This window comes from Gekko japonicus, unplaced genomic scaffold, assembly GCF_001447785.1.
Source record: "Gekko japonicus isolate JY-2015 unplaced genomic scaffold, Gekko_japonicus_V1.1 scaffold1167, whole genome shotgun sequence".
Taxonomy (NCBI): domain Eukaryota; kingdom Metazoa; phylum Chordata; class Lepidosauria; order Squamata; family Gekkonidae; genus Gekko; species Gekko japonicus.
Window position 1 is genome coordinate 322,024 of NW_015165272.1, and position 55,740 is coordinate 377,763.

General features: G+C 46.2%; 1 protein-coding gene across 1 annotated transcript; it reads right to left on the bottom strand.

The window, feature by feature from the left end:
- Window positions 1–3,267: 3,267 nt before the first annotated feature.
- On the bottom strand, window positions 3,268–27,391 carry TNFAIP6 (TNF alpha induced protein 6). Its single transcript, XM_015410233.1, has 6 exons — window positions 27,241–27,391; window positions 13,000–13,137; window positions 11,084–11,245; window positions 7,661–7,889; window positions 5,220–5,260; window positions 3,268–3,442 (listed from the first exon to the last, which is right to left on the bottom strand). The coding sequence occupies exons 1-6, from the start codon at window positions 27,332–27,334 to the stop codon at window positions 3,282–3,284; spliced, it is 825 nt and encodes a 274-aa protein (XP_015265719.1). The 5' UTR covers window positions 27,335–27,391; the 3' UTR covers window positions 3,268–3,281.
- Between the last annotated feature and the right edge of the window lie 28,349 nt (window positions 27,392–55,740).

Genomic DNA, 55,740 nt, shown 5'->3' on the forward strand with positions numbered 1-55,740 from the left:
CACAAGTTGGCTCAGTGTTTTTTAAAGGGGCTGTCCAGTGTTTTTCCCTCTACACCCTGTATTGTCCCACAGTGGTCATTGCCCTTAGTGTTAGCCAGACTGATGAAACCACCCTTTGAGCCTCTAGCCTCCTGATCCTTAGCTTTACTCCCAAGGAAGATAGCATTTTTAGTGACCATTATCTCAGCCAGAAGAGTCACTGAACTGGCAGCACTCAGGGTTGATACTCTTTTCTGAAGATATTCAGTGAGCGAGTCATATTAAACCAAGTCTAGACTTCCTGCCTAAGGTCATCTCCAAATTTCACCTAGCGCAGGAAATTGTCTTACCAGTATTTCCCCCCGCTCAGATCTTGGAAGGAGAAAAGGCCCTTGACGTTAGGAGGGCCCTCCTTTACTATATAGATAGAACCAAACTATTTCATGAAAACAATGCACTGTTTATTTGTTATTGCGGCCCCAAGAAGGGCAAAGCTGCTTCAGCCCAGACCATGTCCAGATGGGTAGTTGCTGCCATCCATTCCTGATACATGGCATCCAGAGAGCCATGTCTGCTCGATGTGAAAGCACACTCCACCTGAGCTCAGGTCGTCGGCTGCATTTCATCCAGTTCCCTTGCAGGATATCTGCAAGGCAGCAGCCCGGTTGACAGAGGACACATTTGTGAAGCACTACACTTTAGACCTTCAGGTGAGGAAAGAAGTAGATGTGGGCAAGATTATTCTACAGGTGCTGTTCTAGTGAGAGACCTCGCTAATGGTCCCAATGTGGGGCTGCATGAGAAGACGGAAGTGAAAACAGTTGCACTTACCTGTAACTGTTGTTGTAATGATTTAAAGTTGTATGTGTGTGTTTCTTTAAATGTTGGTAAGTTTCAGAAGAGGGAGGGGAGTGAGTGAGGTGATTGGTTGGTGACTGAGAGTGTATGGGTAGAGCTAAGAAAAGTGGAGAGAGAGAGAGAAAGCAGCTGTTAACAGTCAGTAGAAGTTAGTCAGCATTTAACGGTCAACAGAAAAGTTCAGTCTTCTGAATCCAGCAAAGCGCTGTGAAAAGCACTAGGATTCTGGAGAAGAAAGTAGTAATACTTATAGAGGACATTTTAGTGACGAGAGAGAGTAAAATCATAATATTGTCAAAGTATTATAAAAGTGTGCTAGAAAGAAACTGACAGAAACCTGAGTTTAAGGAAAGAGAAAGATTTAAAATATTTAAAGCAATATATATCAAAGTTTGGACAAAGTACATTCTGACGAGAAAGGCTTTGATAAAGTGGAGTGATTGTGAAGTGAAAGAGTAAAAAGAGTGTGACAACTTAGACAGAGGTTATTAAGATCCACAGTTTTATTTACAGAAGAAATAAGTTGCTAAACATCCTGAAACCAATATGCTTCTTGTACAAATAAAGCTTTATTTTGTTTTATGAAAACCTGGAGTCATATGTTAGTAAAATATTAAGAGTCACATTCTCAGGACCACATAGTCCAATGAAGGGGCCTTAGAGCTTGGGCACAATACTGTGGGAAACGTTAATTAATAAGACGAATTAAATTCATGGTGACAGTGTCACATACCCAGAGAGAGAAAAATAACAAGAAAGTTAGAAAGACACCATATCCAACTACAACTAAAAGAGAGTAGTTGTGACAGTTGTTCACTGATGTCTTCTGTGCAGACACACATTCTCTACCTCCTGCCCTGCTGTGAGCTCTCACAGGGCCTATTGTGCCATGGAAGGAGACTTGCTGCGGCTTGGCAGGAACTGAGGGAAGGAGGTGCCTGCTGACAGAGCATGTGACACATTGGGTGCGTTCAGACGCGCCGTTTCAGCCGGCATAAACTGTACTGGTTGGAACTGGTGCAGTTTATGCCGGCTGAAACGTGATCACGCTTACTTCCCTCACAGCGGAGCCCATCGCTGTATGCCCGTTCACATGCTGTGGGCGTCGGCGTTTTTGTTTTTTAAAAAAACCACCTCAATTTGAGCATGCGCATAGGCAGCCATCCACAGAATGGCGATCTATGCGCATGCTCAAAACACCCCATATTACATTTAAAGTTTAAAGGTAAGGACTTACCTTTAAAGTTTAAAGCCCAAACTGGCCTCCCTGAAGTCCCGGACTCCTCCGGAAAGTTAAACTAAGGTCCTTTCCTTTTTTAAAAAAACAAATGCCGGGGCGAAGTTTTGCCCAAGCGCATATCGGCAACCTAAAAAAAAAAATGGCAGGCGAAAATCGGAAGCCTCGGGCTTCCGAACGGAAGTGGCTAGACACCGGTGGAGAGCGGTCACAGCCGTTGCACTCAGGATACCACCACTTGGGGACCTAGTGGCAGAGTACAACGGTTTAAAGGGCTTTGCAACGGTTAGGGACGGAAAGCAGATGTTCTACGTGTGAACGCCGGTAAGTACACCGATTGCAACCGGCACCTATACCATTGCAAATGCCACGTCTGAACGCACCCATTGGGTGGGAATCCCACACATGTGCTGGTTCCAAAAGGGGCGGGATGCCCCCCTTTGGAATTTTCGAGCTAGAAAAAAAAGGTCCCACAGCCAGCCTGTGCAAGCGTAGTCCCAATGTGTGTCTGCACAGAAGACATCGATGAACAACAGTTACAGGTAAGTGCAACTCTGTTTTATTATAGAATCTGCAATTAACATGTTTCGTCATAACTTTCTGGCTCAAAGAGATCATCATTACATACAAAGTAGCTATCAAATGCAACTCTGAAGCAAAAAAAGATTATTTATTTGCTCAGTCACTTGGCCCCTGACATTTTAAAAATGAAAACATGAAAAGGATGTAACAAAAAGAAGGCTTTTCCCACTGGGGAGAAAGGTGCAAAAGGAGGAGGAGTCAAGAGAAGACCTGCTGGATGATGGGAATATTCAGACGGGGCGTTTGCTGCAGCTGCAGATCTCGTGAAGAGAAGAGTGGGAAGAGATGACAGGCAGGCGATCATAGGGAGAGGAATCCACTGGGGATTCAGTGGCAATTTCAATGACTGCAGGACATGGATGAGAGACACCTTCCATAGTCATAGATCAAGATGGGTAGCCGTCCTAGTCTGTCTGTACCAGCAGAAAAGAGCAAGAGTCCAGTAGCACCTTAAAGACTAACAAAATATGTGGCAGGGTAGGAGCTTTCATGATGAAGAACTGAGCAGTGACTCACGAAAGCTCATACCCTGCCACACATTTTGTTAGTCTTCCATCGTCAGACATTCCAGGCCATTCCCTCCCCCCCCCCCCCCCCCCCCCGCCGCCTTCATATCAATGTTCTTTCACATAATTCCAAATTTTCCAGCTAAATAATTTGTGTTGCTCTGGGTAGTTGCATTTTTCCCAGCACTCTTTTTTGGTGTGTCTAAAGCAACATATTTAATCTGAAAGCCTCCTGCCGTCACAGAAGCATCTGACAAAAATTTCAGCGTCATGACATTGCCTAGAGAGAGAAAGAAATGAGATTATCATCGAGAGGCAAAATTAGCTCTTCCTTCTCACTGTTCAATCTTTCATTTTTGTGCTTAGGTGTAAAACAAACGCTTCCTTAGGAACAGTCTTATTGTGATGACTGTATAACTTTAAATATTGGAGCTAACAGTTCTGAATGGGGATAGGTTGGTGGTCCCTTAGCATTTGGGATGCAGTGGCTAATGCAGGCAGGGAGCCATGGAAAGAGCAGCTAAAACGCTTAATGTATAGATGTTTAATATAGAAATAAAACCCTTCCCTATGAAGTGCTTGTATTCATATTAGTGAAGTCTGAATGGTAACATGACACATTACCAGGAATGTACATGAAGATTCTTTAAAGGCTAATAAGCAAAAAGGTGAAAAGTTTGTAAGATTTTCAAAATACACTCAAGGCTTTCAGCATATCAACAGTATGAACCATGACTGGTTTTATTTATTTATTTGCTTATTTCTGTCTTTCTCATGAGACTCAGGGAGGATGACGCAGTGTAAATCAAAGCCCTCACGGGACATCCAACAAGCAATGTAATAGGATTAGGATTGTGGAAATCTGAAACAAAGTTGAAACAACCCAGAGAACACTGGAGATTATTATTGAATGAGCATGGTAAGAAACAATTTAGCTGTTCCCTCACAGAACTCCAGTTCCCAAAGATCTCTGTTGAAAAAGTATGTTAAACTGCTAAACTAGTTGGCAGAATATCACCATACCGATAATCTACGTATCAGGTCCAGCGAATTCCCAGCTTCTATTTTCCCCCAAAAAATGTAAGTCTCTGTCCCCACTTGTTGTGGTGATATGCTTTTCTCCTTGTTCTTTTAAAAATATGGAAGCTGGGAATTCACTGAGCTTGACACACAGGTTCCTATAAAGTTTTATCGATGTAACAATGTTCAGTCAATAAAAAAGCCCCCTGCTGGTGGAGAGGGCAGAAAGTGGCCAACATCGTGACAGGGGGCAGGGTAAATGGCTGCAGGGGGTAGCCATGTTGGTCTGCAGTAAAACAGTTAGATTCTAGTCCAGTAGCACCTTAGAGACCAGCAAGCGTTTCAGGGTATAGGCTTTTGAGGGTCAAAGCTCCCTTTGTCAGACACAAGTAGAAGTAACTCATATGTGAGTGAGAAAATGCAAACTTTCCCACTCACACGGCAGCCATCCAGGCTTTACTGCGATCTTTCCTAAAATTTGGCAGGAAAGCAGTTTTGAAAAAGAGTAGAGAAAAGTCAGGGAGACCCCAGGAGGTGCACAAATTCACCACTATGCTATGGTGAAGCAGGTAAAAAACCTGTTTCCCAACAACATTGAACCCGCGGTAGATAACCTGTGTGAAAATGGTCTCTCTCCCTATCCTTATCACTTGTTAAGGACTGGTGCAAATATTGTGTTGTCTACTTCAGTTCAGCAACACTTGACCTCATGTTCGATTACCCTACTTTTTGTTGATGTGAATAGGGTGGTGTCAAAGTTTCAAACCGCTGCTCAGCATGTGAAGTGTGCTAAGAAACTTTAATAACACTCCAGCCACTGGGTCAAAACAAACCTGCTATGATAAGTTGTATAGGTTGTATGAAGTCTGAAATTCATCATTCCCAGTTTTTGGTAGTGAACAATGATATCTACAAAACCTGGGCCTCCAGTCAAGTCAATAAATATCATGTTTCTGTCTGTAGAGCTATTTCAGAGACATTTGTTGAAACCCTAGTTGTAGTGTTGTCTATTATGTGTTTGGGTATGTAGTACTTACCTGTGCTAACAACTGGATCTGGTAGTTCCTCTCCACAGTATCTGAAAAAGATGACAAATGATTTTTTAGTCAAATGCTAATACGGCTGCCAAGTGGGGGCGGGGGGGGGGTAAACCCCCGCTTTGGAGGCCCGATTTCCGCCGCCGCGGAATTGGGCCCCGGGGGAAAACCCACCCCAGCGTGCGCGTCACCAGGAAGTGACGTGGGCACGCCGAGCATGCTGGGGGCGGGGCCACGGCCATACAAGGGAAAACTCTATGGTTTTCCCTTGTATGGCTGTGGCCCCGCCCCCAGCGTGCCTGGCGTCCTCCCGTCACTTCCGGGTGACGTGTGTGCAGCGCCCGCGCTTCACGCACGCGCGCACGCACAAAACGAGCATAGGGCGAAAATACACTTGGCAACCCTAAATGCTAATAAGCCAGAATGGAATGACATATGGACTACAGAGGCTACCTTGGATTGGATCTCAATATGCAAAGGCAGGCGATTTTGCTCCCCCCACCCCCGCATCTGGGCAGGCCTCTGACTCCGCCCTATGCTCTTCCTTGGAATCTTCTGTTCCTCAGGAGCAGAAGGGGGGCATTTTAGACTCTAGTGGGTGGGAGGAAACTGGGAAATCAGACTCTAGAAATGGAAATCCTTCTGTCTCCAGATATTTTAGGTGAGATCCGTGCATTTGTCTTAATCCACCAGACACGAGGCTGATTTTTATATAGATTTCCACCTGTTATGTATTGACATGTCTGGACACATAGCACTAAGGAAGCCATGCGGTCTAGCGCACCCTCAGGATTTGGAACAATAGCCGACTTGGATCCTAGTGCAGACCAATAGGGTTGTCCGGATCCTAAGGTTGACCTATGATGGACTCTTACACTGTAAATAGCCTATCATGGGAGTGGGATATGTGTGTTGGGTGTCGTCTGCTGTATGGATAAAAGCAGGGTTCGAACCCGGCTAGTTTGTCTTTAGTTGAGCTGAACTCCACTAATAAATATGAGCTGATCATTTGCTACGCGTCTGAACCCAGTACATTATGCCACCGAACTATAATGAAGTTATGTTATATTATGTTACCACTCTAGTGTGAGAATCTGCTTTCACATAATTGGATTTCATGCTGCACTGGTAATTTCGTGAGGGGGGCCAAGAATGTCATAGATGTATCCTATTTCATTTCTATATAAAGATGTGGCCTTGGAATTAATCATGTGCAAGGACCTCCATGCTACATCGGTAACGAACAGGTTGATCTGATTTCTGAATTGATCTGAAATTTGTATTCAATGTATTTGTCATATTTTGACAAAATATTATCGGACTCATGGAACAGGAGTTAATGTGAGGAAAGAAAAGAGGCAATGTGCAACACTCAGCCTGGAAAACAGCTTCTTTTAAAAAAAAAAAAAAGTGGTGGGGATTTTTACCTTCTTTTAATTTGCACTTTCTAGGAGAGAGATCTGTATGATAGCTAGGAAGGAACCTGGTTACCTGAAGAGAAATTAGGACCTAAAAATATATGCCTCTGGGTGAGAGACAGAGAATTGCAAATGGATGGCAGATAAAACCCTGGGAAAAGGAGAGGATCATTAACATTAATTTAATGTTAATTTGGCTTTTGTTAATAAATATGCAATTACTGCTTAAAGTCTCTGAGACTGGGTGGCTTTTAGAAAAAATCCCAATAAATGAAACCACACATGGGCCAGCATCCAATGGAGCATTTCAGCAAATGGAAGGATCGCTGCCTGAGGGGTGTGATTTTCTCACCTCCCCCTTCCTATTGCAGTCGTCTCAAAATGCTAACACGAAGCATAGCATTTTAGGGAGTATCTTGGGCTAAAGCAGAAGGCTGGAGGCGAGAAAGTCCTAATTTGTGGGAAGAAATCCTTCCATCCACAAAAATGCTCTGTTGGGTCCAACCCAAGTTCCGTCTCTGATCCTGTGGTGTAGGGGATGCAACCATTGGCTTCAGAGCCAAATGTGGCTTAGCAGAGAATCCAATATGGCACTTTAAAAATGAAAACAAAATCTTGATGTTGAGGTTTATCCAAAGGGAAGGTCATAGAATAAACTGTCTGTGTGTGAAAGGAATGGCTTCCTAGAGATACTTTAGAGAAAGGGAGATGACAAAGGTGAACTAATGCCAGCAATCCAAATGTGAACCATGCACAGATTTATGCCATTGCGCTAAAACTATTGCACAGGGCATGCCTGTGTAGATTTACTACTAACTGTGTGACCTTGTGTGTGCCACTTCCTAATAATGGGCTTCCGACTTGGGCTACCGAAACCTGGTGTTAATTATCTGCAAAGTTAAGCTATTTTCAGTAATACTGTCTTATACTGGTTCTTACTTGATCTCTTGCTCTTTGATTATATGAGTCTGCTGAGGCCTGCTGTGGTGTGTAGTATGTTAAGATACAAAAAATACTATTTACCTGCCCACAAAGCCATTGACATCATCGTAGCTGTCATAGATTTCTAAGTAATCAGACATGCATGACGTATCCTCTTCGAGGTCAAAGTCAATGAACTGAATTTGAACCCGCTGTCCATACTTCACTCTTATATGCCAGTAACAGATCTGATCATTTTCGTACTCATTTGGGTAGCCAGGGGTTTTAAAGATATGTTGTGAATTTGTGAAGACTCCACCACAATCTTTTCCTAGTAGGAGAGAATAAAAAAGAATCAGGTACAGATGTTGAATGAGGCTCTTAAGAGAGGGTTTGGGGGAGGGCTATACATTTTCCATTCTCAAAAGGGAACAGAATAACCTACATCTGGCATTTCATTCAGAGTAAGTGCCTTCCCTGTAACATATATTTAGGTTCAGCTTGTTAACCGAAACAGGAGATAAACTGGCATGGAGGATATATATGACATTCTATGCAGTATAGACCAGCCTGTGTAATTGAAGCTTATTTTTTAAAAAAATGATTTTGGGGATGGGAATTATGGGTCAGAGAAACGGTAAAGCTCTCCCTAGCCATCATTTCTTTGTTTGATAAATCACATTCCCTGAATGGCTCATCTATATAAACAGTATTTGCTCTAGAAAAACACCTCCCTAGCAGTGTCATGGCACTGTGTTTGTTCCCAGCATGCATCTGGTAATCCACAGGAGATGGGAATCTGCATTCAGCTATGATGTTTGCAAACCAGGGTGTTCGCTATGAAAGAGCTGAATGAAGCTGCTGAAGCTGCTGAAAATGAGGGTGTTGAGATTGCTTCTGGGTTAGCAGGTGTTGTGAAAGACCTTTCCCGACTCAGATCCTGGAGAGCCACTGCAAGTCGAAGTAGAGAATGCTGAGCTAGTTGGAACAGTGGTTTTACTTTAATCTAAGGTAGTTTCATATGTAGCCAGTGTAGTGTAGTGGCCATAGTGTCAGACTAGGATCTGAGGCCTAGGATTGAATCCCCACTCTTCCGTGGAAGCTTGCTGAGGGACCTAGGGCCTATGTCACAGGGTTGCTGTGAGGATAAAATGGGGAGAAACCACTTTGGGTCCCCACTGGGGAGAATAAATAAAATAAAATAACCCCATATTCATTTAAAGATCCCCCCCCTTTGTACTTTCCATGTTCTTCATCTATCACAAAACCCTCTAAGAATAACAATGATCTCCCCTATGAAGCTCTGCCTCCACCTCAGAAATGGAACAACTTTGCCAACAACATTATTTACAAAATATGAAGACATTTCCTCAGAACAGGAGGAACACATGTTAGCCACCCATTATAAGCAGCTTAGTTTAATTTATGCTGCTTACCACCCAAACAATACATTTGGAAACCATTTAACCCTCTCAAAGGATATGGCCAAAACAGAAGAGGGAGGCTGATTTACTGGATTCTAAGAACTATCTGTGGCCTCTCCCATTTTGCCTTGTGTGTTCAACATCTGTGAAGAGTTTTCCACCCTGAAAGGCCACTCAGTTAAATACGCAGGCAAAGCTACACAGCTGTTCATCTTGAATCCTTATTGTTTACTACAGAGTAGCATTCCTTCCACCTCCTTTCACACAGCGTAAGGCATTATATTAAAGCACTGATTACAAAATGAAGCAAAAAAAAGAGAGCTCCATTCCTTCCCAGGACTGGAAAAGTACAACATATTGAACAATGCCGTTTCTATGTGGGACTACTGGAATATATCACACTTCATGGAAGACGTCTATTCCTGAAAATACAAAACAACACCAGCGGGTGTAAGATAGACTTCTATATATCTGTATATGTGTTACATGGCTGTTACATGTTAGGTCACTTCTATGTATTTTGAGACTAGCTTATGTGTCTGTGTATGTATACGTGTACCATTTGGGAATGTCCTATAAGGCAGTACAAGCATCTTGCATACATTTTTTAAGCACAGGCTGTACATAATTCACCTCCAACAGTATCTTCAGTAGACACTAGAGTTTTGCACCTTGTTATTCTATTGGTAAAACACATAGGATGATATGTGATAATTTCTTCTTTTCCACTGCCTTTCCCTTTTGCCTTGACTGTGTAACCACTGCTCTGTATCTGCCATGGATAACATGGGATAACTCTCGGAGTTCCCTCTATTCAGGCTGAGACCTGCTGAATAACAGGAGTAATTAGCAGGCGAAGCACGGAGGCCCTCGAGTCTAGAAATCAGCAACCGGAGTTGATTCCAGCAGTTTTGGAATTGGCTACGTTACCTTCGGAGAGGAAAGGCTTGGAATCAGCCCAGTATGCTTTGCCATTACTGAACTCTGGGACCCGCTCTGATGCGGCCTTGGAACTCAGCCTGCCTGCGCAGCAGCTGTTTTTGTACTATTCCTTCTCCAAAAGCAAATGGCCAAATAAATAATTGTTCACAATGGCTTCATCGGTCTCCAGTGTTCACTGGAAACTGGCCCCATGAAGTCTGCCCTAAACTTTCCATCACTGGGGGACAAGAACGGGAAACAAAGCTGTACATTAATGACACAAATACTACTGGCAAACCAGCCTATCAACTCTGGTCTTGAGTTCTTACTTGATTGTAAACTCTCCTTTAATTATGTATCTGCTGGGCAACCTGTGGTGCCTCACTGTGCCTCGGGATACAGCCACGTATCACAGCCCATGTTGTTCTCCCCTTCTTTCTCACAGCAGATCGCTCACTGTGTGTTGTTCTGTTAACATGCCTTTTTTCCCACAGGCTATGGGGAAATGCACAGTGTAATTAATATAGGATCCATTCCTACACATTAGGGGGGAGAGAGACATAGCATACCAGTTTGGGTAGTAGCTCCATGTCATATCTAGTTCTATCCACAGAGAATTTGTTCATATGAACATATCTTCCCCCCAGCTTCAAAAGATCACCAGTTTCCAGGGTGTTTCTGGGCACAATTCAGTATACTTGTTGTGACTGACAAAGAGCTAAGCACCATGTCCTAGTTATCCTATATGAACTTGCCCAGTTCCCAGCCAGGTCCATGTGCCCCAGCTTTTGAAGTAGATAGGACCCTAGGATAGGATCTTGTCTTCAGTGGTGCTGCAATTGCTGAGTAACCAGCTGTGATTCTCTTGTGTTATCTTTTGAGCCTAGTCTTTCAACACTTATTTTGATTTTAATGCTTCTGGCTTGTTTCAATAAAAATTCTTATGTGAATTGAATTAAGAGTCTTTGTGCCCTTATGTTCTTAATGCTCTTATTATACTATGTTTTATGTTATGTTCTTATATTTTTTAATTGTTGTATCATTTTCTTAAGAGGCCTCTTTCTTAGGGGAAACATATACATTTTCTAAACAGATAAGATATGAATGTGAGAAGGCATTCTTGCTTCTGGCCCTAGGTAAAGAGATATGGCCCTAAGGGACGTATCTGTTGTGCACATACCGTTAGGGTTATAACAGTAAGCATCCCATCTCTCGCTTCTGTTAAGTCGAAAGCCGTAATCAACAATCCCAATCCTTCCAAAGCCACAGTTGCTTCCAGGTTTAACAATGGGATACCCAACTCTTCCCTTAGCCAGCCAACCAGCAGCACACATATGAAAACCTGAAGGATGAAAGGCAGCGTCAAAGTGGTCCAATATGGGCTAAGAAAGAAATATTGTGCTTGGACCAACAACTCTTGTTCTTGTTGCCAAAAACATAATTGTTGCCCAGTTATTTTAAATTGAATTTCTGCCTTAGGCATGGAGAACGTTATATGTTTGGTTCATAAATTTTTAACATTGTCATCTTTTGTCATTTACAACACAAGTGGTATTTTCCCTCTGAAGCGAATAAAAGACAATGAAAGACACATGTTCACTAGCAATGCAATTCTAAGCAGCACTACACCCTTCTAAACATAGTGATTTCCATGGACACAGAAAAGTATAACTCTGTGAAGGATTGCACTGTAAAGCTTCTAACTACAGACCTATCACTTGCACTCTTGGCTTATAAAACACTACTAAAGGGAATTTTGTTGATTTCCCTCTCTACAGAACAGAAATCGTCTACAGTCGTATATACACCAAGTCTCAAGGAGTGCTGTGAAACTTACACCTGCAAAGGATTAGACTGTCAATAATATGGATCTTAGCACCACCTTTTAACCTTGGTGTAGTTCTTGTTCCCACAGAGGAAATCTTTGCACTTCTCCCCCCCCCCAATGCTCTTCTGCATCTTATCCTCAGATGTGGACATGCTTCCTCTGCATTAATACTGCTAACTACTGTGTTTGCCATGCACACAAAAATCTGTGGTATCATGTGTGATGCAGGAAAATCATCCAGCTATTATTTGCATCAGCACTATACTTTTCACCTTACTTCAGACTACAGTGCTGACTGCATGCTGATACACTTATGGATGTTTGGGATATATTCTGTGGTCAGTCACAAATGAACGAGTAGTGCTCTAAATGTTGGAAAGTTGTACAGCATATTAAACTGATAATTTTCTGTGTAGATGAGTTAGCAAAACACACACTGCTGGCCCTTTATCAACAAGTTTTGCAATTTATCATTTGGTTGGTTATTATAGTAAACCAATTGCACGTCTCTATTTCTCTTAATGCCCTGACCCAGATAACCCAGGCTAGCCTGATCTCACCAGATCTCAGACGCTAAGCAGGACTGGCCCTGGTTCATATAGGATAGGAGACCACTGAGGACGTCCAGAGTCACCACACAGAAGCAGGAAATGGCAAACCACCTCTGAACATCTCTTGCCTTGAAAACCCTATGGGGTCACCATAGGTCACCTGTGATTTGATGGCACTTTCCACCGCCACATTTCTCTTAATGCAGAAAACCCCCACATATTTTGCTGAAGCATTTACAGTTCCTAAGGCTGTCTTTGAGAGCTGGATCCATGCATTAGTCATGCTGAGAAATGTGGATTAAAAATTTCTTATAATCTGGTTACTGCTATGTAGAACATCAACAGTGCAGTCCTAAGCAGAGTTATACCCTACTGTGTTTGCATTGCAGTGTTTGTTCCATAGGTATTAAGACTAAACTGGTTTGAATCCATGTAACTAGATTCATTGTTTTCTTAAGATTTTTCATCCATACTGCTGAGAAGTAACTTTTTGTAATAAACAGGATCATTGGCAGAGATGGATTTTGAACAAATGGAGAACAGATGAATGAACGAGGGGTGGGGGAGAGAGCTCTGTCTTTGAGAGATCCACGGTGCACAAAGTTTGTGGTGTGACAATTAAAGGGCACAACATTCTGTTGCACAGCCTTTCCCCCTATTGCAATGGTGTTTGCACTGGAAAATTCCCAATTCATTCCATATATTGTTATTTCATACCTATTTTTCTTGCGGCTTCGAGCTGCTGGAATGTTGCCAGATGCCCCCCTTCATATTCACACACTGCTTTTGCCTCTGCATAGGTGAGCTGGTATTTTCCATTTCTTCCTTCTCTGTGATATACTCCAGCTGCTCGCTCTGCGAATGAAAAACAAAAGTTTTGATGAATCTTTTCTTTTTTGCTCTCAAAGACAAAGATTTGAAGACGTCATTAGACTTTTCATTGCCACCAGTAGTTATTGGCTTCTTGGTCAAGTGTGAACAGAAGCATTCAGTCAATGGTTTCATGCCCTAGAAAGATCTATCCCTTCCAAGATCTTTCCCTTCCAAGGGTCTTTCATGCTGTTGCTGAATGATTGAAACCAATTACTCTGAAGGCAGTAGCACTCCTAGAATGGAGAAAGTAATCATTCTGAAGGATCCATAGGAAACTATTTACATATCCATCCCCTCAAAAATACTCTTCTTAGACAGCATCACAGTGTGGGGGGGTTTACACTTGGTAGGTAATCCATGCTCATATGAACCTGTTGGGCATGTCAGTGGGTGAAAGCTGCTCATGGTCTGTTAACAACTAGGAACAAATATTTTAGCATTGAGAGATGACCTCAGGGTTTGTCTACATTACGAATTGTCTGCATTACAAATGTAGACTAGTTTGAAGCCTATTTCAGAGGCTTAGGGGATGATTGGGAGCCACATGGTGCAGCAACCTTGCTGAAGCTCCCTCTTCACACATTACAAGATACATCGTTTCGGTCTAGGTCTCCGCCCTGTATCAGATATAAAACAGACATAACCTGCACACATGTGAGTTGCGGGTTCTCCTCAATTTGTGCATATGTGGTCCCGAATTAGAATTAGGATCATGGTGCACTTAGAGAAGGCGCTTCAGTCTTCAGCCTTGTGTCATTTTTCCAGTCCCAGGGTGTGATATTTTGGGAAACACTTGTGTTCCCTGGAATACATGTGGGGTTCTCCAACAGTCCTAATAGCCCCCACCACCACCAGTACAATAGGAACTTAGTACAGGTAGGATGATGGGTCTGTTCAGTGGCTGGATGGAAGACCTGCTGGGAATCCCGTGTGTATCATCTTGAGTTCCATGGTGGAAGAATGGTGGGATATAAACGCCAGAAATATATAACTTTCAAGGAACCTTGAGAATCAAAGAAACTCAGAAACTATAGTTCTAGGAAGGGGCATGGATTTTTAACAGATAATTTTACCAGCACCCTCATAAAAATGTATAGTTCTTAAATATTTTCGAGGAAAGCCAACACAATTAAAGCATATTCAAATGTTTCAAACATGGCACTTGAGTGCTGTTGAGAAATTATACCATGGTACTTGAGCTGCGGTGGCTCAAGTGGTTAAGATGCTGAACTGCAGGCTGTGGAAGGTTGGTAGTTCAGCAGTTCGAGACCGGAGTGTGCCGCATGACGGAGTGCGCTCCCGTCTCTAGTTCCAGCTCCTGTCAACCTAGCAGTTCGAAAGCAAGAAATTGCAAGTAGATAAATAGGTACCACTTCGGTGGGAAGGTAACAGCGTTCCGTGCGCCTTGGTTTTTAGTCATGCCGGCCACATGACCACGGAAACGTCTTCGGACGGCGCTGGCTCTTCGGCTTTGAAACGGAGATGAGCACCGCAACCCTAGAGTCGGACTCGACTGGCTTTCGAGCAAGGGAACCTTTACCTTTACCTTACTTTACCAGTTACTACAGAGTTCCTTGACTTGGGTAGTCTTCCTCACTCATGTCAGCTGGTTGTTTCATTATGATATCTATACCTATTTCCCCATCACCCAAGTGGAAGTTACCACTTTATCCCTTCTTCTCCATGCTTTATTAAGTGTTGGTTCTATGGACCCCAAAGGGTTGCTGTTGCATTTCACCCTCAGGCTGCCCCCGGGTTTTCTACCCAGTCTCTGTCTCACTAGGCTCTGTACCTGTTCCCTCTGTTTGAAGATTTCTCAAATTGTACAGAGGTTCCCTGGGTCAGGAAGAGAAAAAATAGGCCAGAGAACAGCAGGAGATATTTGGTGTTTCACCAAAGAGGAGTCTACATCTGTGACATCCCTACCATTTGTGTTCCCTACAGAATCAGTCCTGAAGATTTGAAGTATGACCCTTTAGTGCTGGGCACTACAGGACATTCCACTGACTGTAAGGCTAGCAAATTGTCACAAAAGGATGGGAAACAAAGCGATTGTTAACAATGGTTAATGTGCTCAGGGTGATTGTTTGCCGGACATTCAATACAGTCTTATTTACCTGGATGGTCTAGAGAACAGTCACAACTATTAGATAGCAGCTGATATTATGCATGTCTTCTTGGAAGAAAGTCCCATCGAATTCAGAGGAACATTCTCATATAAGAACATAGAACTGCATCCTAAACTGAATAACTAGGAATTTTGGACATTTGCAGTGCTGTCCTGAGCAAACTTACATCCTTCTAAGCACATTTACTCCAGTGGATCTTGAAGTCTGCTTTGGATGAAGTAATAATGAGGGCGTAGTTACTTAAAATTAGCATTTTATTCTTACATATTTAATTGCGATTACTGAGTAATAGCAATGACATAGAGATATCTTGTGAACAGCTTGCATAAGATCAATATTCCCTGCCTGGACCCCCATGAGGATGGAACAACAGGGTGTTAAAAGCTTCTTTTGGCAGATGAGTGAGGATATTGTGCTTTTCCATGTTCTTACAGTCTTCCAACTTGGCTAACATTGTTTCCAAAATGCTCTTCGTTTGGATAAAACAGGCAGTGGCATTATGTAAAGAGGCGGGAAGTGTGATCTCTCCTGGCTGCAGAAAACATTATGCTAACAAATTAAAACTGATGAGCCAGTAAATGTTCTAAGAAGGGGCACTTGAAGCTGTTGAGTCACAGAGGTTAAACAGAAATAGACCTCATCTAAATTTTGGAGGGGGATCATTGGGAAACCCATGTCAAAGTGTGATATATATATGTATATATGTGTGTGTGTGTGTGTGTGTGTGTGTAGCGTGTGTGTGTATGCAAATCTTTAAATAGTTTAACAAATGATACTATAGCTAGGACCCAAAAAAAAACCCCACTGGGCAGCTTTAACAAGCTGAATATGATAAAAGGAGTACCCTCAGTGTCATAGAGATGCCATTCCCCAGTTGGGAAAACAAGCAAGGAGAAGGTTGCCAATAATAGAAATTTAGAATTTTGTATGTCTGGTTGATTCCCCAGTTGGGGACAGGGGATCCCCATTTTTTGGAGCTCCTGCCCACCGCCGGCCAGCTGGCTGGCAGGGAGAAATTCCACCCCCCAGCTTGATGTACTGACATCACACGGAAGTGACGTCATCACATTGGTGATGTCGCATGGCATGGGGGGTACACAGTGTAACTGACATACTGCTTCTCAGAGGGAGGAAGGAAGAGGCCTCAGCCAGATATAATGTCACAGAGTCCACCCTCCAAAGCTGCTATTTTCTCCAGGGGAACAGATCTCTATTGTTTAGAGTTCAGTTGTAATTCTGGGGTAGGGTTACCAACCTCCAGGTGGGGTCTGGAGAGCTCCTGCTTTTAAAATTGATCTCCAGCTGACAGAGATCAGCTCCCCTGGAGCAAATGGCTGCTTTGAAGGGTGGACTCTATGGCATTGGACCATGCTGAGGCACCTCCCTTCCCCAAACCCCACCCTCTTCTGGATCCACCCCCAAAATCTCCAGGTATTTTCCAACCCAGACCTGGCAACCCTATTCTGGGGGATCTAGGCCTGGCAGCACCCTCTACCCTAGGCCTGGCAGCACCCTCTTGGTGACTTGATACCATCTGACTTTCATGATTCTAGGCCTGGCTGCTTGCTACTGTTCAACAGCAGCCACCGTATGAAAGCCAGTGAGGTTCCAGGCATTTTCATTTGGTCCTTAATCTTATCTGGTATATTCAGAGACATTCACATTAGCAATGAAGTATCCATACACAAATTTTGGCACCCTTTCCCCTATCAGACATTGTTTTCCCTGCATTTTTCCCTGCCATGCCTCTGGAGGACTTTTTAAAAAATGGTAATTGTGATAACACTATAGCATTATAGTGCTGGAGCATAATAGCTCTATAACAATTACTAGGTTTTTTTTAAAGCCCTCAAAATACCACTGGTGGTACAGCAGAGAAAATAATGACCACAAGGGCGACAGAAGGAAAATGGCATTGATTCGGTAAACAGTTCTCAGAAAATTAACTTCAAAGGGACTTAACACTTCTTTCTCTCTCTTTTTTAACAGATGCTGCAACAGCTGAGTTAAAGTTAAGTTCTGCTAAATTTTAGGGAAGACAAGATGTGCTTCTTAAAGTTGACAGTGGAATTTTATTTGGAATTGCTAAATAAACTGCAACAGCTTTTGTCTTTGTGAAACATGTTGTGGGTGGTCTAGATGTACTGAGAGAAATCAGAAATGTCAGTTTCTTTCATTGGCTTGTAAAAATTAATTTGCCTGTACTGATGAAACTTCTGCATCTGTACATCATCTTTCGCTGGTTCCACATGGAGTATTTTGAGCTTCCAAACTGGAGCTCACCCCACCCCTGCAGCATCTACAGGACATGGTGCTGTTATCCTCTTTGTCTCAGGTTTTTTGTGCCCTGCATACTCTATCCAAATCTTCCTTACTTCAGTCCTCTTGGTAAGAATGAAGGCCAAGTGCATTATCATGTGGTCTGAACACGAAAGGGTGCAATTACAACGATTCTGCCCACACTGGTGCCATTTTCTTGCAGTCAGACTCTTGCAGCCATCATTTCCCTCACTGTGCAAGTGAAGGGCTTTTTTTAAAAAAAGTCAGCCATTGCTATAGTGCTACAGCAACGACTGATTTGTAAGTCCTCAAAAAGCAGCCCCCCTGACCTGACCTGACCTGGATGGCCCAGGCTATCCTGATCTTGGAAGCGCAACAGGGTTGGCCCTGGTTAGTATTTGAATGGGATGCCACCAAGGAATTCCAGGGTCACCCTGCCGAGGAAGGCAGTGATAAACCACCTCTGTTAGCCTTGAAAACCCTATAGGGTCAACCAGGGGTCATTTCGTAGAAAAAGAGCTGCAGGAGCTCATTAGCATAACTTATTAGCATATGCCACACCCCCTGACATCACTGGAATTGTGCACCAGCCCCTCTGACAGGCAGAAGCACCTAGGATCCATTCTTTCCCCCCTCTCCCTTCCCTTCGCCTTCAAGTCGGGTGAAGGAAAAGGGGAGGGGGAGAAGAGTTGGGGGAGCCAGAATTACCTCTCGCGTGTGAGGTGGAATTTGCCCCTACAAGTCCAAGGCCGCCACCCCGGGGCTCAGGGAGGCAAAAGAACGTTTCCCCCCCCCCCCTCCCCGCGGGCGCTGCCGCTGCCACGGAGAACAGTGGTAAGAACAGCGGCGGCAGCCATAACTTTTTAAAGAGCCCCTAAGGAGGGCTCGGGGCGCCAGAATGACCGAGAGGTGGAATTTGCCCCTACGAGTCCAAGGCCACCACCCCAGGGCTCAGGGAGGCAAAAGAACGTTCACCCCCCCTGCAGGCGCAGCAGCTGCTGCCGAGAACAGCGCCGAGAAAAGCGGTGGTGGCCATAACTTTTTAAAGAGCCCCTAAGGAGGGCTGGGGGAGCCAGAATGACCTCTCGCGTGTGATGTCCGAGCGGCAACGCCGGTCAGACATCACACGTGAGAGGTGGAATTTGCCCCTACGAGTCCAAGGCCACCACCCCGGGGCTCAGGGAGGGAAAAACGTTTCGTGCCCCCCCCCCCCGTGGGCGCCGCAGCTGCCGTGGAGAACAGCACAGAGAAAAGCGCGGAGGCCATAACTTTTTAAGGAGCCCCGAAGGAGAGCTGGGGGAGCCAGAATGACCTCTTGCGTGTGAGGTGGAATTTGTCCCTACGAGTCTCACACGTGAGAGGTGGAATTTGCCCCTACGAGTCCAAGGCCACCACCCTGGGGCTCAGGGAGGCAAAAGAACGTTTCGCCCTGCCCCCCTGCGGGAGCCGCCGCTGCCGCCGAGAACAGCGCCGAGAACAGCGGTGGCAGCCATAACTTTTTAAAGACTGGAGGAAGGCTTCAAATTTTGCTCAGTGGAGTGATAGGACTGGAGCAATGCTCCTGTTACAAAAATTCTGCTTTGTGAGCTACTGGCAAAGTTGTGATTTGCTGCTGCATAAATCAGTTTGCTCTGGAGCCATCCTTCCTGAACTAAGACAAAAATGCATGAGCTGGAGGCTAAAAAACTGTGAGCTAGCTCACACTAACTCAGCGTACAGGGAACACTGGACAGGAGTAAGATCCACACTGTTATGGTTTGGGCAAGAGATTTCTTTTCTTTGCTATCAAGTCACAGCTGACTTATGGCAACCCAGTGGGATTTTCAAGGCAAGAGACGTTCAGAGGTGGTTTGCCATTGCCTGCCTCTGGGTCACAACCCTGGTATTCCTTGCTGGTCTCTCTTCCAAATGCTGACCAGGGCCAACCCTGCTTTGCTTTGGAGATCTGATGAGATCAGGCTAGTCTGGGCTATCCAGGTCAGGGCAAGATATCTGCCATAAAAAGCTCCATGCGATTAGCCACTTGTGTAAAATGCTGGTTGGGCTGAGTTGAACCTCAGCCAGATGCAAATGAAGGAATTTTCTTGTGTGGTTACAGTTGGCCCTGCTGGCAAAGGCAATGTCTAGTGTACAAAGAAGAGAAGAAGACCCCGCCAGGGCAGGAAGAAGACATTTAGGTAGGGTAGTGAGGTTAGCACCTTCTCTCCTGTTAAGTGCCATGCCTTGTCTGTCTTCGGATTGCTACTCTTAGGGCAATTTCCCCCTTCTTCTCAGGAGTGCCACACTTAGCCTTACCCTCTCTCTCAGCTACAGAGGTAGTTAGGAACCTATCTCTGTCTCTCCTCTTACCTGCCAAGTATGTTAATTCCTAAATACTCCTTTATCTACTCTTTAATCAGGTTGTGTATCCTTGCTGTGTTAATTACTCTGCCAACAGGCCCAAATGACACAGGCACTGTTTCACACCTTTTGCTAGATGACTATGGGCGATTCTGCATCTAGCATTTGCTCCACCTTTTCTCATCTGGGAGGGAAAAGTGCAGCTCAAAACCACATCCAAATACCTTGGGGCAACTCCGTACTGACTGCAGTCACCCCTGAATGTCCATAAAACAGCCATAAATCTATGCAGATGGTACAACAAAATCCTATGATCAAAGAATCCGAAAGTGGCATGGAGTGTGGAAGCAACAATAAAACTCAGTAATCAAAGGAAGCGAAAGCAGCATGCAATGCAGAGGGGAATTTCTGTTCCAATGTGGGTTTTGTAAAACAACAGAGGGAAAACCCAATGCAGAACCAGCCTACAAGTACCATACTAAGCAGAGTTTTACCCATTAATGTCCATTGAAGTCAATGAGGTTAGAAAGGTACATGTTTAAGATTACCCTACAAATACAGTAGTATTATAATGTATGAGTTCTCACTAGTAACTCTCCTGGTAGGATACTCTGTGACCTAGATCTGAGTAGTTAAAGTGATGAGGTTTCCAAACTTTTAAAAGACAAATAATATCCTAATTCTTGCTCTGTTTCTGTGTTTGAATGTTGCCAGAGTGAGGCCTGCTCTTCCTCTTCCCAAAATGTCTTTTGCCCACCATAGGCCCCGGTCACACAAGAGGTTTTGCCCTGCAAGAGGGATGGATCGGGGGCGCAGCAAATGGGCGCAATCACACTGCAACATCTGGGAAGCGTCCCCGATCCGTCCCTTCAGCCCAAAAACGCACATTAAAAAAAACCCTAGGAAAGAGTACTACCAACCTGAAATGCCGCAGCAAGCGCGGCCATGGGATCGCCAACGCGCCCGTCTTCAGCAGCATTTGAGGCTCCCGGCCCAACTGCGCATGCGCACACATGCGCAGCCGGCTGCCTTGCTCTCTCTTCCGTCTCTCCCCCCCCCCCCTGATCGTGCCGGGGAGCAACTGCATGGCAGCTCAGGGGATCTGTCTGATCCCACCGCGGCGCGTCTCTTTTGGTGCGGCTATAAAAAGCCGCACTTTTGCTGCGCCAATTTTCCCCGTGTGACCGGGGCCATAGATAAGCAGAACCAAAAATAACTTTGAGGTACAGCTCAAGTGAACATTGTATATCTGGGGGAATCCAAATATTTTGGGAAGACTACAGCAATACAGGATCCCCTCCTAAAGAGCACCTACAGAATTACCTAACATCGATTGCTAATGTGAACTGAGGTAAAATTTTACTACCTCCTTCTTTCTTCAGACTTTGTAATTGCCACCATCTTCTCATCCTGAAGCCAAATCTGTGGTCTCCATTAGTCTTAATTTTGAGCCTCTGTATACTGCAAGGGAACCTTTACTTTATACTGCACTGAGACTACATTCTCTAATCTGGGAGAACTCTAATCTGGGAAAACCAGGTTTGATTCCCCACTCCTCCACATGCAGCGACTGGTGTGACCTTGGGTCAGTCATAAATTTTTTCAGAGGTGTTCGCTCAAGGGCAGTTCTTCAGAGAGCTCTCTCAGCCCCACCTACTTCACAGGGTGTCTGTTGTGGGGAGGGGGAGGGAAAGGATATTGTAAGCACCTCTGAGACTAGTGTTTATTTGCCTTCCTGGTAAATAGTCATACTAGGAACTCTCTTTTCATTTCCGCTCATACCCTTTAACTGCTAAAGGTAGGTTACACGTTAACTATTTGGTATATGCTGCTCCTAAGCCAGTCTGGTTCCCTGAGCTGCATTTACTGAGTATCCTTCTTTCATGAATGTATATTACCCACATATATTACTATCTGGAAACCTCTACACATTTTAGGTACTATTTGCTGTGTCATGGACTTGAGTTATTTGCATCTGTGTATATGCAAACTCAGTGCATATTTATAGAAGTTTTTTTAATCCAGGCATAACCCCTTCCAACTGAGAAATGGGGGGGGGGGGTATCACTGGCACTAAAGAGCAGGAGAGTCCTAGATGGATGTGATTATGTCCCCTCAAATAGCCAAGAGCTGGCTCTGAGGAAATCATTCTCCCAGAGAGTCTTGGAAGAAGCACTTCTCAAATGTTCCATGAAGATCCAAAGCCATCTGTCTGCTTAGGAATGTTTATGCTTGCATGTAGAACAACCATAAAAAAGGGATTATTACTTGGACAGTGAGACTTTCATGACTGAAATTCAGACTTGATCTTATCTAGAACCTCAAAGATATGACCTTTAGAAATACATGAAAGCTAGTCTAGCATACATCCTCTCAAAGCTTAAATTGGGGTTTAGTTGGTTTGTTTATTTGGATTTGGTTATTCCAGTTAAGAAAGTAATGTTCAGTCCACTTCTTTGGCCAAACAGTACTTTCTTAAATAGGGATGAGAGGTGGGTTCCAGAGAGCCAGTTTGGTGTAGTGGTTAATCTGGAGAACTGGGTTTGATTCCCCACTCCTCCACATGCAGCCAGTTGGGTGACCTTGGGTCAGTCAAAGTTTTCTCAGAGCTGTTCTAACAGAGCTGTTCTCTCAAGAGCAGTTCTCTCAGAGCTCTCTCAGCCCTACCTACTTCACAGGATGTCTGTTGTGGGGAGAGGAAGGGAAGGAGAAAGTAAGCTGCTCTGAGACTCCAAGTGAAGGGTGGGATATAAATCCATTCTTTTCTTCTTCTTTTTTAGAAGAAATATCTAGCTCTTGAATAAATATCTAGCTCTTGAACAAATACATTAGCTAGTGAACAAATACACTCCACACACAAGCAGTGCAACAGTGCCATAACAATTTTTTTTAAAGAGAAGCTGCTCAAGGGGGCAATTTGAAGGAACCCCAAAGAAACCCCTTCTCATGGAGCTTTCTTAAAAAGAAAAAAACCCTTCAGTAGAGCTCTGCTTTGCATATTAGTACGTCTAAAACTAGCCCTAAAATAAGGATCAGTGGTAGGGTTCTGAGGGCCAAGTCTCAAGTATATGCTATGCTTGTTCATTTCTGAAGTTTTATACCATTTGCGTACTTTATTATCTTTTGAAAAAGGCTCAGTGCCAAACCAGATGAAATGCTATATCCAGAAATCTCTGCATTTTGAAAAATGCAGGTATCAGGTACCCAATTTGGATTGGGACTGCTGTGTGATGGAAGTGGTGGAGGTGATGATGGTTAGGGTTGCCAGGCAATATCTGCTCATTGACGGGAGAGTTGTGGGGAGGCAGTGTCCCAGGAGAAGTGATGTGGGCAGCTGTAGCCATTGCTAGAAACTCCGTGGTAAGATTACCACGGAGTTTCTGGTGATTGCTAGAGCTACCCTTGTCGCTTCTGGGTAGCTCTAGGAATAGCCAGGAACTCTATGGTCAGAACTTTCCGTAAGTAGCTGAAGCATTATTATTTTTTTCACCCCAGGATGATTGTGCCCTGCTTTGTCCCCAGTTTCCACCTGCAACTCACTTTAGCGTCAGTGGGCAAGGGCTGCAATTGCCTGGAGGTCTCCCATCATAAGCAGGCATAAAGGAACTCTAGTGATGGTGGGGTTAAGCTTTATCCCCATACCATTTCCCATTCTAAAACAGCTCCATGGAGCTTCTATTTGCCCTGTTTTAATAGCTCTCCATGAGACCATTATGCAGTGGAAATCTGAGCAGGAGGGCTACTCCCTGTGGGGAGCGGTGGCACAGAGGATTTATCCTCTGGTTAACATCTGAACTGAACAGAGTTGCTGTCAGTTCTAGCCCGCGCTGGTGTGAGCTACCAGCCTTGTCCCCAGCTCGCCGTCCACCCAGCGGTTCGAAAGCTTCAGTGAGTAGGTAAAATGGGTACCACTCCTTAGAGAGGGTGGGCACACAAAACCCCCATAGGGGAGGTGTTAGCTGGCGAATGGAACGTCCACCTTGTAAACTCGGAAGCCTGATAAAAAGACCTCTTCGGCATTAAGAAGCCTGTAATGGGCAACCCGGCCAGGCGGTGGCAGTGCGGCGCTATGATTCAAAGCAGCCCAGGAAGAACCAACGTCATCAAGCCAAGCCAAAAAGTGAATGCCTCCAGAACACGTCTGAAGCCTACAGCTGAACAAAAATCCCCATCGGCTGCAAAATGTGTGCGATTTAAAAGAATTATATGTTGTCCTCCCTTACCCCTATGAAATTGTTAGTCCCTTGTTTGAAACCGTGTAACTGTAAATCGCCACAATCCTGATCAGAATTAAGCCATGAGCACCTAGTAACTATGTTTTTTAAAAATGCTGGGAACTCTGGATAAAGAAATCTCAGAGTTTTGTCTGGATTGATTTGGTGCACGCTGTTCTAAAAAGCTCACCTGGTTAACTCTCAGACATAGACGATGAGGTTCTTGATTCAAATCCTGTCATCTCTGACACAACAGACCTGGCCTAAGCCAAGTGACCCCTCCAGGGCTGCCAGCCCTGCAGGGGCCACTTGGCTCAGCTTACTCCAGGGCTGTGTTAAGATCCCATTTCTTTGTTAAGATCCCACTTCATCCAGAAAAGTTTGAAGCCTTCCTCTGGCTTCAGGCACCTTCCTCTGAGACAAGCAGCTTTTCCTGTGATGGAAGAAATGCTTAAGTTGCTTAAGCTTCTTAGCATGGAGGAAGTTTGCTGGTTTGCTAGTAGGAGCTGTAGGATACAGGTCACTGTAATTTGGAATCGTTAATGGTTTAACACTGTAGTCAGATGAAAGGGTTTTTTTCTGTCGTTTTATTGTCGACTGCTCTCTCTCTCTCTCTCTCTCTCTCTCTCTCTCTCTCTCTCTCTGACCCTGGTCTAGGTTTAAATGTTGTTGTATAGGGAGGTAAAGCCAAGCCTCAATTTGGCAAAATTATTTACAATTTTTAAAATCCCTAGACTATGATTGTTTTTCTTCCCCTTGTTTCCTGTATGTTAATGACCTTATTACATATCAATTCACTTGTTTATTTTTAGTCTAGGCCAACCAGCCAGCACGAGATAGAACAGAGATATTGTTATTGGCTACATTAAATGTGAGACGTGCTACCCAAGGTTTCTGCAATCTTTCCCAATGCCTCTGCAGAGTACATAGTAGAGAAAGTTCATTCACCATCTTTTGATGTTATTCGTTAACAGCAGGAACATCAAATCTTCCTTTCTTGATCCAAAAGCAAGCTGACTGAACCTTTTCATCTGAAGCTCAATCTATATTTTATTATGGGAAAGTTTCTCCCATGCCTGTCCAATATTTCTTTCTTTACTTCATTTATACCCCACCTTTCTCAGAGCTGCTTACATCATTCTCCTCTTCTCTGTTTTTTTCTTGCAACAACCCTATAAGATTATGCTGAGTGTGTGGGCTTTTCCGCATTGTCATTTTTGTCACTCGTTTGTCCCTATTGCTTCAGACTATTCCACCCCCCCCCCAATGTGTTTTGCTCTCTCTAGTAGTCCCAGAAGGAGCAAAACACATGTGGAAAATGGGGGGACGACCCAAAGCAACAGGGACAAAGGAGTGACAAAAATGCTATGTGACTGGCCCTAGGTCGTCCATCAAATCCATGGTAGAACAGAGGTCTGAACCACTAAACACTAAACAATACTGCCTCTCATATCTTTGTTCGGCAGTGCTTGATAAGAATTTTAACACAGATTGCTAAATAGTGGGGTTGCCTGTGGCCATCACTGGTCCAGCAGGCCAGAAGCAGCATGACCAAGGTAACAGACCGTGCTATGCAGCCCATTTGCATTGTATCCCAAATTTAGAAGTGATTAGAGCATCATGGACATGGATCAAGTTCCTAAGGTGTCCTAATGATAAATTATATTATCCCTGATTTGGAGAGCATGGTCAATGCGGGTATAATATTGGCTCCCTGCGATCGTAGGTTTGCAAACAGGGAGCCAGACTTGGGGCCATAGTTTTCTTTCTTCTTAGATCCGGGCTGTGCCCACACATCATTAGATATTGCAGAGAAAGAAGACCCCGTGCCCTTGGGAAATGAAACAGTTGGAAGGGGAAAGAGGGCTTGTTTTTCACTGGTAAAGTTTCACCAAAGGGGAGGCACCAAGGACATCAGCCTTTGGGTCAGTGTCCTGGAAAGCAACAAGGGCAATTATAGTACAACACAGTTATACCCTTCTAAGTCCATTGAAGTCAGTGGGCTTAGAAAGGTGTAATTCTTCTTAGGATGCTAATTGCTAATGTTAAGGTTCTATTCTTTTAAGGTTTTGTTTTGTAGACTGCCCTGAAGCTCTTATGATCAAAAGGTAGGGTGAAAATATTTCAGACACAAATAAATAAAAACATCTATGGTTTGTACCCATCATCTGAAGGAACAGCTAATGAAACATGAGTCAAACGTATATTGTTCTGTGTTGTACAGAGAACACAAGGAAAGCTTTCTGTGCATAAATCCTTAATCCACAGGCCAGTTTAGAAGTTAGGGAAGATGCTGGTGAACAGTGCTGTCAAGGCATAGCTGAGTTATGTTGACCCCCTTGGGTTTTCAAGACAAGAGATGCTCAGAGCGGGTTTGCCATTGCATTCCTCTGCATAGCAACCCTTGAGTTCCTCGGAGGTCTCCCATCCAAGTACAAACCAGGGTCTACCATGCTTAGCTTTCAGCATCTGACAAGATCAGCCTTACTGGGGCTATCTAGATCAGGCCCCCAGTCCACATCATTGACTACTGCAATGATGTCGGCCGGGGTGGGTAGATGTACACTAAGATATCATAATATGGGATAAGTGGTATTGCGCAGTAGGGGGAGGCATGCTGTTTTTTGGGTGGCAGCCCCAAATGTACCTCTGTGCCCGGGTCTGCCTGTAAAGGCCGTTACCAAGGCTCATCAGTAGAATTCTGCCACTCTGAAACATCGCCCAACCATGTCTTTAACAATGCATATTTTCCAAACTTTAAAAAAAAAACCCAAGGAATTTCACATATATGAATGGCACATATCCTGTGCAGCTGTTTCTTTTTAGGTTCTTACCCTCTTCCATCTCTTGAGATCTAGCTTTCATTTCACCACAAGTTATCAGATAGTATAATTTCCGCTTCTCATATCTCACAGGCATTCTTTCACATAAATAAAAAGCTCCATATTTTTTAAAAAAGTAAAATTAAGAGCATTAGGAGAAACCATGTAATCATTCTTCATTCAGTTAAAATCACAGGAAGGTGCTGCCTTTAAGACACAGGCATTTTTGTGGCAATATAACAAAGAACGGCTATTTCTGCAGCCTAGAGAGAATTATGTCAATGTAAAGTACTCTCTTACCTAACCAAATCGAATTGTGCAGCACTCCGTCCTTGAACCCCCAGCCAGGAGCTCTCTCCCACAGCAAGGCGAATAAAAAAGGGAACACAATCATGTCTTCTGTTGGAGCTTTTCCACAGTCACTGTTGAAGTGGCTTGGAAAAGCCCTGCGTGCAGCTGCTTACTCTAGTGAAACATCTGGTTGCCAGAACTTAAATAGTCTTTTCATTGGTGAGGTCAGCAGGCCTGCACCAATTGAATATGTTGTAGTATTGCTCACAATTAAATCCGATCCCCGAGTTTTGTTTCTGACTCATTTTACGTCTCCCTTACATGAGTGTCCAAAGTCTACAGGAGGCAAGTCACTGTTTAGATCCTAATTTGCCAAAGCAAACAGACTTTTTTTTTTTTACCTTCATGCTCCTAAACACTGAAATGGTGAGCTGCATTCATACAACTTTGTTCTTCTTGGGTGAGAAGTTAATCTGTCACAGGATCATTTGATGGATATCACTGGGGAAAAAACATGCAAAGAAACACTAATTGGCGATCGCTTGAGGCATGCCAAGTCATCATCATTCAATAGTCTGTAAGGGCGTACATTACAACAAAAATGTGTTATTCTGAAGTACTCCGAGAATCCAGTTTACCTCGCCCACTTCCTAAGCTTCATTCATTGATCTCTGGGTCTTCCCTTTCCCTCCATCACAGTCTTCTTATCTGTTGTTGCTAGGGTTGCCAAGTCCCTTTAAGATGCTGTAATGTATCCAGCTCCGACCGCGTGCGCGGCTAGGTCACCACGTGGTCATGTGAAGTGGCCGAGCTTCGCTCTCAGGAACAATGGGCCAAGCGGATCCTAGCCCGCACCTATCGGAGGGCTAGGCTGCAATCCGAGAGCCCATGGAACTCTCGGCCACTATAAATAGCCTATTACTGGTATAGGGGTGTGTTTGGGGTGTGGGTTGTTTGCCTTTATAAACCGGCCTGCAAGCCGGTAGTTTTTGTCTTGTTCTACACTGGAAATAAAAAGTATGAGAGCTGAAATCACTAGTAAGTCTCAGTACTTTTCAGACGCTGGCAGGAGGATGGGGGGGGGGGGATCCGGGGGCTGGAAGCATCACCTCGGATGTGCTGACGTCACTGGAAGTGACGTTGCACACCATGCCTACATCACCCGGAAGTGATGTAAGCAGTGATAGCGAACCTTTTAGAGACCGAGTGCCCAAACTGCGACCCAAAACCCACTTATTTATCGCAAAGTGCCAACACGGCAATTTAACCTGAATACTGAGGTTTTACTTTAGAAAAAACAACTCATACATTAACTTAAAATGATCCAAACAAAGTAAGGAAAGCAATCCCAAATGCTTTCATTTACTTAAAATTATTTGGCAGAGAATTCAACACTTTAATGATGGTCTGGGCCTGGCTGGGGCGATAGCATGCGTGCCCACAGAGAGGGCTCTGAGTGCCACCTCTGGCACCCGTGCCATAGGTTTGCCACCACTGGATGTAAGCAAGTCGGGGGGGGGAACAGTCTAGTATCTGAGCAAAGTTCTATGGTAAAATTGCCCTAAAACCAAGGAGTTTTGCCAAAAACCAGAGTGTTGCCCCCCACATCACCAATGTGCCTATGTCACTTCCTATGTGCCTATGTCACTATGTCACAATGGGAACATAGGCCCGTTGCTCCACATTGCTTTTGGGGATTTCCTCCAACTGGCCATGTGGTGGGTGGTGGGCAGGAGCCCACAAAACTGGGGAATCCCCCATCCCCAACTGGGGACTGGCAACCCTAGTTATTACACCCTTTCCCACATGGTCCCTATCCACTGTAAAGTGGCCACTGCAGAATAAATGGGCTGGAGGGAAATCCTTGCTTTTTCATCACCCTCTTCCTGCCTATCCCACTCAGAACTAATTAGCTACCCTGAACAAAATGTAGGGCAGTTACTTTGGGATCAATACAAAGCCTCCAGCATCAGAGTGTCTGATCTGTGAAACCACTTAAGGCAATGTGCTTATTAACTGACGTCCTGGCATTTAAGGATTATTCCAGATCATTATTTTTAGTACAATTCAGTGCATTTACTTTACTTTTCTTTTTTGGAAAAGGCGCTATGAATTGAAATAAACGATTAGATTAGCAAAGAGGGGAGCTCCTTCCATTGTCCCTTTGTTCCAGGCACATTTCTGAGTCATCTGAGAGTTTAAAAGAAAGCACAGTCCTAACGCAGCTGTCCGGAGCCCACCCTTTCCAGTAAAGTATTGGCTGGGAGCCTCCGTCCAGGCACTGCTGGAGAAACAGCCACAAGCCGAGAGTGTGGCAGATTGCTATGGGGAATGGGGAGCTTATACGTGAGCCTTCCCTATCCCATCTAGCGAGGAATGTAAGTGAGAGTTCTGTGACCTGGCAGGTTGCCAGCCTGTGCCTGGCAATTCAAGGAACTTTTTTTTGGGGGGGGGGGGAGCACATTGAACTTCTGGGCGATTGCCCAGACGTGACATCACAGCCCCTCCTCCCCAGGATGCTCTAGGAATTTCCACAATTTCTAAGGTCAAGACCCTTGAGATTGGGGAAATTCCTAGGGTGTTGCATTTGCCGGTGAATTCACTCCAACCCCCCCCCCCCATTTTTCTCCCACTGCTCAACTGATCAGTACAGGCAATGGAGGGGTTTAAAGACCATTCATTCCTCATAAGGGGTGGGGCATGGGGAAGCTGGGTTCTGTTATCTGTTACATTTTCATCCTGCCTTTCCTCCAAGGAGATTAGAGCAGTGTTAGTGGGTCTGCTGTCCTCTGTTTTATCGTCACAACAGCCTTGTGAGGTGGTTTGAGCTGAGGAAGACTGAAATTGGGTAATAGTCACCTAGAGGTCTTCTCACATGGAGGTTTCCCCACAGCTTAAGTGTCGCTACAACATTTCCCCCCTCCTCGCTTCCTCTCTTCTCAGTTTTCCGTTTGTTTGCTTTCTGTTTCCCTTTTCATTTATCTGTGCTTTTTCAAATCACCTTTTATACACGTTGAGAAAGCACAGATAAAGGACAAGGAAGCCATGGGATGCCATAGGGGTATCTCAGCAGATGCATAAGCAACTCTGTGGACTGAATTGGACTCTTACCTATCAGTTGGAGGAGTCTAGAATGCACAGTTGCTATCTGCTACTAATGGCAATGATCTGCATCACAGTCCTTATCTTCAGGTGGAAAAAAGATATAATTTTATGGAATTTAAAAAAATCAACCACATGCTCCTGGTGGGGAGACACAAAGTTCATTCTGCCTTCTCCCGTCTACGCCTTCAGGTCTGATTCATGACATTTGTCTGCCTGTCTTCCCTTGTGGCTTCAAGGAGGCTGCAGTGCTTCAGCAGCTGTTTTTGCGGTAGGAGAGTCTAATGCTCAAATGTGCAGAGAAGTGAGGTTAGAGAGGAAAAATCTCTGCTGCCCCTTGTTCATAAAAGTCTCAAGGTGGAGCCCAGTTCCTGTTATTGCACAAGGAACCTTGGAATGTTGTTTGTGTCATACCCATGGGTAGATGGAGCAAAGTCAGAGAGAGTCTGTAACTCAAGAGACAGCAATTATGGCCCTTAGCTAACATGGGGCCCATGGGGCCTGGATCCCTAGTGTTTCTTCTGGGCCCCCTCCCCCCCCGGCTGCCCCCAAAGTGCTCCAACTTACCACTTGCACTGTACTTTCATTTAATTAGCTGGCAGGCCCCCTCCCCCCAAATTCCCTAGCTACGGGGCTGTAACTTGCCTTAGCCTAGATTTAGGTGGGCAGCTGTGTTGTTCTGAGGCAGTAGAACAAAGTTTGAGTCCAGTGGTGTGTATGTTGAAAGTACTCCTTCAGGCGCAGACATGGCCTTAGCCTAGTTAGTTATAGGCTCTAAGGCCATGAAAAGTACGCAGACGGAGAGTGATTTCAGCTAACGTACTTTATTAGGTGTAGAACAAGACAATTTAAGCTGGCTCGCAGATTGGCTTATATTCCCCATGAAACTGCCACCCATAACACCCCTCTACTTCCCAATAGGTTATTTACAGTGGCCGAGAGTTCCATAGGCTCTCGGCCGGGAACTTAGCCCCTGATTGGCGCGAGCTAGGATCCGCATAGTTCATTGTCTCTTTGAGCGAAGCTCGACGTTTTCTCTTGACTGTGTGGAGCCAAGCTGGCCATGCGGTCTGAACTGGGTATATTACAGGCCAAAACAAGAATGGGAAAATAATGCAATCCTATAGCAAGTTATTATTTTCTTTCTCTGTGTGTGTGTGAGATGGAAAGAAAGGCAAGCAAATGGTGCAGCACACTCTTAAGTATCATCCTATTTCTTCGATTAAAATGAATGTGTGATTTTGTGTACACTCATCACTGTCTGGTTCTTTTATGTGTGTTTTTCACCCAAACAGGCAAAGCAGATGTGAAACTAAAAGGGATTGCAAATGTATTAACCATCCTTACTTCATGTGGCTCACTTAGCAGCTACTAGAGCCTGTTCCTTTACTCATCTGTTGTGGGAGCCAGGAAGGGCCGGGCAAGAAGCACGCTGCAGTGACCTCCTTAGGCCAGCAGGGGCCAGAAGAGAAGCCTTATAAGGCTTCCCACAGGGGAGGGACAGGGGAAATGGGATCCTAGGCAGGCAGCTGCCCATCGGATCTAGGACCCACCACTCTGATAGGCCCGTCCCCCAGGATAGAGGGAGTGGGTGAGGCCAGACTTGTCCCACCCTCAGACAGTCCTTTAAAAGGTGCACCCTGGGAGAACCAGAGAGTAAGGGCCAGATTTCACCTAAAGCAAGTGGGGAGAGGTTACTGGTGGGAGCGAAAAAGGGTGCTGTACTCACCCGTCTGAGGTTCTTCCCCCAGGGCAAGCCCTTACCACTTAGGGACTGTCAGCAAGCTGCCAAATGGTCTTTTAGGTTCCTAATCTTATTCTGTTCTGTGTAGTCTGTGTATGCTCTGATATATTGTGCACGCGACGTAGTCTTCCCCCCCCCCCATGGGAATCAGCGCTTATGTACCCATGCGCATGCCTAGACGCTGCCTGCTGGCAAGAAGTTATTTACTGCTTGGTTATCTATCCCAAGGTCACAGGTGTTGGAGTGGAAGATTCTGTGCTTCACTTTCAATGAGGGGAAACTGTGAGAAAGGCTTTGTAGTGATAATAACCTGGCCGTTTGGTTCCCAGGAAAACAGCCGCGCAAAAGAGGCTTTTGGCTCGAGCGGGAATTATAATCATTGGCTGTAACCATTTTGAATGTGCTTTATGCTTGTCTGCTCTGTGGTCCCTGGTTATTCTGAACAGAGAATCTGTTCAGTGACTCATGTCTGTCAAATAAAGTTATCCTTTCTACAAGAGTGACTCCGTTGACTTCGTGAGACCTGACAGGGACCCATGTCCCTGCTTCTCCCATTATACCCCCAGAAGAGCATTGCGCTCAATAGATCTGAACTTACTGGTGGTTCCAGTCCCAAGGGATGTCTGGCTGTCCTCAACCAGGGCCAGGGCATTTTCCATCCTGGCCCCAACCTGGTGGAACTCTCTGCCGAATAACATCCATGCCCTGTGGGACTTGATGCAGTTCCAAGGGCCTGTAAGGCAAGGATGTTCCTCCGGCCATTTTGTTGAGGACAGCCACAGTCTCATCCTCCTGGAAGGGAGGGAGGGAGGGAAGAAGGGACACTGGAGAAGGAGACAGCCTTGAACTCAAGCCTGATGCCGGAGTCTGACCGTTTATAGTGGTAGTTTATGTTTTAGAAAGAATTGTATTAAATAATTTTAATTAAATAATTTCATTCTCAGAGTCCTAACAATCCTCTGAGGAACTGAGCACTACTGGGGTCTTCCTCAGTCGCTCTACTGGGAATTCCATTGAAGACATTTAAGGGTAGCAACAGACAGGCCAATGTATACAACCAAACTGATGTACTTACAATCTCAGAGGCTCCCAATAGCACATAACATGTGGTGAAGTGGTCATGATTTTGCCACATGATGAACTCAGAGTTCAACACACTTTACTACCATGCTCTTGCTCAACTCAGCTGAGGCAAATATATCATGGGAGAGTACTCAGATGGGAGACGGGAGACCACCAAGGAAGTCCAGGGTTGCTATACAGAGGCAGGCAATGGCAAACCCACTCTGAATGTCTCTTGCCTTGAAAACCCTACAGGGTTGCCATAAGTCCTTTGCAACTTGGAGGCAAAAAAAGAAAAGAAAGAGTAAGTTTGAGATGAATCCTGTGAAAAATTTATGTTAATGGAAGGGGTTAATATCCAGCAATCTACCCTCTCATGGGAGATCTCCAATTCCCCCCTTCTACTGTTCTTAGGGGTTCGCCTTTCCTGAAGAGCAGTATTTCAAGGTCCAATTTGGGGCTACATTATAAGGGGACAGGTGAGCAAGTCCTGTTCCTCTGACAGAAATCCATTCTGTCAGCAGAGCTTTACCATGGAGTCCAAGCCATGGACTGTGTTGTGAGTCCCGCTAGTAGATCAATTGCACAATCCAAGACAGTGTGGTGTACAGGGTCGGCCCTACCATTAGGTCAACCTAGACAACTGCCTTGAGCGGAGACACCAGAGGGGTGCAGAACTGACGCCGTAGCGAAAGGCACCACAGCAACATGTCCCTTGGCGCCCCCAGCTCAGGAGTAGCTTGCCTTCCCTGCTGCGGTGGTGGCGAGTGCTGCAGTCACCACTTAGATCTGCCGGACACCCCGGCATCTCATTGTCTCCTGCCCAGCCGCAGGCTACCCCTGTGTGCCCCTGCTGCTGAGTCCCTGCCGGAAAGGGAGAGGGCACGCTGCTGGGCGTCTGTCTCTCTCTCGCTCCCAATCTCTCTCGGCTGCCTGGTGCCCTGTGCCGGTGCACATGGGGTGGGAAGATGCCGCCACCACCTGAAGCAGCAGCAAGCTTCAAGAACACTGCCGCCTTTCTGGGGGGCTCAGCGTGTGGGCAGCTTGAGTGCCCCTCCCGTGCCGGGGTCGCACCTGGTGGGTGGCCTGTCCCTGTGGAGATGTCCAAGAGCTCACCACTGCTGCCACCCCTGCAGCTGCCGTGGGGGCTGAGTAACGATCAGGCCACTCATCTTCCTCCTCCCTTGGGGTCCCTGTGGCGGCAGAGAGGGAGGGATGCCCCTGAGTCCTCCACAGCCACCCTCACCGGGGAGACCCCACACCCGGCCTGCTAGAGACTGGGGGGGCTCATCCCCAGGAAGGCATGGAAGGCACGGGAGGGGGACCTGGGATTGGGAGCCTCTGATGCTCATGGAAGGGGGGAATCCGGCCTCAGGGCTGGCCAAGGAAACCAACATAAAGTTAAAACAACAACAACAACATAAGTTATTGATGAACTTGCTTTCGGCGTGACTGTGCTCGAGGAACTCCCACGCTCGACTGCTCGGATGGTGAGCACCTGTTGCCCCCTGCCCACCCCCTTCCCCAATGAGAATGGCCAGCCCTCTCTGGGGAGCCTGCGTTAGCCTCTCTCTTTCACCTCCCCCTCCCTTGCACTCACCTCCTAGGGATAGGTGCATCTTGATGGCAGACATCTCTCGCTGAAATTACTTTCTGCAGGTTATATCCCCCCAAAAAATCTAAACACTCATTTTCGTGTCTGCTTCCAGCACCTTAGAAAGGCCGAGTTTATCACCAGGTTTATCACTGCACTTTTTGCTGTGAGCTGGTCTGATTTATTAAAGAAATGACAGCCTCCCTAAATTGGGGTGCGGAGAATTGATTTTACCTAATCAGAGGAATGACAGTAAAATGAAGGGATGGCTATAAGCTAAAGAAGGGTGGATCCATGCTATCGTTTAATCCGGAATAACCATTTATTTAAAACAGTTTGGATCCCCTATTCCACTGGGTTTAGAGTACCCAAGAGGACAAAGCAAAAACAAAATAAAAAATAAAAACACATAAAAAATGGAAACAGAGCACATAAACACACGGAGTTAGTTTCTCAACATCAGGGTTGGTCAAAATACAGCTCTGAGGTACAGGTACAGGTTAAACAGCACCCACAGCTTCAGGTCCAAAGAGGGATCCAAGAGGAAGGTCAGAGAAAAACCTGCTTCTCTTCTCTAGACATCTGGATTTCATGAAGAAGGCAACTAGCAGCAGGGTTTCTTTACAGGGGGCTGGCAAGGGAGAAGACCACATGTGCTGTGTGTGAGTGTGAAGTGCCTTCATGTTGCTCCCAATTTATGACAACCCTAGGAATTAATATCCTCCAAAACATCCTATTGTTGACAGTCTTACTAAGGTCTTGCAAACTGAGGACCCTTGGGGCTTCCTTTATTGAGTCAATCTATCTCATGTTGGGTCTTCCTCTTTTCCTGCTCCCTCCAACTTTTCCTAGCAATAATTTTTCAGTTACTCTGGAAAAGCCAGCATGGTGTAGTGGTTAAGAGCTTTTTTAACATACATGTATGTTAAGTTACTGCCCACCTTCTCTCTATATGACTTATTACTCTTTCCATTTCATTGTATCTGAAGAAGAGTGTTTGTGCACAAAAAAAGCTCATACTATTTGCTGAAAAGAGTTTGTTGCAAATAGTGAGCTTTAAGCAAGCTGTGATTTACCATTATGTCTGAATGCAGCTTTACATTCAGGCTAAGAACCTAACAATATGATGCACTTTCCCTGGTTCTGTTTGCTGCTCAAATAAAGCACTGTACTCTGGGAGTTTCTTGATTTCAAATTTTGTGTTTTTCATTCTTCCTAAAATGCATTTATGTTTGAAAATTGGGGGGCGCACTGGGGGTGGGGGCGCCAGAAGGTATCCTTGCCTAGTGTGCAAAAAACAAACCTGGGGCTGGCTCTGGTGGTGTAATGGTTAAAGTGGGGTTGGGGAGAACACATACAAGTCCCTATTCAGTCACAAGCTCATTGGGTGGCCTTGGGCCAATCATACTCTCTGAGGCTAACCTACCTCACAGGTTTGTTATAAAGATTAATTGTGGAATTCCCAAGTCTGCTGCCCTGGGCTCCTTGGAGAAACAATGGGATAAAAATGTGATAGAGTGACACATTTATATGAATTGTCTTTGCTCCTCACTGGATTTTAACAATTACTGATCAGATGTTACTGCAAATTTTCTCCCATTGTTGGGAGGTTCCTGTTACATATTTACAGGAGCAAAATCATTGTGTTTCTTTTCCTTTATGGATCCCCTCAGGATCTCAACTCACCTAGAACCTATTTTTCTGCTTGGTTTATCTGATTCTGCCAGGTTTAAATCCAAGTATCCAAAGCCAGCACTGATGGCATTTTCTTCTCTGCAAGGGTCTGAAAAGGCCTCAAGGACCACCTTTCCTACATCACCCCCCACTTTTCTTGGCAGTACAAATTGTCCCCATTTTTCTCTTTTTTGAAAGAGTACCTCACACACTGTCAGCATCAACAAGCGTGTTGGGAAATAAAGCACATATACAATGGAGCCTTTTATTCAATTTAGAAACCTTTGTTGTTCATTAAAATAAGGATTGCTACATTTTTCACTTTTAAAACTTTGGAACCTATCCCTGTTCATATTGTGTACTTACAACTATTTAGTTCATGGTTTTGCAACTGCCTACTTAAAGTACTCAGAAAACTAAATGGAACATTGTTGGAACAAAAATATCCAGACATGGCCATTGTTACGTTTCTAATTCTGTTGGAAATAATCCGTATGGCAATGGATGAACAATTTTTTGACCTGGGGCAACGTTCATCCATCTTGTGTAAAGATTTTGGCAACTTTTTCTTAATACAATGAGCTCTGACTTGCAAAAGCTCATGCTGGAATAAATTCCGTTAGTCTTTAAGGTGCCACTGGACTCCTGTTTTATTTTGCTATTACAGACTAAAATGGATACCCACCAGGAATGATCATACCCACTTTCTTTCTCACAGCTCAGTGCTTCTGTTCTCCACCCCTCCCTCAGTTTTGTCACTGCTGCTGATAAAACACTGTCTTCCTGGCATATAACAATTTCACATCATTCTTCTTGTTCCAAAATTTGTTTGTATGATGGACTTTGGAAGATGAGCACAAACAGTTACATGGCGAGTCTATAGCCTTCTCTTTTCCCAACAACCGAAGTAGTAGATGCTCTAAAGGAGAGGATGGTTAATGGGCAGCCTTTGGTAAGGAAGGGATGCCAGTCTGTACTGTGGTTAGCGTGTGCGACTAGTGCTACCTGGTTCCAAACCCCCACCCTCTTATGAAGCTCACTGAGTGACCCTGGACCGGTTTCTTTTTGGCCTAACTTTTCTCACACCATTGATGTGAGAATAAAATGGAGAAATTGAGAATCGTGAGCAGAGTTCCCTCTAAGCTGTGTGCATGAGTGGCTAACTCATGAACACAGGAAGCCCCACTCAGCAGCAGTCTGGAGCCACGCGGGGGTCCTGCACTGCCCGTTGCCCATTTGAAGATTACAGCAGTTACATTCTGCTCAGGGTCTGAACTGCTCTGCTCAGAAGGAGGGAAAAATCAGAGGGAACACTGAGAGATTCTTGAAGGAAGGGGAGAATCTAAAAATGTAATAGAGACAGGAATGGAGTTAATCATGTCTTTACTACAACAGCATGATATTTCTGTATCTGCACTGTACCAGCCTCTAATTTTTACCTCAGTAATACCCTTTTTTGCATTCAACATGCACTAGAACAGACAAACCACAGGTTTACTAGACATGGCTGGAAAAAGACTGTTTATGTCTTTTTTTGCTTGCCTCCACTTCAGTTGTGACAGCAGGATATGAAATCATCCCAAACCACAAATTGCCACACACAATTGCCTTCTGATTTTCATAAACATGATCTAGAGTGACAGCGGAAGGAAAACTTTCATTAAAGTGATTGACACTGATCCAAATTCATCTGAATTGATAGTAAAGCCGTAGTCAAGAAAAACGAATAGTATTTAATCTTCAGATAGAATCACAGAAACATAGGGTAAGAAGAGATCACATTCCAAAGCCCCATCAGAAGTAGGGATTCTACCTACAAAGCTATCTTTGTCAAAGGACTATGAGTCTTTCTGTCTCTACTGATGGACAGACATGCATAGAGCTAAAAGTTTGAAGGATGATATGAAGTCACATACAGTCTTCTCTTCTCCAGCCTAAGCAAACCCATTTCCTCACTCTTCTTTCACGTCATTCTCCATAACCACTAATGATATTCTCATCGCTCTTCTATCAAGCATTTCTATGCCTTGTTTTTCTGTGTGCACGCCAGAACGCAGCATAATATTCTTAAAATCTGAGTAAAATGTAAATCATCCCAGCTCTTATTCCACGTTATTCATAAGTTTTCCATAGTTAAAGTAACCTAAGCATGATGGTAACCTTGGCAATGGGGCTCATATTGCTGACTTATATTCATTGTCACTGTATCCTTTGTATCACTGCTTCCTTGGGGGGGGTGGAGTTCCCAGACTAATGATGATTGTGCCTTTGGTTATTTCCACTCAAGTGAAAAATCTTGTACATCTTGCTTCGATAGTTTCGTGCTCTTTATTTTTTTCAGTGCTTCCAATTAGAATCAGCTTGAATCCTCCAAAATTCACCTACCCTGAATGTGGTGCCATTAGCAAGTGGATTTCTCTTTCAACTACAAGTTATTTATTGTGTTCTGTTAAATCATACTGGAACTATGAGAGCCTCGTACTACTCCCACTGTCTTACACTGCAAAGGCAGTATTCTTGACAGCTACTCTTGGACTGTCATTTTGAAATCAGTGTATAGTCTGCTAAAATCGACTCCATTTTGTTAATTAGTTTAGGAGTGAGGCAGGAATTGAAACAAAAGGCAAGAAGGAGGGGTCTTTGCAGGAATCCCAGGTGAAACAAAAAAAGGCTTCACTTTCTGGAGGAAGACAGTGTTGTGTTTTGCAGCTGAGGCCAAAGGCTTAATTTCAGAAAGTCACAGAAAAGCACCCCCCCCCAATGTCTGGATTTGGTGGACAGCCCCGGTCAGTTTCAAAACAGGAGGCTGAGACACCAATGGCAGGGCCCTATGCAGGAGCGAGTTCCAAGAAATGTAGTCAGGTCCAATTTGAAGGTTGAGGCACAAGGAAGTCAGGGTAGGAGGCAAGTCCAAGAAGCGTAGTTAGGTCCAGAATGAAGTTCCTATATATGTACAAAACACCGGTATATGTGGAGTTCTATATATGGAGGGGTTGGGTTACTGTGATGCTGGTTCTTTTCCAGTTGTTCCTGAGCATTCCATTTGAGTTTTTTTTTTGTTTTGTTTGTTTGTTTTAACATTCTGTGTTATATTATTTTGGAAAACAAAGAAAATACAGAAAAGAAATAATGATGAAAATATTTATCCCCAACACCCCCTTCATTATATTGGAAGGTTTTTGAGTCACTGTTTACAAAATACTATAAAACTTACTTCTGTTGGGATACATTTATAGAAGTAAGTCAATAAGGGAACACAGTGCAGCTGAGATCAAGAAAGCAGAATACACTGTGAAAAAGCAATTTCTAACAATTATATATAAAGACTTATGCAAGCTTATGTGTCTGATAATTATGTTAAAAGTAAATAAAATATTATAATAGAAGGAAACTTTATAAAGTGGAACTTTGAACAAATGTGTACAACATGTCTTATGAAATAAATCTTAAACATGGTATGTCTACCATGTCAAAGGACAAAAGACAAGCCACAACAAAATGCAAAACAGAATACAAGTCAAACAAGGTTGCTTAACATCATGCAAAACCAGTCCTCGGTTCCTGCCAGTGCGCACCAGAGCATCGCTCCGCCAGTCAGGAGCCCAGGGGGCGGGAACATAAGCCCCGCCCCCTGCTCCCACCAGCCACCAGTTGGGCAACCGCGGGGAGGGGGGGAACGTTCCCCGCCTCCCTGAGCCCCAGGATGGTGGCCTTAGACTCGTAGGGGCAAATTCCACCTCTCGCGAGAGAGGTCATTCTGGCTCCCCCAGCTCTCCTTAGGGGCTCTTTAAAAAGTTATGGCCGCCGCCGCTGTTCTTGGCAGCAGCTGCGACGCCCGTGCGCGGGGCCCCCCCCAAATGTTCTCCCTCCTCCCTGAGCCCCGGGGTGGTGGCCTTGGACTCGTAGGGGCAAATTCCACCTCTTGCGTGTGGCAGCTGCGACAGCAGCGACGCCCGCGGGGGGGGGGAACGTTTTCCTGCCTCCCTGAGCCCCGGGGTGGTGGCCTTGGACTCGTAGGGGCAAATTCCACCTCTCGTGTGTGGCAGCTGCGACGGCAGTGACACCCGTGTGTGGGGGGCTAAACGTTCTCCTGCCTCCCTGAGCCCCGGGGTGGTGGCCTTGGAGGTGAAGGGAAGGGAGAGGGGGGAAAGAATGGATCCCAGGTGCTTCTGCCTGTCAGAGAAGCTGGTGCACACTTCCGGTGATGTCAGGGGGTGTGGCATATGCTAATAAGTTATGCTAATGAGCTCCTGCAGCTCTTTTTCTACAAAATGATCCCTTTGCAAAACAATTGAAAGAAAAATTCAGGCACTTGTGTTTTCTGTGCTTTTGGCAAGCAATGATTTTAACAGCAGGTATATCAATCTCTTTCTGAGACTGAAGCAGCTTGCTTCTTGTGTATGGGAACGGGTGTGAGTTTTCATGAGATTTGGGAGCTCCATATGAAAATGCTTATCCTTGACTCTGATGAAGATTGAAAATGTGACCTTACCTGGGGGACACATTAGTTTCTTGGAAAGTCATATCATCCACAGAACCTCTTGATTCAACATAAGTTGAGAACTGTTGGTCTGCAATAATTTTGTGAATATATTCTGTGAAATCTTGTTCCAAATACTGCATGGGGCTCCAGTTAGTTTTGAGAACCTCCTGATTCAGCCCAAGTTGAGAACTGCTGGCCTGCAATAATTCTATGAATATATTCTGTGAAATTTGGTTCCAGATTATACGCACAGCCACTTTGATCTGAGAGGAAGATAGATTGCAATGCAGGTATACCTGGGGAACACATACGGCTGTACACCGGCTGCACGTGGCTGCATAGGAAATTTCTGCCTTATATCAGCAACATCATTTTGTCACGAGAAGTCTATGGACACTTTTTGCATGTCATCTGAGGGTGTAGTGTAACATCCATCCATATGTATTGTGTCACATTCAAGAGCTACTAATTGTTGTGAAGTAGTGCCTGGGTGCATACTAACATTATTGACAGTAACTGTTGGGATGTGACCACCAACCTCAACATGGAATTAATGCATTAGCGTGAAATAGAAATATGCAACAGATTATTGCTGAATAAATTTATTTTTATTTTAGTATAGAATACATTCATACTGTTGACGAAGTAAACAATAGAGCAAGATGTAAGGCAGCTTCATTTGTAGCCTCATACTTGTTTAATAACTTAAATGTTTTTGTGGAGAAATAGTCATTTGCTCGGTATGTCTTTCAAGAAAAAAGGACTACGGTAAAATTAATATGGTCCAGATGTGGCATGCTGCATCATGTAAAACAAACCTGGGCACTTGTTAACAAGAAATAACACCACCCCAGATATAATTTTGTTAATTTCCAGTGAGTATGCCAAATGCTAAATTGCCAAGCTGCCATTAGGTTTGGGAACATTCTAAATTTCTTACTTAAAATGTTAATCTTGCTTCAATTAACGTTTTAATGTATTATTGCTGTATGGAATTGTTTATGGTTTTATGACATGTTGTGAGCCACCCTGAGCCCGCTTGTGGGGTAGGGTGGGATAAAAATTGCAAAAATAAATAAAATCAGAGGTCATTTCAGGGGGGATCGCGGGGGATCGCAGTTCCCCCGGGTGAGGTATGGGGGGCGGGGCACATGACGAAGCCCCGCCCCCTGCTTCCGGCCGCCCCGCTTCCGGCCCTCATTCAGCCAGGAGGAGGCAGGAGAAGAGGGAGGGTAAGTTGCTTCCTCCCTGCCTCTCCCCACCCCTGCCTGCCTGGGGCCAGGGAGGGCCTTCGCGGGGCTTCCTTGCACTCCCGCCGGCCGGGACCGTTGGGGGCAGGGTGCCTTATGACACACTTCTGGTGATGTGAGGGGATGTGGCCTTATGACACACTTCCGGTGATGTCAGGGGGTGTGGCCTTATGACACACTTCTGGTGATGTCAGGGGGTGTGGCATATGCTAATGAGTTATGCTAATGAGTTCCCCTAGCTCTTTTTCTACGAAACGACCCCTGAATAAAATAAATAAAATGAGACAGGTGAATCTCCCTGGGGAGGGAGTTCCAAAGCTTCAGTACCATGAATAAGAAGGCCCTTTCTTGGGTTGCCACCCATCTAGCCGCAGATAGCTAGGACACCCATAGCAAGGCCTCAGAAATTGATCAGAGTGGACAGATAGGTTCATATGAGAGGTGATCCTTCAAGAACGCTGGCCCCAAGCCATATAGGGCTTTAAAGCTCAATACCAGCACCTTGAATTGAGCTCTGAAGCAAACGGAGAGCCTGTGTAGATGGAACAAGACTGGTGTGATATGATCCCTATGACCCCATCCAGTCAACATTCTGGCTACGTAATTCTGTACCAACTGTAGCTTCTGGAAGTCTTCCAGGGAAGCCTGTCATAGAATGTATGGCAGTAATCTAATCTAGATGTCACCCGGGCATTCAACAGAGTTGCAAGAGAGGGTTGCCAGGTCTTACCCGTGTCCCAGCAGGGGGCTCCAGGGCAGGCTGGCTCCTGACGTCATCATAAAGTTTTTACCCAAATGCTAGTGTGTTCCCAGTGCAATGACTTCACCTCTGGGTCATCGTGACAGGCATGTCAGGTACAACGGGGCTCTTTGGGAGTGGGGCTCTCCCTGCCGGCCAGCTGGCTGGAGGCAGATTGGGTTCCCCGAAAGTGGGGGAACCCCTGCCCCCATTGGGGGCTTGGCAACCTATTGCAAGATCTTTCCCACCCAGGAAGCACCACAGCTAGTCACCAGCCACAGTTGGTGAAAGGTGCCCCTGGCCACCACTGCAACCTGTTTATTCATTATTTTAATGTATGGTTGTGCAATCTCATTGCATCATTGGAATACTGTCTGACAGACTACCAAAGACATTATATTTGATGCTCCTCAGTACAAGAATCTGTTCTTTAATGAAGTATGTTTTACTATTGTAAGCAGCATTTGATCAAAGCAGGATGAGTTGAACGCTCTTGCTGCTTGATTTCCTTTCACTAAAGCAGCTCGATCTTCATATGTGGCATCTAAAGCAGAGTTACACCCTTCTATGTCTACTGAAGTCAGTTGGCTTAGAAAGGGGTGACTTTGCTTAGGGTTCAACTGTAGGAAGCCCACAAAAATCAAGTTATTGTAGCATTTAAAAAGTAACCATATAGTTTAATAGCTGGTCAGTTTTCCATTTAAACTTTTTACAGGATGTCAAATGCTCACAGCAGAAATTAGAGGTAACACACAATACACAGAAGTAAAAAAATTGGGGTCAGAACACTGCATTAATTCTCTTGCTCTCTTTTACTGCAATCCTAACTAGTTAGAACCATGGTTTATTATTTCTTTTAAATCTATGACAATTACTTAGCAGTTCCATCATGGCCAAGTAAGACTAAATGAAAACCAGCCTTCTGTTTATGATTGTTTAGTGTTCTGTCCTTGAAGATTTCTAAGCAGAAAAGTCACACCATTTATGGCAGGCTTGTAAAAATGAACGAGAGTCTCAAAAACAGATTTTTTATTTTATATGCTTGAAACATTAATACACATTACTCATGCTTACAGAAGACACAATATCCTCATCCATGCCTGATTATTTTTTCAGATTTATTTGAAAAATCACTTTCCCCAAAGAAAATAATTCTGCAGTAACTAGGAAAGTAACCCAAATGGTTCCACTCCATGAACACTTTTTTTAAAAAACGGAAAGACCACATACAAATAGTCCAAACATTTAAAATAATTGTTCTCTTTATTTTTCCGATAAAGTAACTTAGAACAACAGTCTGCTTATCTGTTAAATCTTGCACATTTTAGGGCATGCCCTTTGCAAGCTGTTTCCCTAAGATGTGTTCCAAGACATAATGGGAACCACCTGCTGTTCATATCAGGGACAAAGGACCTAGAAGATGCATGACTCTGGTCTTCTGCAGTTCTTAAAGAAGTTAAAAGCCACTGGAGGCTGATGTATTCATGTTGGGGCTGTACCACTGGGACAGAGAGATTTAACGTCTCCCCAACAGTCTTTTTCTGATTCCAGTTGCACACCCTGGGTGATTCTGCATCTAGCATTCACTCCACCTTTTCTCAACTGGGAGGAAAAAGTGCAGCTCAAAACCACATTCAGATACCTTGGGGCAATGCCCGTACTGACTGCAGAGTCACCCCTGAATGGCCATAAAAGGCCATAAATCTATGCAGAAGGTACAGTTAAATCCGACAATCAAAGAACTTGAAGGTGGGATGGATTGTGGACACTGCCATAAAATCCGATAATCAAAGGAAGTGAAACCAACATGCAATGCAGAGGGGAATTTCTGTTCCAACGTGGGATTCGTAAAACAACGGGGGGGGGAGCCAATGCAGAATCAGCCCCTGTCAAGCTGCCTTGTAGTGGAAAATGTACAGGGACTATACATGAGTATATGTAGATGTTGCTGGAATCAGGAAAAAAACCCTTCAGGTGCAAGAGTGAAACCCCCCCCCCATTTAAATCCTACTCCAGCTGCTTTTCTTTTTAAAAACTGAAGGAGATCAAAAATCTACGAGGTCCCATCTAGTTTGGCTCCCCAGCTGAATCTCTGATAGGGGCTCCATTTCCCAAATTTTGTTTCAGTAGACTCACAGTGCAGAAACTTAAAAGAAAAAAAAAGGGCTGGATCCCTGATAAGTAGCATTTTCATGGGTGCAAGGGCTTCCACTCATGGAGCATGATTTTCCCCCTAATGGGAGCCCAAAATTCCAATCTTTGAGGGACTTTTTTTTGGGGGGGGGAGGATGGGAAAATCACATTTGGAATGGAAGTTCTTGCATAAGTAAAAATACTAGTAGTCAGGATCCAAGCCCACACTCTGTATAGTATCTAGAAACACCGTAAAAAGGTTTCAGGGTGTGGAACCATCTTTGTCTTTAGTAATAGAATAAAGTTTGAATCCAGTAGCACCTTAAAGACCAACAAGTTCCCCAAGGTATAAACTTTCATGAGCCAAAGCTTATAACCTAGAAAACTTTGTTATATGTAGTGTTGCCACCCTCCAGGTGGTACCTGGAGATCTCCCACTATTACAATTGCTCTCCAGACAATCAAGATCAGTTCCCCTAGTGAAAGTGGCTGCTTTGGAGGGTGGACTCTATGGCCTTATACCCTGCTGAGGTCCCTCCCCTCCCCAAACCCCGCCCTCTCCAGGCTCCACCCCAAAAACCTCCAGGTATTTCCCAGCCCAGAGCTGACAACCCTAGTTATGTGCCATGTGAAATGACAAACAATAGTGCTCGCTTGTAAGCAAATGTACTTTCAAGTAGGCATACCTTACCTTCCTGCTTTTCCAAGCAGCTCAAAATATAATAATTAGATCTGCATCTATCACCAATATTTTCTACGTGATGAACACCAAAATATAATACCCTGAACTAGAGATCTCTTCAGCACGGAGATCTGCTCTGTATTTGGGAAGTCTCATTAACTTTAGTGAAAGGACCTTTATATCTTCAGAAGGTCGGGTTAGAACGGATAAAAGGAAGTACTTCTTCACCCAAAGAGTGATTAACACTTGGAATTCACTGCCACAGGAGGTGGTGGCGGCTACAAGCATGGACGGCTTCAAAAGGGAATTAGATAAGCATATGGAGCAGAGGTCCATCAGTGGCTATTAGCCACAAAGTATAGATAGGGACTCTGGGGCAAGTGATGCTCTGTCATCTTGGTGCTTGGGGGGGGGGTCAACAGTGGGAGGGCTTCTAATGTCCTGGCCCCACTGGTGGACCTCCTGATGGCACTGGTATTTCTGGCCACTGTGTGACACAGAGTGTTGGACTGGATGGGCCTTTGGCCTGATCCAACATTGGCGTCTCTTATGTTCTTATGTTCTTATTTGCTGAAAGATATACTGTGCATATTTGTAGTAGTGGAAATGTGGCAAATTAGGTCCAGAGGGAAATTGTAAAGATTGCTACTAATTTGTTTTGAATACTTTGAGCACTTAGGCAAGGCACTGTAAAAATAGTACTAAGGTACTATTATCATCATTAGTACCTGAGCTCTCACACTAGTTGAAATCTTCTGGCTCTGGATACAAACAAATGCATCCTATGAACAAAAGTGATCTAGTATATACCCTATCAACTAGACAAACCATATTTTAAAAAATGTTCTTTCTAACATTCCCCGGTATATTTTTACCCATTATCTCCCAACTACAAGCAGGTTTTTAAGTTCTGAAAGTTTATAGATGTAGGGGGTGAGAGTCAGTGCTTTCTATATGCTTCTCCATATGTCAGAAATAGAACTTACACTCCTCCAGAGACAAGGAAATGTGCCAGGGGAGAGGCAAAAATTCTACTTCAGAATATATGGAGAAGTACAGACAAAAGCCACTTCCTCTTCAGCAATACTTGTTCTTCTATGTTTAACAATTCTGTCTTTAAAAACCCTTTCTAGTGATTTATCCAGGATAGACATTAAATTACAATTTCCTTCCCTCCCTAATCTTTTTTTAAAAATCAATGTTCCACTGGCTATCTTCCAGTCATCTGGTACATAGTTGATGTTAATGATAAAATGATAGATTATATATTTTTACTACAAAATCAGTAATTTCATTTTTAGTTAAGAACTCTTGCGAGTACATCTTTTTCAAAGCAGTTGTGTGTGTGTGTGTGTGTGTGTGCGCACGCGCATAGGTTTTGGATTGGAAAGTGAAGATTAAAAAACTTTTATTTTATTTTTCTTATTTATAGTCTGATTTTCTCACTATGCAGATTATACAGAATAATAATTACTGGCCTTGATCTATAGCATTAGGACAACCCTCCCCCCATCCCAACAACAAATAAGTAAATAAATCTATTCATTAATGTCACTAGCAAGTCACTAGGCCAAGTTACTCTTATCTAAATCCATGGGTTTAGACCAGACTAACTCTACACAGGATGACACTGTAAATCATTTATTTTTGGTTCACAGCTTTAGATGCTAGTCTGTTCTTGGTTCTTCAGGGCCGGATTTAGACTTGTTGAGGCCCTAAGCTATACAAAACCCAGAGACCCCCTACGGTTTTAAATTACATCAGCTGGTCTCAGAAAAATTTAAAATATATACACCTTTTTAATATTTGAAATCATTTTTATATTGTGTTTTTATTTGAGGCCCCAGCAGATTGCGAGGCCCTAAGCTGTAGCTTATTTAGCTTATGCGTAAATCCGGCACTGGGTTCATTGTTCACTTTATTTGATCCCAGACTGTTGGTTCCTCCCATACATAGTGATTCACAACTACTAACGTAAGTTGAATGGTAACATCATCATCCTTACACAACCAAAAGTGAGTAATATAGATGTCAAGAATGTGGTACAGTAAACTCAGCGGTGACTGTTAAATTCTCCATTACCATAGCACCTCTCATTCCTTTTCCTTTCCACACTTTCACCCTACAATCAAATTCTCTGGAAAAAAATGACTCATTATTCCGCCTGCATGGAAGCTGCTGATGGCAAATGCAGAGGGGGAAATAGATGGCTGCCACTGACATTGCAATTGTATACGCATGGTTGTGGAGAACAACATGGCAAACATTTCTGTACTCAGCAACCTCCACATCCAGCTGCCCCTGTAGGCTTCCCAGGAGAAACTCCTAAGAATATGATCCCTTTCCAGTACAGCTAAAATTCATCATGACAGGATAAAGGGATTATCATCTTCACCCCTGTACAAATAGATCTGTATTGGCTGGCTGTTTCTTTCCAGTCAGAATTCAAAGTACTGGTTCTTATATTTTAAGGCTTGGGACCAGAATTCATGTACAAGATTAGTAAAATACTAGTCTGTGTTGGTCTTTCCCCAACATCGAGTCCATTTGCCCCAAGATTTTCATCAATCAATATATCTAATTTTCAACATGGCCCCATCTGTGAATACTTAAATGCAGACTGGACAGGCCATTCTACAAACCTGAAAAATGAGTCAGTTTTGCAGAAAAAAACCTGAAGTCTAAAAATAAACATCAATCAATATGTCTAATTTTCAACATGGCCCCATCTGTGAATACTTAAAATGCAGACTAGATAGGCTTTTCTACAAACCTGAGAAATGAGTCAGCTTTGCAGAAAAAAACCTGAATTCTAAAAATACACACATCGGGGGTGGGGTGGGGTTAACCCCACAAATGAATCTAGGAGCAGCTGTAGCTTTAAGAAACAAATGCCCTCAGTGACTGTTCCTAGGCAACAATAACAATGTTGCCAGACTTCAAGCCATGGTTTCTGGCAGTAAAAGGAAGGGGTTGGCCCTTTCCAATGTTTTTTTGGCCTTTTTTGGAGGAAGGAGCCAGACTCGCCAGCAACCACTAGCCATCTTACCTCCACCCAACTTGCATAACTCACCCAGGCCTGGCTGCTTGTTACTGTTCAACAAGTCATCCCATGAAAGCCAATGTGGTATACTGGTTAGAGTTCCAACTTGAGTTCCACTCTGCTCACTGGGTGACCTTGGGCCAGTCACATACACCCAGTACAACCTCTTTCCCAGGATTGTTGAAATGATAAAACAGAGGAAAGGAGAATGTTGTAAGACGATTTGGATCCCCATTGTAGAGAAAGGCAGGGTATAAGGATCACCTTTTTCCATATGAACCTATCTGCTCACTCCAGCCATACTCAGAAGTCCTGCTTCGGCCACCCCACCATCTGAAACTAAAAAAAGTGGAAGCTAAAAATTGAGAAGGGACGTTCTCAATCGTGGCACCAAAACTTTGGAACTCCATCTCCAGGGAAATTCCTCTGACTCCCTCTACTGGTGTCTTTTGCCAGCAGGTAAAGACTTTTGTGTTTAGTTTAGCATATCTCCAATAACAATTATTGGCCCTCCTTCTACTGTTATTTGTTTATGTGTTTTAATTGAATGTTATAATTGTAACTGTATTTTAATTGTTCAAATGTTTTAATGTTGTTTATGTTTGCTGCCTTGTGGACCCAGATTGGAAAGGCAAAGGAAATATTTTAAATACATAAAATAACAAATATAGCAAAAGATAGTGATCAGATTAAAGATAGGTTGGTTGGTGGCTAGGAAGAAGAAAAGGAAGCAAGGACAAGTATGGAGATGAAGGCTGCTAGGAGGAGGGAAAGAAAAAATAGTGTGTGGAGGGCATACAGGAAAGTGAGGTGCCCCTGCAGTTGTGCCATTGCACAACTGATGTAAACTGAGTTCCCATTGTGGAGAAAGGTGGAGTATAGATGAAATAAATTGAAAAGTATGCAGACGGAGAGTGATTTCAGCTAAGCATACCTTTATTTAGTTCAGGACAAAGACGAAGGGACCAGCTCGCAGGCTGGTTATATATGTTCAGAAAACCCGCCACCAAGTACACCTAAACACACCCCCTACTCCCGATAGGCTATTTACAGTAACCGGGCGACCATTGGTCTCCCGGCTGAGAAGCTGGCCCTTTGATTGGGCCGGCTAGGATCCTACGGACCCATTGTCTTTGGACATGAAGCTATTGAAGAGTTGTGCCTGGCCAGCCCGGGCAAGTCCGGGCATGTCAGGCTGAATACATTACACCCCTCCCCCCTTGGTTCAGAAGGCACCCACAGACGAAGTCCTTCAAGTAGGCGGGTGGCTTCTTGGGCCGCGTCGAGCGTCGGGGCCCCGGGGTAGCGATGGGTTCGGTCTCGGGGGCCCTGGGAGCCGAGGGGCCTGGGGCCGACGAGGGCGCCGAGGAGGCAGGACAGGCTGGCACCACGGTGTGAGGTGCCTCGGGTTCCTCACGGAGAGGCGGCTGTGGATCCGGTGCCGGGAGTGGGGCCGATGTGGCAGGCTCTGGGTCCTCGTCCGGATCCTCAGGGTCCAGCTGTAGCGTGCGACGGCGCAGCTGATCTATGTGCCGGTGGAGGATCTGGCCATCCTCGCTGGAGACCTCGTACGAACGGGGGCCCTTGACCCGTACAACTCGGGCCGGGATCCATCGGGGCCCCCGGCCGTAGTTTCGTGCGTACACCGGGTCCTCTGGAAAGAACCCTCTGGCCGACTCGTACGTCTCGGTGCCCGGGGCCTCCGGGGTTGCTCGGTCTGGGTGTAACCGATCCAGTCGGGAGGCCAGGCGGCGGCCCAGCAGTAGTTCGGCCGGGGAGCGGCCGGTCGTGGTGTGTGGCGTGGTACGCTGTCCGAAGAGAAAGGCTGCTAGTTTATAGTCCCAATCGGTGGAGTCCAGTCGGCGAAGTGCGTCCTTTGTGGTGCGCACCATGCGCTCCGCCTGGCCATTCGTGGCAGGGTGGAACGGGGCGGATCGGACGTGGCGGATCCCGTAGTACCTGGTGAAAGCCTGGAACTCGGCCGAGGTGAACGCGGTTCCATTGTCCGTGACCAGCGTGTCGGGGATCCCTTGGCCGCTGAAGATCCTCCACATGGCCCGGATTGCGGCCTGCGAGGATGTGGAGGGCACGGGGACCACTTCCAGCCACTTGCTGTATGCGTCCACCAGGATGAAGAACAGCTTGCCCTGGAAGGGTCCAGCAAAGTCCAGATGGAGGCGGGACCAGGGACGGTGGGAGGATTCCCAGGCCCTCTCGGGCGCTCGGGGTGGTTCCGGCCGCGAGGCTTGGCAGGGCTGGCACCTCTTGACCACCCCTTCAATGTCCGCGTCCAGTCCTGGCCACCACACATAGCTCCTGGCCAGGGCTTTCATCCGCACCACCCCGGGGTGTGTCTCGTGCAGGGCGGTGAGTACCCGTTCCCTTAAAGGCGAGGGGATGACCACCCGGCTTCCCCACAGCAAGCACCCCTTGTGGGTTGAGAGTTCGTGTTTCCGGGTGGCGAACGGGGCGATGTCCTGGTCTCCTTTGGCCTCGGGCCACCCCCTCACCACCCAGTCCAAGACCCTTCCCAATGTCTTGTCCTTGGAGGTACAGCGTGCCACCTCCGAAACATGGACCGGCTGGTCCGTGAGGGCTTCCAGGCTCGCAACTAGGAGCGCGGGGGCCGGGTCCGGGTCGCACTTGGGGAGGGGCAGGCGGCTCAGAGCGTCAGCGTGGCCCATCGCCTGTCCGGGCCGATGGACGAGGTCGTACGCATACCCCGCCAGGAAGATGGACCAGCGTAGCACCCTGGGCGAGGTTATCTGCGGTGTCTGCCGGTCGGGTGCGAGGAGGCCCAGCAGGGGCTTGTGGTCCGTCAGGATCGTGAACGGACGGCCGTACAAGTAGTGGTGAAATTTTTTCACCCCTGCCACGATTGCCAACGCCTCCTTGTCGATCTGCGCGTAGTTGCGCTCGGCCGACGACAGTGTCCGCGAGTAGTAGGCCACCGGGACCTCGCGACCATCCGGTAGTCTGTGCCCCAGGACCGCCCCGACCCCATAGGGAGAAGCGTCGCACGCCAGCACCACGGGAAGGGCCTCGTCAAAATGGGCGAGGACCGCATTAGAGACCAGGAGGTCCTTTATTGTTTGGAAAGCCGCGGCGTGCGGAGGCCCCCAGACCCATGGTGCTGACTTGTCGAGGAGGCGGTGGAGCGGCTCTGCGACGGCCGCCTTCAGGGGCAAGAAGGAGTGGTAGAAGTTCACTAGGCCCAGGAACGCCTGTAGCTCCGTCTTGGACTTCGGGGCCGGGGCGTGCGTGATGGCCTCTACCTTGTCCTGGGAGGGGTGCAGGCCGGCGGCGTCCACCGCGAAGCCCAGAAACTCCACCCGCGGCACCCCCAGTAGGCACTTCTCCCGTTTCACCTTGAGGCCCGCCGCGTCGAAGCGCTGTAAAACGGCCCTCAGACGGTCTGCGAAGGACGAGGGGTCTGGCGCGGCGATCAGCACGTCGTCTAGAAACGGCTGAACTCCGGGGATGCCTTTAAGAAGGGAATCCATAAAAGATTGAAAGATCCCCGGCGCGACTGAGACCCCGAACTGGAGGCGGTGCACTTTGAAGGCCCCCTTGTGGGTCGCAATGGTCTGGGCCTCGGCCGTGGCGGCGTCCACCGGTAGCTGCTGGTACGCCTGGGCCAAGTCCAGTTTGCCGAACACCCGGGCCCCGGCCAGGGCCGCCAGCACTTGGCTTACTACCGGCACCGGGTATGCGTGGGGCTGTAGGGCTTTGTTTATGGTACATTTATAGTCCGCGCAGATGCGGACGTCCCCGTTCGGCTTGATTGGTGTGACAATGGGGGTTTCCCACCGGGCCGACGCCACAGGTTCTAGCACGCCTTGCTCAACCAGGCGATCAAGCTCGGCCTCCACCTTCGGCCTCATGGAGATCGGGGGCAGCCGGGACCTGATGCGTATGGGGCGTATCGCTGGGTCTAGGTCCAGGGAGATGGCGGGGCCCGTGTACCGCCCCAGGGTCCCATCGAAGACGCGGGGGAATTCTGCACACACCGCCCCGAAATCCTGTGCTCCAACCTGGTTGATGCCCGTAACGGAGAGCCCCAGGGCCTTGAACCAGGCCAGTCCCAACAAGCTGGAGAGGGGGCGGTCCACAACCAGTAGGTCCAGTTGGCCCTTGAAGCCCTGAAACTGGACCCGGAACTTGCCCCAGCCCACCACCGCCACGGGGTTTTTGTTAAAGTCCCGTAACCGGAAACCCCGTGACTTCTGTAGTGGTGGCCCCCCCTGAGGACACAGTGAACGGAGCGTGTCCGCGGATATTATGGAGTAGGTCGACCCGGTGTCGATCTCCATGGTGCAGGGGGCTCCCTCTATGAGGACCGTCACATGCATTTTATTTGGGCCGTCGGGGGGCAGGTTACAGACCTGGTGCTGTGGGAAGTGGGACGACACGGTGTGGAGCTCCAGGGGCAGTTCCGCGGTGGTCTGGTGGGTGGCCGATCTCGGTCGTTGTCCCTGGGACCGGCAGACCTTGGCGATGTGTCCGGCCTTGTTGCAGGAGCGGCAGACCGCATTCCGGAAACGGCACGACCGGCGTTCGTGGCCCTCCCCGCAGCTGGCGCACTGGCTTGGAGACGGGGCCTTGTTGGTCCTGGAGGATGCGTGTTTTGGTCGCTGCTGAGTCCGCTGTCGGAGTTGCAGGACTTCCTCTTGGTCCGAGACGTCGGAGCCGCTGCTCACTTGGGTACGGTGGACCGCCTTGGCGCGGCGGTCTTGTCGCGCTTGTTCGTATGCTGAGGCCTCCCGGATGGCCTTGTCCAGGCTCAGATCGTTCTGGCTCACCAGTTTCCTCTGCAGCTTCGGCTCCCGGAGTCCGACGAGGAACTGGTTCAGGAGGGTATCGTCGAGGCTGGGGAAGGAGCACCGGGTCGCCAGGCTCCGCAGCGCCGCCAGAAAATCGGAGGTGGTTTCGCTGGGGCCCTGAACTCTTGCGAAGAAGTCCAACCGCTCCACGTACTTCGTGGGTTTGGGAGCCAGATGGTCGGTCAGGGCCTGGACTAAGGAGCTGTATGACTCGTCCTTCGTTAGTTTGGGCGAGATTAAGTCCTTGAGGAGCCGATGGGTCTGGATTCCGCAGTGGCTCAGCAGGTAAGCCTTCTTCATCGCGTCATCCACCACCTTGTGGATGGTGAAGCGGCTCTCCAGCGTGTCCAGCCAGGTGTCCCACAGCGAGGGCTGGGAGAGATCGAAAGCGGGCAGGCTTTCAGTTGCGGTCGCGGTCGCCATTGTGTTGCAGCCACGTGGTGGGGTGGCCTCTGGAACGGCGATGGCGTCGGGAGCGTTGTGGAGGCCGCTGCTGCTCTCGGGGTCAGCAGGGAGCGAAGCGGAGCCGGGAGCTGCGCGATGAGCGGTTGCCGGAGAGCTGGGAAGCGAAGCGGTGCGGTTCCTGGAGGTCTCGGCGTCGGGGCTCAGTGCGGTGCTCGTGTTGGCGTCCGGGTCTTTGTTCATGGGGTCGTGGATCCCATCCTCGTCGCCAGTGAAAAGTATGCAGACGGAGAGTGATTTCAGCTAAGCATACCTTTATTTAGTTCAGGACAAAGACGAAGGGACCAGCTCGCAGGCTGGTTATATATGTTCAGAAAACCCGCCACCAAGTACACCTAAACACACCCCCTACTCCCGATAGGCTATTTACAGTAACCGGGCGACCATTGGTCTCCCGGCTGAGAAGCTGGCCCTTTGATTGGGCCGGCTAGGATCCTACGGACCCATTGTCTTTGGACATGAAGCTATTGAAGAGTTGTGCCTGGCCAGCCCGGGCAAGTCCGGGCATGTCAGGCTGAATACATTACATAAATATAGTTGAAGATGGGGTGCAGATAAAAGCTTGATTGGTGTGTGGGAAGTAGAGAAGGAAGCAGGGAAAGGGGAAAGGATATGGGGGCTGCCAAGAGCAGGGAGAGAAGAAATCATATAGAGAGGGAAATATAGGGGGAACTGCAAGTTCTTGCAGGTTTTCCACTGTCCAATGGGGCCTGGCACCCAGTACTTTGACTCTGGGCCAGAATTTTCCTGGGGAGAAGCTGCCATAGGTTTGCCAACCGCCAGCTGGGGCTTGGAGTTCTCCCATAATTATGACTAACTTCCAGAACACAGGAATCAATTCTCCTGTAGAAAACAGTAGCTTTGGAGGTAGGGTTGCCAGCCCCTAGGTCCAGGCAGGGGTTCTCTTACTTGCACCAGATAGCCGGTGGGGGAAGCCCCACCCCCAAGCATGACCACCCACCTGGCCACCCCTCCTTCCCAATTTAAAGGGCTTCAGCTGATCGGAGGGGACCACGTGGCCTGCTGATCAGCTGGAGGGTTTTTAAAATCTAGTGGGAGGGAGGGGGAGGGGCATTCATGGGCTGCATGCTTGGCTCATAAAAAGACCCTTTAAAGGGTCATTTTTGAGCATGGTGGGGGACATGGTGGTGGGGGTGATTTTCCCCAGCACCGTGTACCACGGGCCCCACCCCGCTCGCAAAAAGACACTTTAAAGGGTCTTTTTGCGAGCCAAGCATGCTGCCTGCAAGCACCCCTCTCCCTCCTTCCCGCTAGATTTAAAGGGCCCTCCAGCTGGTCGGCGGCCACGCAGTCCCCACCATTCAGCTGAAGCCCTTTAAATTGGGCAGGAGGGGAGGGAGAGGGATGGCTGGCTGGGTGGTCACACTTGGCGGTGGGGCTTGGGGTGGGACCCCCCCCCAGACCCCCCCCCCCAAATCTCCCAGCTGGGGTGGGGAGGGGACCTGGCAACCCTATTTGGAGGGTGGACTCTATGGCATCACATTGCTGGTGAACTCCCTCCCCTCTCCAGACTTTCCCATGCCCAGGCTCTGCCCACAAATCTACAGGAACTTATCCAGATTTGGCAATCCTAGGCTGCCAGGGAGAGGGGAAAAAGGGAAAGTTGAAGATGGGGGTGGGGAGATAAAGGTAGGTTGGCTGATAGGTGGGAAGGAAGCAGGAAAACGGGAGGAGTTAAAGGGTCTTTTGTTGAAGGG

Excerpts from the sequence above, each read along its gene's own strand:
- TNFAIP6 (XM_015410233.1), bottom strand. The coding sequence starts at position 27,334 with ATGATTGTGTTCCCTTTTTTATTCGCCTTGCTGTGGGAGAGAGCTCCT. Across the intron at positions 11,246-12,999 it reads CGAAGCCGCAAGAAAAATAG|GTTTTCATATGTGTGCTGCT; the intron begins GTATGAAATAAC and ends TTCATCCTTCAG. Across the intron at positions 5,261-7,660 it reads GTCAATGGCTTTGTGGGCAG|ATACTGTGGAGAGGAACTAC; the intron begins GTAAATAGTATT and ends CATCTTTTTCAG.